The 72089-nt window shown below is 39.7% G+C and overlaps 3 protein-coding genes across 3 annotated transcripts in view; 2 read left to right on the top strand and 1 right to left on the bottom strand.

The window, feature by feature from the left end:
• The first annotated feature begins 15756 nt into the window (after positions 1-15756).
• On the top strand, positions 15757-58477 carry LOC140349441 (neuronal cell adhesion molecule-like). The gene is made up of 32 exons (XM_072435762.1): positions 15757-15894; positions 19494-19544; positions 37861-38021; positions 39163-39268; positions 39909-40102; positions 40244-40366; positions 40757-40927; positions 41480-41536; positions 42486-42597; positions 42682-42866; positions 43258-43392; positions 43796-43939; positions 44032-44143; positions 44224-44390; positions 44472-44622; positions 44751-44875; positions 45082-45111; positions 46290-46391; positions 46668-46865; positions 46970-47040; positions 47660-47885; positions 47978-48093; positions 49025-49229; positions 49360-49482; positions 49855-50031; positions 50454-50489; positions 50906-50965; positions 51610-51732; positions 52921-53079; positions 53765-53896; positions 54798-54876; positions 56853-58477. The coding sequence occupies exons 3-32, from the start codon at positions 37937-37939 to the stop codon at positions 57097-57099; spliced, it is 3951 nt and encodes a 1316-aa protein (XP_072291863.1). The 5' UTR covers positions 15757-15894; positions 19494-19544; positions 37861-37936; the 3' UTR covers positions 57100-58477.
• Positions 34384-34692, bottom strand: LOC140349093 (large ribosomal subunit protein eL39-like). Its single transcript, XM_072435314.1, is given in 2 exon segments — positions 34384-34628; positions 34630-34692. Coding segments are annotated over 2 exon segments (156 nt in total). The 3' UTR covers positions 34384-34535.
• A 7094-nt stretch (positions 58478-65571) lies between the features above and the next one.
• LOC140349332 (contactin-1a-like) overlaps positions 65572-72089 on the top strand; it is a 76963-nt gene continuing 70445 nt past the window's right edge. The window contains exon 1 of the mRNA XM_072435628.1: positions 65572-65696. The gene's annotated coding sequence lies outside the window, so the exon portion shown is untranslated. The remainder of the gene's footprint in view (positions 65697-72089) is intronic.

Here is a 72089-nt window from a genome sequence, read left to right as displayed (position 1 = left end):
GTACAAGGTTTTTATGGTCATTGCCTTTTAACAAGCTTTTAAAGTGAAGTGTTGATTGTTCGACTTACTCACAGCAGGAGACCACTATGGACAAGGTGTTTGCTGAATGCTGAAGGGATGAAAGTGGAACTAGAGGAGGGTCAGGATGAGGTGAAGGATCCTAACTGACCAGGACATAACCTTCCTCTCTCCAGGATGTACAGACAGTCCTGAATTATGACTCCTTCTTTGTCCCCAAAACAATGTACCTGCTGGAGATCTGAGGGCATGTCCTCTTTATCTCCTCTTTATAAGTATTCACAGGAGGGCTTTTCTTTATTGCATTGCGTCTTCAATGGATATTGGATTTACTGAGAGAATATCTGCCTTTATTGTTTCAAAGATTTGTGCTTTTTTGTCCTTTGCCTTTGTGGTTTTGATAAAGTGAAATTGAGACAAATAAATAAATAAATAAATTAGTATATGCCATTTGTTTAAAAAAGCACATCAAAACAATAAAATAACACCTTTTCCTACAAGGGATGTCTTAAAAAAATGGATTTGGTAAAACAAAATTGTTTTAATTGTAGTTTCTGGACACACAAATATGTCACGTCACTGAATGTGTATTTTCTTTGTTATGATATAATATTAAGGAAATGTTACCAGAAACCGCTGGGATAATATTTTGATCCATGTAAAAATGTAAATAAATCTTCTACTCCTGTTTATTTCATTTGGCTGAGTTGTAATGTAACTTTGTAGGGGGAATTTGGAGTATATTTTGGCCTCAGAAGTGGTAGGGCATGTCCTTCACAGCTCCTTTTCAAGTGTTGCCTTCTGAATGTTTGGTTTGAGCACTAAAAGGAAGTGTGAATAAAATCTAGTGCTTTTCTATGACACTGGCCCATGCTTTCTCTGCGACTGATGTTGTGTTAACTCACACATAATAGACAAGTTGTCCACAGTCAGACCTCGTCATAGAACTTCACTTTGATTGACGTCCCACTATTTTTCACATCACACTTTATAAATAGTATAAAAGTGGCTCTTTTACATAACATTGGACAATTGCATGCCATACCTCCTTCATTCAGCGACGGTGGGCCTCTGAGAATTCAAAGTGGAGCAACCTTAACATATCTGTTTTGTGATGCTAAAATTAGCAGAATCTGAAGCATGTGCTTGATATGGAAATAAGGCAAGAAAATAGAGCTAGAATAATTTACTATTAGTCAATGACATTTGCCTAAAATTGCTCTTGGAGTCTTTGTTAAACTGCTCTTGGGAAAATCTACCTGACTCAAAACTGTTTCCAATGTGTTTGTTTAAGTCCTTTATGCAGGTATTTACTTATTTAAACCAGTTCGGGAATTAATCACACACAATATAATAGATTAGAGTTTGTAGTTTTGAAATGGCTTCATACATTTTGTTGTGTTTTGGTGAAAATCTAAATATAGGAGACCTGATTGGTTTGAGTTTGTTGTGTATAGATTAGGCTGAGTACAAACCCTGAGCCTTTGAGTGCATTGTTCTGCTGCTCAAAATGTTTAAATGTTTAATGCAGAGTTGAGGATCAGGAGACTCCAGCGCTGAGAGTAGTGTCCCATTCAAACCTGGACTCACTCCAGAGCTCACTGCAGCACTGCACTGCTGCACAGGCCACATCCTATGAGACACTGGAGGCTGTAGTATAAAGTCAAGTTTTCTCTATAGAGATGTTTCTGAAGAATCATTAGACCCTTTTGTCACTTAAGCAAACAGTACATTAATATTAATTCATATTCACACCACACTGCTACTGACATAAAAAGCAAAGTAGCTTAGAGTCTTGTTCTTTTCTTCCTTAAATCACTATAACGTTATAGCTGTTATACAATTATTTTTGTTTTTATTCTGGATGCAGCTTCTAGACTAATACATTAAGTGCACGCTGCAAAGGGAATGAGCAGACGCCTGTAACTGGCATTGTGATCCGGGATTTGAGAGGAAATGCATCGTTAGTGCTGATCCAGGCCTTTGCAGTTAAGAGAATATTGCAGATTACTGTGCCTTCAAACGGACGACTCAGCAGTTACAAATAAATGGGCAGGAATTTCAATCAACAACACTAAAGAAATGGAGCAGCTACATAAAGTCACACGCTGCTGTTATTTGTGCCTGGGTAACCAAATATAATAAGTGAATTATGGCGGATGTTTTGCTTAGGCAACCTCATTAGAAGAAAGAATAAAAACAGCACAAGTAATTTATTTATTGATGTATTAATTTATCCCTTTGTTGATGGATTTTAATTTTAATTGTGCAAAATTCTGGTTTGAATTGAGCTGTATACGGCCATCACAACAGACCTAACAAATTGAGAATGATTGAAAAAACGCAAACATTTACCCGTTTTGTCAGATTGTACCAACCCATTGTCCAGCTATTTGTTGGTGTTGAATATAAATCATAACTTTCCAAGGGAATCATTGCAAAACAAAACAATTCTACTATAGGTATATCAAAAGTAAATGAGGGGAAAAAAGGAAATTGTGTTACAACTGATGAAGAATGGGAACACATAAGCACATGTCAATGGAGGACCACAAAATCTCATGTTTGGAAAGAACTTAAATATGGAGAACTGGGACAGACGGGGCATGTCGGACATCTTTTCTTTTTTATTCATTTCCTTTGATTTTGTCTTTCACGTTCTGGTCTTGTTTCTTATACTATATATCAAAAATATAATATTGAAATAATGCAGTCCAGTCTTTTTGCCGCTGTGCTCTGTCCTGGGCCTGTACAAGATGTAGTTCCACCTCTTCTGGGATAAAACTGACAAGTGCTTTACTTCAACTTCCTAATTGAGCTCTTGATTGGAGGGAGCGGTGAGAGGGTGCACTGGCTGTCTTCTGTCTGCAGTGGGGCGTCCTGTTGAAAACCACAAGGACAAGTTGGACAGGCAGCACTCAGACCTGCTCCTCCAGACCCTTGTCCACGGGGACGGGTGCTCGACGCTCCTCGGCAAAGTCCTGGCCTGGATTAGTCATCAGTCATCAAGTCATTTCCAAGACTTTTCCCTCAAGTGGTTTACAAAAAGAAGAGCTCACCTGCTGCTCGGCCCGGGATAGGTTTAAGTGGATTATAGAAGCTCTATAGGGAAAGAATAGAGTTCGTTATAACAAGGATGTTCTTTGTTCAGGCCACTCTATATGGAACTTATGGTACAACATCCCTTATTGTGTAATGCATAAAAATGTATCAGAATTGTTCTACTCTTATTGATCAATCAAAATTTTGGATTAGATTTTACTTTTTCTTTTCAAAAACAAAATGAAAATGGCTTTCAGTATTGATCTCATGAACTTATACAAGAATGACTTTTAAACAGTGTCACAAAATAGAATTTCTCCAAAGTCCAAACAGCTTCAAACAACATGCTGATCATCATCATGACTCATTCTTGATCTCAATTCAAATTTTGATTAATTGCCCAGCCCATAATCATTTAAAATGGTAATATAAACTATTATAAGCTTTGTTTTATTTGATTTTATTATCCTTTATTTAAAAGAACCCATTGAGATAGAGGGTAATGGGGCCAAGGGAAAATCTGACTGAATGCCAGTCATAAAAACATTTACACACATTTAAGAACAAATACAAACATTTAAAAGCCAAGACATTTTTATTGGGCTGTTTCTTTTTGTTTCATAAAATCACTCGAAAGCCCTTAAGCGAGACCAGTTTTGATGGAAGTATTTTAATGCTTGTTGTAAAAGTCTTAAGTGAACTAAAGTTTTGGTTATGTCATCACAGAAGAGAAAAGTAGAGTTTTGTTTGCATAAAACCAAGTATATAATGTTCTTGGGCTAAACAGTTTATATTGTGAAGAATGTGTACTTCAGTATTTTATGAGGCTGAGCAAACCAACGAGATTTACACCCTTTGCAGTTGTTTATCTCTCGGCTGTGACAGAACAGGTTAAAAGTCACTCGACAGAACCCAGACTTGGATTTCTGGAAAAAAAAAATCCCGCGCGAATCAAGACATTTCCCATTTGGCCGTTCCTATTGTCTTTTTTTCTGCTCTTCTTCTTAAACGTGAAGCAGTCAGCCGAGTCAGCAGAGTCTGTTTTGTCACTAATGTATTCATATAAGAAGCATCATATTCACACTCTGTGGTTCTGTATCTTGTAGCTTGCATTCGTTCACTTAAAGTTTTTTTGTTTATTTTTATAAAACAAAGCATAAATCATGAAATATTATTGTTAGTCCTATTGAACATCATCTAGTGGGCGTTATTGAATAAGGTTCATTTGAGAAAACATTAGACTAGGAAATCAGGACTAAAAACATTTTGACATGTACAATTATGAGATTAGAAACGTTTGCAAGTCAAACTAATAGAAACATAAAACTCATATGTTGTTACTGTGTTTGGCTGCCTCTCCGCAGATCTGACCTGTAACTGGTGGCGTCACCTGCTTGTCTCCATGGAGATGGATTAATGCATGGAGACAGCAGTTGGCAGACCCTCCACCAGAATAGTTGAGCCTCTTCTTCTTCTTCTTCTTCTTCTTCTTCTTCTTCTTCTTCTTCTTCTTCTTCTTCTTCTTCTTCTTCTTCTTCTTCTTCTTCTTCTTCTTCTTCTTCTTCTTCTTCTTCTTCTTCTTCTTCTTCTTCTTCTTCTTCTTCTTATTCTTATTCTTATTCTTATTCTTATTCTTATTATTATTATTTGGCTGTTCTGTATTTGTTTTAGATGATTGTTATTTTTGTCTAATATTAATGTTTTAAAACTGTCCACAGGTCATGTATCCGTACATTACTGTTGATTTTCATGCTTGTCATCATTAGCTTAATGGAAGCATAAGAGTGCATTATCCCTGGACAGTAGTGCGTAGGATCCATTTTCTTAAAACATTTGAAAGGAATTTCTAGTAAGTGTTGACAGTAAATGCCTGTATGGAGTGCTAATGGGACATATGATCAATACTGTAAATACCAAAACTAGACAAACACTTTCACTGAAGAACAAGCCATTAAGTCTTCACTAAGATGGGCTTCTATAGGGCCATTTCAAACCTAACTTTTACATTAATAGTTCCCATTATTGTTTCTCTCACATTTAAAATATCTCTCTTTGAAATATTTGGGAGTGATTTAGGTTTGTTTTCTATTTTCCAACAATAGCTTAAAAACTGAATTCCTCATAGTGTTAACAAACTATGCAGTTGTCCTTTTAGGGTAAACAATAGACCCGTCCAAATACCATGGCAACAGAACCCCATACATTCGACCAAAAACAAATTGTAGCACTTTTTTCTACAAATTCACACCTGCACAACTGATTAAAAAGCCGAGAAATGGCAAATGAGATGAAATTCAGAGCAGAATCTACAGTAGCACAAGCCTCTGTGTTTGTGTTTGCGCTGCAGAGGAGATAAAAGCTCGGCTTCAGCACAAGGCGCGATTGTGCTCCTGTCTCTGGAGGAGTCTGTGACAGTTCTTGGGAGAACTAGGCCTAGGGATATTATTTATTTTTGCAAGAATCTAAAAATAACCCACCTTGATTCAAATTTACAGTAAGTTGAATTGTCAGGCTTTTGTTCTTAACATCCTCAAGTGTTACCGTGTGATAAAATTGGTCTAAATTTGAAAGCAATCGTTCACATAATGCAGGCATGTCCAAACTAAGGCCCGGGGGCCAAATGCGACCCTCAGACCAATTTTTGTCGGCCCTCCGGCTTCCTGCTAAGTTTGTCCAAACAACAAAAAGTAGTAGTTTTTACTGTAAAATTGGAGCGATTGAAGCATTTTGATATATAATATTAATGTTCCAAGTCTTATAAAAGGTGTGGAGGTATCAAAACTATGTCAAATGCAAAAAATCAACATTTTAGGGTTGTTTGTGGCCCTCTGCTCCGTAAGTTTCAAAATGCGGCCCTCGGTGAAAAAGTTTGGACACCCCTGACATAATGGGACTAAATCAGGATAAATTGCTTACAACCATTGTATATTGTATGATGATCAAAATACAATGATTATTTGTTATAGTCGACGAGTCACAATTTTGCATTAATCGCTGCAGCCCTAGTGTAAACCACAACTCTCAAACAACTCCCAACCAAATCCATAAAAAGTTTCCCTTGCACTAAATGAAAACTGCATTACTAAAAGGTGCTTTTGTACCAGCACCGTGGCACAAACGACTGCTGTAATGAGCGCCGTCATGTTGGAGACATTGTTTGGTTTGTGTCCACAGCCTCCGAGTCCCGTGTCTCTTGTGTGTGGTCAGCGCTGAACGTGATGCTGAATTATTGATGCGGCGTAAATCCAATCGGGCTCATGGCAGGTGTGTGCTGTTCGCCTGATGATGTCCCACACGCGGCAGATGTAATTAAAGGAAGCATTCGTCTCTACAGGGTTCTCTCACTCTGGTACCTAGAGACAGCCGTGCTAGTGGTAGATAAAGATTCACTTCTTTTACTTAGCAGTTTTTTCGTATTCCATAGGTCTTTCATAACAGACCAAGTACTATTATGTTTACCTTGACGTGTTTTGTATGTCACCTGCAGCCTTCCTGGATTGAATGAAAAGGATGAAGAAAAAAAAACGCTTTAAAATGATCTGTACAAACTCCAACAGCATTCTTTTTTTCATCTTCTTTTGTATTCACAGACGTTTGATTCTTTTTAAAGATAAATATAAGGAGCTGTGATTATCTTTTTGACATGTTTCGACTACTAACTGCTGCCCATCTTCAGCGCTGTCACATCCGCTTAGTTTGTCTTTAAAAAGAACTCAAATTGTGTGATTTTTTGCAAATCACTTCGAAATGATCATTATTCCACATTTGTCACACACTTCTCCAAATCATTAAACACATTTAATATTGACAAAGTAGAGTAAATTCTGCTTTTAATGGTCATGCAGAGTCTTCATCATGGGCCCATGTGAAATTGTTTCGACACATTATTAAAACATGGAATCAATGAAAAGAAATAAAAAACCTACAAATATAGTAGTTATTCTCGGATGCTTCTCTATTTTCTTCCCCATTTTAGATTTTTTTTTGCGTTTGACTGTTTTCAGGGCACAATACATTAAGCATAAGCACAAACTCTTTAGCGTGTTTACTTTCCCAACTCTTCCCAACAGAGCTTTTGTTTTGTTTGCCTTTCCTCCTGCGAGTCCTCCTCCTTCTATCTTGGTCGATTTAGTTTTTGTCCAACTAAATTTGACAGTTTGCCACACTCGAGTTACAGCCGCCTGTTATTGTGCAGCGAGCAGACTGGAGGAGGGCCGTGATTTCATCCTATTGTCTGCGAGCTGTCACCTGCACCAGGAGTTTGGAGGCTCTGGGAATGAGGAAATAGGTTTCAGGAGTCTTTAGAGACATGCAGGACCAAGCGGACAGAAAAACAGATTGTGTTCACATAAAGAGATTTTGTTGTGCGTGGATTGCTTTCACTGCAAAGATCATTTATGCTTGGACTACTTTTTTTGGCTTTTGCGTTGTGTGGTGGCGAAAGCAAATCATCAGTCTCACAGAGTACAGACATTTATATTTTTTAGCTTGGATTCCTGACAGTGAACCAAGACCGCATTAATTAAAAATGGTTGTGCCAACAAGAACAGCTGGCATAAAGAAATATGGAAGATAATTAAATGAACAGGAGTGAAACCTTCATGGAAATTGCAAATCCATATAAACAGTTCATTCTATATGGGAAGAGGATAAATGCTCTGAAATATCTTTGTGTCTTTTGAAGAAATGTCACAGTTTTACTATTTGAATCGCTCTTTTTGTCACTTTGTGTTGATTCATCATCCTCAACAACCGTTACATCGTCCTTCGTATAGATACTTTTAATCATTATATTATCTCCTGACCTAATAAATGACACAATGCATAAAACATTTTTGAGTGAAAATATGAGCAGCAAAGCTTGTGTTAGGTGTTGCAAACTGCCTGAATGACCTTTGGATGAGGAATGTTGCTTGATGTGATGCGTGTCTTCTTGAAGTTGCACAGTTCTTTGCATGACTTCCTCAATTTCACACATTTTTGAACAAATTAACATAATATTATTTGCTAGATTACCTTAGATAATTGGTGTCATGTCAGTGTGAAGCCTATCATTTCCCAAACCGTTGCTTTTTCTATTTATATGTCTGCCTGCAGCCCATGTGTTTCTTCCCATCTCTCTGTGCTGTAGACACTGATTAAACCTTTCAGGTCTAACGCTCTTCGACAGGTCACTACGTCACAGACACTCCCTCCACTTCAGTGTCCTTGTTGTGTGAACATGTGTGCACTTAAAGGTACAGTGCAGTGCTGGAGCAACGGATGCAAGTCTAGGGCTGAAGACATGCTCTGTGCATCAATTGGTCGACTAAAACGGGGCGCGGCGCTGACAAAAGCTCTAAAAATGATGAGGTATCCAAGAAGGAAAGAAAAAAAAATGTACAGAAAAGCATTTTACACATTTATTTGTAAAAAGACAAGTCATTCATTGGGCCTTCTTGTTTCCGCGGTAGACCGTAGACATCTTTATGGTACTAATAAAAGTATTACTGGAGCTAGGGCTGATTAATTGAGTAAATCTAAAGGTTAACTGCCCCAGATGTGTATAATGTGGTCATACAATATATTTGTAATACATTTCTTGTATCTTTCCTCATAGATCCACTGTTGTGTTGCAGTTTAGTCACAAGCAAAGGGAGCTACATTCATTATGGTACTTTGCTGCGTGCAAGTGCAGTAAAACTGAAGAAATTGCTGTTATTAAAAACACCATATCTTAATTCTTTGGAAGTTGACAGTAGTGTTAGGACTAAAGGCTTATTAGAACACTTTTAGAGAGAAAGTTTCGACTATAACCCCTCCACACAATTTAGCAATTAATATTGTGTTGTGTTTGGTTGTTTTTCTACCCTACAATACACAAACGCAGAACAAACTGAAGAAATGTACGCCATTGATGTTTTTTCAAACTCAAAATGATGATGAATGGAATGACACGAAACTCGACAGTGGTGACTTTGCTGTTTCTTCCAGACTCCAGAACTTCTTGAATGTGAAAGATTTCTGTTCCTTGCATCAATCTGGTTAAGGTCTTTCTGCTACACTTTTATGGAGTGTGATTTATGGCGTTCCAATAGTAAACATTAAACCAGCTCGCACAATAGCTGCACCTCCTTTTCTCCACTCGCTCAGTTTCCTCACTGATTGCTTGGGTAAACTGCTTCTGTATGTGCTCTGTTGTTGTCGCATTGTGTGTGCTTTCGGGAGGCCAGGGCTTCGCTGGAGAGACAGGTGGTGAGAGAGCTGGACACTCCGCGTGGGTGAGGATCAAGAATACGGAGAAGACGCAGGGAAGAAAGTAAATCTCATTGGCTTCCCGCTGCAACCAACACTTCAAAGTTACTGGAGAGCGGCTGGCATTGTGATGGGCTAATGAAACAAATCAGGGAGAGAGAATTGAAGCTATTTTTCCTGCATGTTAATGAGGCGGCGCTGGTGGACGTGTTTGGCTGAGCTGTAATGCGTGAGTAAGACTGGGAGACTGTTTGTGCTTGTGGTCACTGTGTTGCCAGCAGTAATGAACTGTGAGTATGGTGAGGTGCTCCCAGCTGCATCGATTGCTTCCACTCACACAGACGGAGAAGGGAAATTAGTTGTGATGTGGGGGCCAGGGGGGTGGACACATGCCTCTACCTTCTGTGAGCACATATGCACACACTGAGTCACAGCACCAGGACTGCTGGACTAAAGATGATTGTCTTAAAGGGGACATATTATGCAAATTCAACTTTCATCAGCATTTAAACTTGTTACAAGAAGGTTTTCTCAAACAGATAGAGTTACAGATTAGATCTGTGGAGAGTCAAGCCCGCTCACAGTAATACATTATTATTTCTAATAAGTTATTATTTTAAAGCAATGTAAATGTAATGCCATTCTGTGAAGCCTTTAAGTAAAGTTAATCACATAATTATGGAGACAAGCACAGTCCTCCACCAGAAAGGTTATTTAGTGTACCTTTAACATAATCATGAAATATATGATAGCAAGTAGGGATAGGCAATATCAACAAGAAGGAATATATTTTTGCATTATTTCAATGACAATATTCCGATAATATTTTAGCACTGCATCAGGAATGTGCTAAAAATGGACCCTAAAATAACCACAAAAGGACAGAAATGCCACTTTATACTTTATTTTTGGATGATTAAACTGGATTTAATGTTTCTTTTTGAGTTTTTGAAAAATGTTTTTCAATCCCAAAACACCAATTGCAATATTCTCAATTTTTCAATACACCTCCTACTTCCATGACATACTAACGGTGCCATCTGTAACCACATACGAGCCTGACCACATAGTGTTTGTTGGTGCTTGGTGCTCACTGATCCAGTACAGATCCTCTTATTGCTGACAGTATGGAGCGTATAGAGATGGGGGGCTGCTCCGTGATCTCTCCTCTGTCGGAGCACTCATTTTTGGATGCGGTCCACCTCCACTCTTCCTCCTCAGCTGGGTCTCTGTGCTGTTGGAGTGTGGCCCCAGACTCAAACTGTTTCAGACCAGTCTTCATTAGAGAGCTTGCCATATTGCCATATTGCCAGATACTGTATGGATTAAGTTGGCGAGGGGTCTATGGACTGTGTATGCCAAGTTTAGCCATGTGGAAGAATACCTGTTGTTAACGACATACAAAGCAGCGCTCTGTGATTGTGACAAAACATGAAATAGGCTATTGACTGATGATATTTTGAAAACATTTTATATCAAGCCAAAGTCAGGTCAACACTAGACATTCTAAATACCGAAATAGGCAACTGAAGGGAAAGTGACATTTTTGCAATTTCAATGTGGAAATTGGGATTAACGCCCTGCGACAAGTTGGCCACTGTCCGGGGTGTACCCCGCCTAAGGCCCGAAGTCACTGGGATAGGCTCCAGTCACCCGCGACCCCAAAAGGGACCAAGCGGTAGAAAATGGATGGATGAAATTGGGACTAACCACCTAATATCAAATGAAAACAACTCAGCTACTGTACATTTCAAAGCCACAAAGTACAAAGGCATACACTTTTGTATTTGCAATCATTTGTTTATTTTAAAGGAGATTATAATATACACTATTATTACATTTTTGTTTAGTAATGTTTATCATTGAATGGACAAATACTTCAAGAATATTTTACCCCACAATAGTTTTTTGCAACAGAAATCAGCCATAAATCATATAAGAAAGAAAATGAAATGCAATGTTTTAGTTGCTAAAATTATGCTTACTTTACTTACATACTTCCAGGAGCCTCCATCCAGTATTTCAAGAGTCTGTCTTTGTTTTTAAAAATCTGTTTATTTGGTTTCAATGAAGGATTTTGTTGACAATAGCAGCAGAAATTATAATATTAATCCCAAGACATTTAGTTTCTCACAGTAGGTTTGGTTTGTAATGAACTACAGTATATTGTGCAGACCAAAGCTGATAAGAGATTTCTTGGCGTTGGCTTCAGGGAGGTAAAATTTCACCCTATTCTTCTCTTTTTGCAAAGGAAGGTAAAATAAAACCAAATGTGTAAGGTGTAACAAAGAACCTACGTACAATGCAAACTTAAGGAGCAGCAAACGAGGGCTTGGAACCAGATCTGCTCTGTGAGATATTACAAGGAGCACATAATAGAGTCTCTTCCTTATCATCCTGTACATTCAATGGTGTTTGATTGCAGCTGCATGTCTTGAATTACTGTATGCCTCTGCTTTCCATGGCATGTATAAATCTCATTAGCCTCCCACACAAGCCAATTCTAATTCAATTCCAACATGCACCATAATTAAAGCTGCGTGACTTAACTTCTTTTAATGCCATGTTTAATAATTATGTTGACATTTTCTGAACAGTTTCACATTTTACCAGACCCGTTTCACTGTTTACTCTGTGTTTTGCATGTTTTAAACCGTGTCGCCAGAGAAATACTGCAGGTCCTTAACCTCTGAGCCCGTCTGCAGCCTGTGTGTGGTAAATCTCTTTTTTCTAGACATTTCTTTGTCTTTTTTACAACTCCCTCTTTCCTCTGTCTCTGCCTCTGCCCCTCCGCTCTCCCTTCATCATCCTCTCTGTTGTCCACAAGGATGTTAACACTCCAGGCTTTTTTGGTGAGTCCCACGCAGCCATGGAAACTATTCTTTTATATCTCTGTGTGTGGTGCTTGTTGAGTTTCAAAAATCCGAGGAGAGTTCATGGCAGGCTCTATAGGGTCTCATGCTGTAATTCATGTAAATTCCTTTAAGACTTGCTGCTTTGTCTTTGCCTCATTGTCCTTTTAGTTCAATCTTAAGCCATCAATGAGAACATTTGCACAAGAAATCATACTATTAAAGGCTTAAATGAATTCATGTAACTGCTCTATGGTTGTGAAACTGACGAGCGTAGTTCTCTTGATAGCCTTGTTACGTGATACCGCTGACATCGGACTCTTCGCTCTTGTTCTCTTGTATGTGACTTGGCAATAAACAAGAACAATACAAACCACTTTCTACTGTGTAAAAAATTTGACACATTAATTTAGCTGTTTTTGTTGTATTGTTTTGCTTTTTTTGTCATCCAGAATCCATTCATTTTTGGTTTGGTTCTTTGTGCGTCTAACCTTTATCCAATGTCTCGCATAAACACTGACTCCAGTGCTGGTGCGGTTCAGGACCCGCTCGGGTTACTTGCAGATTGCCCGTTACACCACCTCCCGTCCACTGTGGTCCTTTTTTGACGAACACCACCAGATTCACGTGGTTTCGCGTGAGAACATTCGATAAAGGAACCGGAAGTGTCCGGCAAAGATAGACTTCTTTCCACAGACCTAATGTAGCCGCGGCCACAGTGCTCGGTGGTCAGTGTTACAGCGCACAGTGATTTTAAATCTTGCGGGGCCCCTAGCCTAGGACTTACAAATGTATTATTTCTACTATTTCTAACACATTTACGTTATGTGTTTCTTTCACATTTTTGGTAAGTGTGGAGTGTGAGAGTCCCTGAATGGAAAAAGTTAGGTGCACTAGTGCAACCAAACCAGAGGGTTAGTCTGGAGCTCTGGGGTACTTGACTTTTTGTAAACGAGTACATTTTGTGTTTCCCCCTAAAAGAGTATCTTGTAAAAGCAGTAGTTTGTGACAAAAATGAGACCACTACACACTGTCAACATGTGAGTATTTTATTTCTCATTAAGCAAAAAGTATAAGCTGAAAGCAGTGATCTGATTGGTTGTGCTCGGGTGGTCCACCCCACTTTCTCTTCTCATCTTAAAAAAGCTGCACGCGCCTGAAAATATATGTGAAAATGTTGTGTCAAAGGTTTTGTGAGGTTAAATACATTTTGTAGTGTTGAAATCAGGTACCACAGCTTTAAAATATTAAAATGTATAACAAAACAAATTGTAGCATGCAATGGTAAAAATGACCTTTTATTGAATGCCGTACCCGGCACCCATACTTATTTCTGTACAAAAGACAAAGTGCACATAATAATTTACTCACAAAGGTTTGAAACAGGTTTATGATGAGATTAAATACTTCACAGACAGAATTCGATGTGTTTGAGTGGTGTGTGCCCCTCCTCCCCGCTCCGATAGCCTTTGTGAACCCAGCCCCTTATTCTTTCTTGGAGCCAATCATATTTCACTCCCATGCAGACGTGTGAATAGGACAGCCTCTGCTATGCACTCCCACTGATAGGAAAGCGCTTCTAGGCCCACACAAACATGCACACAGCCTTGTAGTTTAGGAGGGTCCAGACCGCAGCGTGAACTTTGTGCTGTTAAAAGTTGCCATTGAAATATGCAGTTGCCATTGAAATATTGTTCTTCTATTGGTGCGGTGACAAAGAGCAGAGGAGGGCGTGGATCCCTGCTCAGTGAGGGGCTGACAGACCAATGCGCCGCCTCAACAGAGTCAGTGTGCAGAAATAATGTCCATTAGACTTGGTCAATCACGCCCCTGGCTTTGTGAAATATGTTCCCTTCAGTCATTTCATAAAATCATTCCTATACCTCGACTCGATCCATCATCGCTATGAAAGATGTCTGCTTCTGAATGCACTATTTATGATTCATAATTTAATTAATGGAGACTCATGCGGCGGCATAGAGCTGAGAAAGCTCAACAGACTGGATTGTGATCGGTCCCAAGGTTTCATTACTAAAGAGGTTTGGTTCATGAGATGTCAAAGCATTCTAAAGAGCCAATGTGAGACTGGATAAGGGCAGGGACCAGTCATAAAATGATTCTATGTATTTTATGATAATTGCAGATCGCTATCTATGTCTGTGAATACTCCAGCTCATGGACGAGATTAAATATTAACATTTTCAGATTGGAGTTTGGCGTGGCAAACATTTTAACTGTTTTGATCAATCTTCTTTTATTTAAAGGAAAGACTAATCCGTGCCATTCACAATAGTAAAATCTATCCCCCCAAAATGTCTAAACTTGCCTCTAAACATGCTTTTACTTTCATATTGTATGAGGTTTTTTTTTAGCACATTCATTCCAGCCAAAATGTTTTGCGTTCAAACCCCAGCTTTGAGCTAAGAAAAATACATTGATTAGATTAACTCTTGCATATATATATATATATATATATATATATATATATTATATATTATATATATATATATATATATATATATATATATATATATATATATATATTATATATATACAAACATAAACATAACCTCTTAGTAAAAGTAGAAGTGTAAAGAGGAGGTTTCTGGTTCCCTTGACCACCAATGACGCTGAATGGAACAGGTCAGCAGTTTCATTTCGGTGAGTGCTCCTTGGACTATTTACTACACTGGTAACTAACTCCTCCCAAACAAACAATGAGCCGGTTGTCGCATCATGAGTGTCTCCCATGGGTGCACCGGGAGTAAAGACTTTAATACTTTAAAACCTGTTTTTCAAACCTTGGCGTAAATCTTTGTACTTCATGATGGACAGAGAAGTGCATTGACAGAGATCTAGTTACATTTGCAATTCGTTTTAGGAACTTTATTTAGGGCTGAGTCCAGAAAACAAACTGACTCTTTCAAAGGGCTTTCTCCTGCTATTGTCACAGTGCAACCATAGCTAACCCGTGTCAAAAGAGCTTATTCACTACCTTTCTTTTAACACAGGTTGCGATAATACCGGTGAGGAGTCTGCAGTAAATAAGGATGGCTTGAGTGAGCTGACTAGATTAGATTGCACCCGAGCATCTGCTTAGTGAAGGCAGCACTTTCTCTGGGAAAAAGGAAGTGCTATAGATGTGCCTAAGGGCCATTGTCTTTCATGCATTCAAAGTTGTGGCTCGTACTACACCCACACCCTGTATTGAGCGCACAAGATCACTACAACCACAGTTCTATCACCGTACACCTGCAACTATTGTGCATTTTATTTTGTCATCTTTGCTCCTTTGATCCTTTGCCAAAACCCATATCACGGGATCATTGTCGTCTTCTTTAATCGGAACAAAACACTATTTCATATTTGATACTCCTGTACAAATAAGTCTGTGGATTTGGGAGCCGTTTCATTAGACACCAGGAAATGTTTAACCCCTATTGTAGGGAGACAAAAGATGTGTTTTATTCCTGCTGTGAGAGGCAGGCCGAGGGGGCGGGGCGTGAACGTGGAGGGAGGGAGGTAGGGAGGGAGGGGGGGATGGGGGCGTGTCGCGGGGGCTGCTAGTGCTGCTGGGGTAGTGTTTTTGTGAGGGAACCTACGCCTCTATTTACTGTCATTCACTCAGAGCAGAAACATCAGGAATTTACTGGCAAAGAATTATGACTGGACTAAACTGGACTAAGCCTATACCAAGCCTGTGCTGAGGGGAATGATCTGCTCACGGTTTGAAATATAAACCAGAAAGGTGATGTATTGTTTGGTTTTTTATATTTTGGACATCACCTTTTGTCAAGAGAGGGATTAGTTATGGCCATGCCTGACTTGTGTTATATCCAGAGTTACCCTTAATAGTCTTAAAAATGTGAAATAGAGACATATTTTCTTTGTGGTTCTTAGAAAACAGTTTGAGGTCGCTTATCGTTTTGTATTAACAAGTCAACTTTGTTTTTACTCTATTTATATAGCTATAATTAGATATATTTTAGTACATAGTTATATTTATCTCTCTATATGTTTACTTGTTCAAACGGGAGATTAATTTGCCGCTAATATATGGATTTATTTGTGTGTGTGTGTATTTGGTGTTAATACCTAATGTGATATAGAGTTTTCATTTTTTTCCTGTCATTTTTAGTTTTTTTAATCAAACGTCCAGTCTGCACAATGTATCGCCAAAATATCAATATCGCAATACTGGCTATCGCAGTAATCGAAATTGCAACTTACTAAACATATCACGAGAACACCAAAGTTATCCATTTGGCAGAAATGTATTATTGAAATGAAAATGCATTACATTATGCACTCATTTGTTTTAATATAACTGAAATAACAAATCACAAGCATTCCCAATATCGTTCAGCCCTAATCAATTATTATTTATTCATTTATTTGCATTTTCAACATTTCCATAACATCGCACTTAAGAAAATTTCAAATCCACAGTTGGTGGCAGGAAAACCGGCTCCTGCCTTTATTTTGATGTCACTTTTCGAGCACGTATTTCCCTGACCTTTAATGAACTTTGATGGTGAGGGTGACACATTCTTTGGCTGATTATTTCTCCTGTTTGCCGGTAACAGAGCTATGATAATATCCACAGTGCGTCTCTCACTAGGCCCGGGTCTAAATGTGCTGTCTGTCACCGAGGGCGCACTCTCACTGACAACAAAACCAGCCCCGGCGCTCATTAGCTCCACCTGACATTATGCAAACAGCCCGACGTCTCACTTTGGCCACCATCCTGTGACAGATTTGCACAAATGACTTCTATTTGTGTGTCAGACATGTAATTATAGCTCTGTTCATAGGTTCAGTTAGCTGGGAGAAATCATGTCAACGTTACATTTTTGGCCATTTTTGAGGGTGAATCTGGGTCTGAGCACGAAATCGTTGTCATTGCGTTTACAGTGAATATTTATAGTGTTGTTTTCATACAATGATTCTTGTCTTTGTTTGTAGGACGTTCTATAAAATTAATCCAGACTTCAAATACAGGACTTAAATGGCATTTCTGGAGTGTGAGTCTTGCTGGGTCTTAATGAATGTTTACGTGTTTGTCAGGAATTAACGGGTTTACTGTAATTGCAAAATCTCGCTATTTGTGCGGTGATGCTTTTGGCTGGTTTTCCCCAGTTGTTGTGGCAAATGAATGGTTATATTTACATGTTGGGTGACGTCGTTAGAAAGTCTCAGACAAGAAAATGGTTTGAAATGGTTTGTTTGCTTTCAACATAACGGTTTTATTCTTAGTAAAGTAAACATTGCAACGCCTCAATTGTTCCACACAAATTGCTTTGAACAAAGAAATGTATTCATGTACAAAAGATCACAGAATGTAGCAGCACTCTGGTTCTATTCGAAGGGCTATCTGCCAAGGAGGCATGGAATGATACTGACATTGTGTGTCAGGATTATCATGCCAGGATTATCAGACAAAGATATTGCGATTAACAATAATATCACGATAATTCATCATTGCTGTCAATTTAAAATGTTATGTATAATGATATTTAGGATTTTTGATATTGTGAACAAGTTCCCAGATAAAACAAAAAATGTCTACAAGAGAACATTATGGACTAGTGGATTTTTTTAAAAATAGTCTTGATTATAATACAAATATTACAAAAGGCACAAGTCCTAGCACAATATTGCATTGTGCCCAAAGTCAGACATTTGATTCAGGGCTAAATCTTTTTATTCACAAATAGTTTCTCAACAACAACAACAACAACAACAACAACAACTGTGCTTAACACTTTTTAAAATGTACTTATTCATAACATGTTTTTTCTCACCCATACATTTAAACAATAATACAGTATCTATTAAAGCTGTCTGTGCCATTAGTCACACCTCAGTCAAACGCAGGGCCTCATAAACAACAGGTCAGAGGTCTGTGGACGCTGGTTGTCGGGATAGAGAGATCTCGCAGGGATACGGAGTGTGCACCATGTGTCCTCTCTCTGGGTGTTTTGTCGCCTTGTTTGCCGCCTGCTGTTCACATCTCCTCTGAGTCTAACCCCTCTTATCGCCATGGCAGCTGAGCCGGACCGGGTCTGCATGGCGTCCCGGGACAGAGGTGATGGGCGGCGGCGGGACACTGGCTCGATGTCGTGGAGGGAGGTCTCTTTTGATGGGATCAGACTTGAGCCTGTTCAAACAGGATTTGGAAAGGTCACTCCGCACTTGTGTTTTATTCATGGGGCTAAGCTGTAATCAGCAGCTTTGAGTAAATGTACAGTACGACACATGGGGTCCGTCCTGTGACCTGTGAGGGCGACCTGCGTTATGGAAATAAAGAAGTTACCCCACTGGACTTTGCATTGTATATTGTATATTTTAGTCATGAAGTAATTGTGCTTTAAGTTAAATCAGTGAAAAGTGGAGGGAGACATTCAAACTGATGAGGCTGAAATGTTTTTGTTCTATTTTATACTTTGTGAGTTCTGGGCTCTGTGATACCAGGATTTTTTAGTCCTTGACAGTCAGCTTCGTCCCTGTCATCCTTCTTCTTGTTATTGCTTTTTTGTTGTAGCAGTCAAAAGTACGTTCCACTGGTATCCATCCATTGTATCCTTTGCTGGAGTTTTACACTCAAGATATATTGTTTTGCAGTCAAATGGATTGTCTGTGTTGAAGACAGGGCTGCATTCCAATATTCATGAAACTAGAAACTCATTTTACTGGGATCAAAACATGGAAGAAATATTTCACTTCCCCATGAGGATCCTTTCCTCAAACACTTAATGGATGCGTTGAACAGATGAATTTAAGTATAAGCCCATTTGCCTGATGCTTTTGAATTTGCAGCTGTGGACAGGTAGATTTTCTGGTGTAATCTTCTGTAAATGTTGTGTTATGTAACAATTTTACCGTCAGTGGAGTGAAGAGGAATAGCTAGCAGCGCAGTATGGATGAAGGAGGCTGATGAAGAAGAGAAAATAAAGAAAAATGCTCTGTGTTGTCAGGGAAGAGCGACTGTAAACATAATAGTGCCTGTGTCCTGAAGCAGAAAGCAAAGTTGTAAATGGCTCTCGCAGTGGGGCTCCCAGACTTTATATATAGGGCAGCATGGTGATGTCGATAAGCTTTTGCTAGAAGTAAATTGGATTGGCTTCAATAATTTTGTTCATTGATTTGAGTAGGTGTGTCGGTCTAGACTGTTTGAGGAGGGAAAGATATTGGGAAGATGAAGGCAGGATTCTTTGTATGTCTCAATTCATACGCAATTGATTCTTGAGTTATCTTTGATTGTTAAAGTGTCTAAACCCTTTTACATAAGATGAAAGTTTTTTAAATGGAAAATGTAAACACTTTTCTTCCACTTTTCTTTTATAGATTCAAGAGAATTGCGAAAGAGAAGTGTCTGCGGGGACAGGGGTTGTTCGGGTAAGTCGGAAACGTTTTGAATTCATTTTTCCGAACGCATTGATGCCAGCTTGATTCCTACTGCGACTTTCCGGCTCTGCGGAATCAAGCCTCTTGTTCTTCTCAAAGGCATTTTTCCTCCCCTGGACAAGCGCACACAAATGCCACTCTGTTAGTCAGGCTGGCAAGTGCCTCCAGTCTAAATATCTCCATGTCTAAATGTGCCCGTCAAGAGTATTAAGACAAAAACACTGTGCTACCTAAATGAATATGTTTGTGGTTTGTTCTGGTTAAAGCGTGGATGACTCTCAGCTTTGATGCTCTGTTTGTGATGTAACCAAAAGGGCAACACTCCACTTCTTTGGCAAAGTGGATTTCTGTCTCCCTATTCATCTGACAAAAACGTTTTGGCAGCACAGCCTTTTGAAACATGAAATGAATTGTTTGGTGTTTAGGATAGTAGTAGTCAAGATATAAAATGTTTTTGTTAGAAGAAAGATCACGATTATTAACACCATCATCAGACAACGGTGAAATTCTTAATGCTTTTTGTTCACTTTTCTATTTACATTGCAAACCCTCCTGTGTGACTGCAGCTGCATGAAATAAAACTCATTATGATTATTCAGAAGAGAAGGAACTATACATTTATGTTTGGAGTATAATTAATGACTTAAAGTTGTTGCTAAAATGGTCACGATTCTCCTTTTTGAACGTTAATTGATTATTAACCGATGAATCTTGATATCCTTATTTGCTTCATATTGTTGTCAAGGTAAACCACTTTATTTTTTATTGTTATTGACTGATCTGACATGCTAAAGCTGAGCGACAATACTTAAAAATCACAACATGGCACTTAGAGCCTTAAAGGTTTCTTGTTATTGGTTCATAATGTGTCGTAATGGAGCAGGCTTTGGTAATGCCAGGTAATAAAGATCTAAGCATGTGCTTCTTGGATGCATTTAGGTGTAAAAGATTGACTTTGTGTTCACACCAGGTTGGTAGATTTCCTTGTAGTTGTGCGTGTTAGTGGGAGTGTGTCCCAGTGTTGTGTTGATTTAAGGCTGAGTAAGGAGTGTTCGGTGTCTGGTCAAGTGTGAAGCAGTTGATCCAGGAGGAGGAGGCCCGTTCTGCAGCTCAGAGGAGACTGAGGGCTCTGACAGATTACAGCCCATCCTCTGTTACTGATACTGCTGTTTAGGCTGTTCAAGGATGAGCACCGGTAATCTGATTATCAATTGAGACTCAAAGTTAACAGTAGTCAAAAACATACCTGGAGTTACACTTAGCTTTGTTCATACTTGTTTGATGAATATTGTTTAGTACCTCCTCTTTCCAAATTTCCCGGATTTGTGACTTCGTAAGTAGGTGCTGTGCTGATTTTAAGTTCAAAGGTCACAACCAGACTCGTTCTGAGCATTTCTGCCTTTCACTACAACTGTGGGCCTGTATTAGCATGTCGGAGGGAAAGCTAGCTTTGTTTATCTACCCAGATGGAGTTCTAACACAAATCTTGACAAAGTAGTGTGTTTTTTCAGTAGCTGCATACATTATTTTAAGTTCTGAAACATGTATTACTCAAGTATAATTAAAAGTCAATAACAATTCAAACAATGCATGCAATGTTCTTTAAATTATAATATTCAAAATCCAAATACATTTAGCTCTTTACTTTTATTTTTCAAAGGCTTTATTGGACTGCACATGCAAATGGGTGAAATGGGGTGATGAGTGGGGAAGGAGACATTCAGCAAACTGTTAAAGCCATAAAAAATACAATCCATAGAAGATTATAGGATTTTTTAACGCTGCATTGCATATTTACCACTCCCTTCACCACTTCCACTCCTCTGCCTACATATGCAACATGTCAGTTCATCATCCCTGTGTTTGTGAGTGCAGTTCCACTTATTGTTTATATGTGTGGGTCCTCTGCTTTCGAGCTCTCAGGCTCTGCGGCTGAGTCCACACTTCTGAATGGTGGTGTTATGGAGAGCCACACTCAGGAGCTGGATTCATGTGGACACAGTGAGGCGTGAAGGCTCTTTGTGATCCGCAGTATTCTAGCTCCGAGTTTCAATAGAGCCCACAGCGGCCTGGGTTAACAGCACAGAGCTGTCTTTCAGATGCTCCTCTCATATGGCTGTCAGTACGTACTATTATTGTTTATGTGTGGGAGCCGCGGATGAAGAGCTAAAATTAGTCAACCAGAACTTTTCCTCCTACAAATGGCATTGATATTGTTGCTTTTGTTAGTACAGCCTTTGAGTTTTCAGGTTAAGATAAGGATTACATAACACTGTTTTCTGTGTGGTCGGGGAGACCACATGGGATTGAAACTTGAAAACGGATGCCAAAAGAAAAAGTGAACATCTTTCTTGATTGTTGTGCATTTTCTTGCTTATATTGTTTTTTGTGTCAGTTCCTTAGACAATTTCCACCTCTTTGAAATCTTAATCATGAGTATAAGAATCATCCTTGTATCCTGGTTACATATTTCTCAGTTATTCATAGATTCCAGAAGGACGACCTGTTTGTAAATGTTACGCAGATGCAGTGAACTTTTCTTGGCTCATGTTTTTCCTGAAATCAAATATTACACTGCAGCCTTTGGGATTGTAGAATGCGCAGATAGGGAGAAGAATTTATGCATTCCCACTGTTACACTGGGGCCCTTGGGCTGCTCCCAGCACTGTAAGTTCCTGCTGAACATGCTCAGATATTTCTGAGGTGTCTCTTTGATAGCAGCTCGACAACCCTCTGCCGGTCCTTTGTGTCAACACTCCTGTCTGCACATGTAATGTCTTAGAGCCGCTGTGTGTGAGAGTAGATGTGTGTTCTTGGTTTCTGCGGGTCTATACGCTGCAGAGTGATCCAGATCTACTGTCAAGAAGACAGACATGAATAAACAAACAGATGAATAGATGGTATAAAGACGGTGGGGTAAAAGCTGGAGCGTCCCGTGTGAAAGGGGAGCAGCGGAGGCCTGTCTTGAGGGGCTCGGTACCTCCCTCAGATCAGCACAGAGAAGTGGCTTCACACACAACTGACTTTCCAACTTCAACCCAGAGCCAAAGAGACACTTCTCTGAATTCTCTTTTTACTTTCGACCTTTTTCCTTTTAGACCATGTCTTGCCTTCACTGGAAGTCCTCAGTGAGCAATTATCCAGTGCAGCCCAAGGAACTGTGGCGATGTGCTCAGCTAAATTAAATAGTTATGTGCCATCATGTTTGCATTTAGATGAGTAACTAACTTTAAATCGAATCAAGTGAGGGGATAAAAGTGTACATGCTGACCCTTCATAGTCAATGCTCTATGCCTAAAGTCTAAGATCCATAACTGCTGTATTTGCTCCTACCACATTCATCCATAATATGTGTATCAGAAGTATCATGAATGTAATAATAATGTAATAATCTCCCATCTAAAGACACATTTCACATGAACTCATTGGTTGACTTCTTTAAACATTTTAAAGCACTCTGTAATGCACTTGTCCACCACTTCAAAACCGGGTTATCCGAAGAGCCTGGGAGCCTTTCAGAACCGCAGAGAAGGACTTTAGATGCAGCAATTGGGGGGAAATGGTCCCTGCCCCATCATGCATGCGGTGAGTGGATCTGTGAAATGGTATATGATTTATGTGCTTGTATATAGTAGAGGTCATGATCCAAGGCCAGCTCTATCTTCTCATCACTATAAAGCCTGCTCACATGGGCTGGGGCTTGAATATAAATGGACACATTGCGATGTAACTCCTCACTCACCTGCACCTGAACCATATAATGAGAAATGAGAAACCTTCACTGCTAAGAAGAGACAATGACGTAAAGGCCAATGGTAAACATCCTTTGTTTTTGTAGCTCCCCATTCATATTCAATGCTACTGTTATTCTGTTAACTTTGTATCACATACAGTATGTACCAATTCTATAAAGTGAGAGTTTCATTTGAATTTTTATATTGTATTACATTTGTATATTCATCAATGTGTCAGCACAGCAGCTTCAACATAATTATGCTGGAGTGATGTTGTTTTAATTGTGCTTTTGAAATTGGTATATCAAGACTATTCTTAGTATGGAAATCGAGTTACATAACTAACTAACTCTAAGGCAGGTAATACAAATGTAACATTAAACCTAACGGACAATAGACACACAGTATGTCAACACGTCTGATAAATACATATCATTTTGAAGAATTTTGTATTTGTAATTTTTCTACAAGGGTTGAAAACACATATGCTTTTATGCACCTCTGAACTAAAATACCTACAATTTCGAGTCCAAGTTTGAATAACAAGATAAATGGCAAGGTAACGTCAGTTCTTTGGCAGAGGTCAAAGGTATCTTGAGTACTTTCTTTTCATTCTATCTTTCTTCCTGTTGCTATCACAAGTTGGATACACCTTTATTTGCCCAAACCATTAAAAAGACTTAACTCAATACTGTAGAATACCTGAAGCGTAATTCTTCGGTACATTCCCTTTTGTCTCACCTCATTACACCTTTAGAGACATCCCAGGGTGTGTCCATCACGCTTCCTCCACCACAATCACAGTCTCTCCACCTGCAATTTACTTTATAAGAGAGCAAACACATGCATGCGGATGTGCTGACATGCCACTACAGGAACAGTAGCAGTGACTAACAACAATAAGTACTTCCTCCTGTCTCTGTGATTGAATAAATGATTTATATATACAAAAACAAAAAACAGGATGCACTGACAAAATACAGCCCTTTTCTGGTCTCTATTGCACCTGGGGCTCTTCACTTTGACATGCCAAGACACCTGCAATGACAAAAGGCCAATCAAAACTGTCATCATCATACACAGTGGCACGCAATCTGCTGCCATTTTTCATATTAGTTCATAAGTTTAAGAGTCAAGTGTGTTGTTTTAGCGGCACCTTACAAACTAATTTCCCTGCTTTGCCCGTCATTGTGTACTGTACAAACACAAACATATCATTCATCGTCACACTCATACTTGCTTTTGTAACGGTATCACAGGAAGGGCATGGAAATGTGTGGACAGCCAATGAATCTGCAGCCCCAATGCATTAGAATCATTTTGATAAACAGTATGACGTTTCTGAGACATGAACTGCTAAAGAATCTCATGCATTTCAGAACATTTGGAGAGGTTTGAATTTAAACGACAGGTACAGCAAGAGTTTTCAATAAAAAGACAGGATATTATGTGTCTGTTCCATCTAAATAATTGCAGCCTTTACAATTTGATACTTGTACCAACTCAAATTTGTTGAATGCACATTTTAGTTGCTTATTGCACAGTCACAACAAGGCCCAATTGGCACATTTTGGTCAATGTTATGAGGTGAATTCATCTGTTGGCAACACTTAAGGGGCTGTTAGTCTTTAGTCACAATCATTTGAATCTGTTTTCAATCCACGTTCTGCTGAAAACGCTGGAGGAGGTAGTTTCATTGGGGACGGGACGCCATTCTGAGCCCATAAACACTGGACAGCCTTGATCTGTGCAGTGATTGGCTGTCAGTAGGCAACACACAAACAACAACACTTTTAGGATTCGCACGTTTTTTTATCTACACAACAAACTGTCAGACAATCATGCACTATTACTTTTACTATTAAAGTGCACGAGAAATGACTCAGAAAGCACATGATCTCCAAGTTTTCTCCCAAGTTGTAAGACTACTTCTGCAGTGCGCCATTTGCTGGACAAATGCGTGTATTGCAGCTTTTTACACTTAAAATAGTTTCTCTTCACACGTCTGAATGCAGATCGAATTAGGCGTGGATGGTGTGTTTTCCTGACCACAGTTGCCATGTAAATAGGGTATAAGGAGTGGTCAGTATGTGGCATGGGAGTGGTTCATTTTGTCTACTTGCAAATAGTATCCATTAGTAGGCAAATTTCTAAATCTGTTCCTAGTCCCTTGTCCAAAGAAGAAACCACCTGGAACACGGTGCAGAGGGAATACAGATTTATGTCCACAGACCTTACTGCACATCTCATGGCCATTGTCCCTGGAGGCTGTTGACATGACTGGTGACCTTGAAGCAGCGGCCCTTCCTGTTCCTCCTCGGAGCACTGATGCAGATAAAGAATTCCCCACAAACACCTCGCCATTATCCTTATACTCAGCAGATGCTAGCGATGCATTATCTGAGCGCTTGCACATTCAGGATGGACGGAGGAGGCAGGAGGAAGTCCGAGCTTGCTGTTAGTGTTTCCTCCCGTTTCACTCTTTGACCAATTACGGATGATTTAGCACTTCTTATCAGAGCCATTATTTCAGCTGGAGCCAAATGAGCGTCATTGAAAAAAAGCTCTGCAGACGTACAGGCCAAAACGGATGTCCTTCAAACACTCAAGTCAGTATGGTCTGAGCAGAGTTGGTGTCAATTTTGGCTATAGTTGACTTAAGAAATTCTCAGTTGACTAAAGACTGATAAATTGACTAAAAGTGGGCATGGCACTGGCTAAAGCTATCAGAATTATTGGGATCTTGCACAAAAAAAGCTATTTATACAGAGAAGTAGTCGGCATATTTCAATATATATCTGAAGAGGCAGATTAAACTATCCAGTCTCTCCCAAATCTCCAGCTAATAGACTCACCTATCTGCAGTTTTGCATATTAATCTTTATAATGCTATTACAATAGTTAGCCGACTAGTAAAACATTTGATCCATGAAGACCTTCTCAGCTGATTTACCAACTGATGCCCCAGTACTAATGTTCATGGCTAAAACACTTGAGTGCCAATGCTGTTACTTTATGTTCCTTTTAAGTTCAGATCTCCTTTAGCATAATTCATTTAGCCTATTACAAAGTTCAGACTAAGCTTTTTGGAATTGACACAATTTTATCTTTAACAACTTGAGCTGTCACGTCAAATAGGGTTCGTTTAATTAGCTGTCATCACTATCGCAGATGATATGATGGTGGTTTTAGTTTTAATTTTTTATTTGACCCATTTAGCTCAAGTTAATTTTCTCGCTAGGGACAAAGTGTTGAGCTGTTGACAAATCCTGCTATAGGGGGTGTGAAGTGAATGTGCATCTTTTTGCTAGTTCCAAACCTGGATAAAGGGTTTTTTTTCTAGGAAGACTATCTGAAAGCAAATTGAACTGTGAACATGTTTGTTTTGGTTGATTTCCGTTTCTTTTTTACTTTGCTGTGGAGAAAAGACAACTGATTTACTACTAATACCTTGTTGAGGATGTGTTTTTTGTTAATATTTTTGACAAACTATAAGTTACATGCAAAGTCGTCCTCAATGAATTGCTCAACACCCTTTTAGAATAAAACTCTTACTGTTTCTATGTTGATCCATCATCCAAACCAAACTTTTTTGGTGGTAAACTTTTTTTTGTGGTAAACATATTCCTCAAAGGTGTAAAAGGGTTAACTTTTGCATGAGTTGTTTTCTTGAACTTTCTAAAAAATCTGTGTGATTTGATTTTCTCACACTTTGAAAGGAGCTATTGTCTCTGTCGGGTGCATCTGAAATTGGATGGTGAGTCCTTTTGGGAAGCAGCGGAGGGGAAATGATTTGTATTCACCTGCCGTATCTCAATGGGGCCGAGGAGGGGCTGTGAGAGCTGGAGACGGGTTACTGCTACATAGAGCCTCCTTTATGTAGTAATGGATTGGCCTGACATTCACACACATTGTACTATGCTATCCATCAATAAGCACTATACCTTACAAAATGAATGGCGGATTTTAAACAGATCTCTTTGGGGATGGCGCAGCCGTGACATAACAGGTGACACTCTGGCTTAAAAATAAAGAGGCCGCTGCTAAGGTGACTTTTTATCATTACAATAAAGTGCTAAGGAATTTATTTTCATGTATTTACCTGTGGTGCTTATATATTGTAGAGGCAATGTACATCAAGTGATTTAAAGAAATGTTTGTTTGTGAGCTTATAAAGGACAGTTGGATGTACTGTTGTCATAGTTCTCAAATTCAATTCCATTTTCTTTTTCTAGGATTCTCTTGTCCTGTTGGCTTTATTAGACAGGACTATGTAGGATAAAATGGGGGTGAGAGCAGGGAGGACATTAAACAAATGGTCGGAGCCGTTAATCATGTTTCTCTCCGCTGAAGCCAGTCGACCAGAGACATATGTGCTGCTGCTTAGACCACTGGACCACCAGGCATACAATAATACTCAAATCTCAAACTCAATTTTGATAAGAAGGAAAATTCTTGATGGTCTATATCGTTTATTAATACCACAACAATGGCAAAGAACATAACATAAATAGTAGTTTAGTTTCTAACCCTAACAATTACCAAGTGGTGTTATAGTTCTAATATATTGTAGATTGTATCCTCTAAAACCTCAGGAAATGTTCAATTCTGTCTTATTTATGCAAATGAGATTCAATATCCATAAATGTCCAAATATGTATGTAGTTTAGTAGTTTTCGTATTGATCTGATTCAACCGAGTGGGTTGTGTGAAAGAAAAGAACAACTGGTCGTGCAAGGTTATGCCATGTATTCATACATTCATTGACACTATACTGTTTTGAATGTCATAGTTGTTTATCCGTTGTATTTATTGGATATGTGTATACTTTGTGAACTTTTATACGAAACACATTTTCGTTGCATCTCCAAATAAACTTAACTTAACTTGGTCTGAGATGGCTGTTAGATTCAGAAAGAGACTGATTTCAATCTGAACAGCAGTAACTCTGCTATTTTTCTATATTGCACGTCTGAGGAAATAAATGGATGCCTTTATGCCATATGTGAATAAACAGGCAACATATGTCTTGTGCATCCTGTCCCCATGCACTCTTGCAAATTAATCACCACCATTTAGCTTTTTCTCGCCATTTTCTCCCTCCTTTTGGCGCAGCGGGGCATTCTTCAACCACATCCACAAAAGAGACAAAGATGGAGCTTGGACAGGCCACAATGAGCACCTCCTCTTACAGTGTTGGATATAGAGCCGGCTGTGCTGGGGAAGCCTGCGGAGACAATGCTGGGATTGTAGGGTGTAGAGCCCTCCTAAAGCCCTCTTTGATTGAGAGTCCTTGGTCGGGGTCCCGGCTTCGATTGTGGCTTTCAGTGGGAGCTGTGAGTTTGACCTTTCACATTCGCAGGTAGGGTGGAGTGGGCTTTTGTTACCGTGGATATAAAGGTGACGCGCAATAACAAACCAGAGATTCACCTGGCCACTTTCTCACCGCCGACTGCAGATTGTTCCAGTAACGGCCTTTGTTTATCGGATGTGCAGGTTGGAGTTTGCTGGACCATGGGACACAAAGCACCGATAGCACTAAATGACCGTCTCTGGTCGCGTGCCTGTCTGCTACATCAGCACTGTTGAAATAGTAGCAAATGCAACAGGCCATTTACTGGGATATACAGGGGTGTTTCTAGAAAGAGCTGGTTGGATTTGTTGTTGACCCGTGGCACTGACAAATGCAGTAGTGTTCAATGTTACACTGAAAGCAACAGACAACGATGTGAATGAATAAAAAAACTACACAGCATAGTAAAAAACAAAAACTGAGGAAGAATAAATACATGATAAGATTACTAAGATGATTAAAGGTGAAAGTACTATTTGAATGTTACAGGAAATACTAAGATACCCAAGAAGAAATGCATATGTTTTAGGGCTGTCATAGTTTTTATTGTTAACTCATGTGATTAATCATAGAAAATTGACACATTGATCGTGGATTGACACAGATCACTGTTTAGACCAAATGCAATTTATATTACTCAAGAGGCTTACTTGAGTGAAGGAGGGAGGGACAGAAGCAGAGCTGTTATCACTCAATTACATTTCCATTTAAATTCCATCAACCCTCATGTGCACGAGCTCAGATCACTTGCCAGCTGATGAGCACAGAGCAGTGGAGAGAAGTATGACTTTGCTCTACGCCGCAGAAGATCTCGACTTCAACACTGTTTGCTCTGTTGGGAAAATAAAGGAGTGTGAGTTCAAAAATAAACGATAAAGGCCAAATATTCCACCAATTTTTTACTGGACCAAACCAAACCAATCCCAGCAGCTCACATCTGTCATCGTAAGAGCAAGTTACACCTGCAAGCGTGACCACACACATTTCCTATTACATTTATTTACATTTTAGCCAATAGGGCTTTTAAATAGACAAATGTATTAAGATTTGTGAAAAAATAAAAATGTAGTTAACGATTGTTAATCATTGACTGAGGTTCAGGTGGTGGACCACACCTCAACCTCCAACTCCTGCAACCACTTTAACCAGACCTCTAATTACCCAGAAGCCCTATTTATACAGGCCTGTCCCAGCATCTCTGGATGTCTCTGCTCTCTCGACCCCACCCTCCCACCACATGTCGCTGTCGTCTTCACCTTAACACATCACCATCTAAAGGAAGCTGGGATGATCACCTGAGACGGAGTGTTTTATGGCAGTTTGTATCCAAATGTTATATTACTGCTGCCTACTGTAGTTGTATGTTTAGACTTTGTTGTTGTTGTTGTGTTACTTTTAATGGCGGTTGGCAGCCAACTGAAGGTGCATTTACTGCCACCTACTGTAGTTGTACGTCTTCAAAGTATGTGTTTTACTTTATGTCTATACCGTTAAAAAAAAGGAGAGAGAGAGAGAAAGGGAGAGAAAGAGAGAGCGAAAGACTCTTCAAATTAGAAAGTTTTTTTTTTAAAGAATGACATTAGCATAAGCGCACTGTGCAGTCAATGGTGATTAATCAAAGTGTGATTAATCTGATGTATTTGATTGTCAGCAGTAGTTTTACCACATAACAGACAGAAATAAGTGAATGTCTAGTTCAAATCACTTTTAACTCAGAATGTAATGAATTATTGAATGAAAGCATTTGTCTTCAAACAAGAAAACATATGATTTGAGTTTATGTTTCCCGTGCTATTTCTAATGTGGTTGGACCACCTGATGCACAACTAACTTTACTCTTCCTCTCTGCTCCTTCACACTGACGTTTATTGTTGTGTATTAAGCTCAAAGTCAAATCCACGTATTGGCCCCATCTTGAAAGACCCTTCATGCATCGAGTAAGCCATCCGGTATAGACACGGAGGCCGACTGAGATACTAATCATAGCTCTATTGTGGAGCCCCAAAGGATGCTGGGAGGTTTTGGGGCAGAGCAGATGTCAAGCGTACAGTCTCTAAGAGGTTACTTATGCAATGACAAATGGACCTGGCTCTCTTTGCCATTTTTCATGTGTCTGTGTTTGACAAACGGGTTGACATTTTTGGTCTGGATTGAAACTCCAGAACACCGGGGTATTGCTATGGTTACACAGAGCTCTTTGTATGAAGCTCTCGAGAGGTGTGCTTGTATTCCTATATTTAGCAATTTCAACCAACCAGTTCAAGTACTATCCTCTCTGTTTATGCACATGTTTTCATCGTTTCTCACAGGTTTAAGTTGAATACCAAATAGCAGGTTGTGATGTATGCAGAGGATTTCAAGAGCCCTTTTAGTTATTCAGGAAACTATGTATTTTTCCTGCACTGCTGCATTTGGCCTTGATAATGAACCTCTGTTCAGCATATGAATAGTCTTGGCCATAACACACTCATGTGGTAGGAAGAGTGCTCTCCAAGCTCATTCGCTCTGTGACCCGGGGACCTCACAAACAATATGCAAATGTGGAGAAAGCTACTGTGTATTATACGTCCACTGACTTTCCTGGGGAGACTGTAGACTTTCCTGAAGGGCACTAAGGGCTAGGCTTAGCTAAATTGAAGGTCAAGTTCAAATCCAGACTCATTACATCCCTCACCCCACATTCCTCATTATTGAGTTTATGTCAAGCTGGTGAAGAAAAGGTACTTGAGAATGAAGCCAATATAAGACTTTTTGCAAAATATCTGCTTTCTTTTTCAATTACACATATAGAAGGAACAGAAACACACACAAAAAAAGACATTCAATGAAACATATATTCATATTCATCCAAATTAAATCCAAATGTGATTTTTTTTTTTTTTTTTTTTTTCAAAATTTCAATTTTCAGTGCAGTTTAGCCCTTGATTGTTGGATCAGTTTGTGTCATCCATTTCTTCGTTTCCAGAAGTATGCTCCAAATGTATCCTTTGTGTCACATACACAATTGGAGATCTTATAGTAAACCCTAAACCCTATCAACTAATTGGCTATTGAAATAATCATCTCAGTAATAACCGATTAGCAAGGTGGTCTTAGTTGCAGCTCTACTTTATAACTTTATTTGAAAGCTTTTTTTCTTTTTCTTTTTTTACTGTAAACGATGAACTTGATATTCAAATTTGCATATCTTCAAAAGCAACATTGACAATATTTTCTACATTTTGATATACTGCCCACCCCTACTTACCTATACATTTTTTAAAAAATATACAAATACAAGCATTTTAAGGGTTTTCAACACAACAAGAAGAGCATTTTGTTACTTTAAAAAAAAAAATGTCTAAGGACAATTTTATAATTATTTTTTGGACATGCTTGTGAATTTCATAATATTAACTTCAAGTCATGTATGTATTTGTTTATTTATTACGATTCCTTTTGGCTGTATGCGAGGCCCAGTTCATCTTATCTTAACTTCAAGAGTTTCTAAATCCATGCAGGGAGTTTGTCATTGAATTTTTGTGTGTTTTTGACGTCACAAATGGCTCGTAAACAAGAAACAACCTTCCACATTTGTCTGGACATAAACATGTGGCGCTCACTGCATCAGAAAGGCTGACAGTTCATTGTGTGACATTATACAGTGAACATAAAAGACAGTGGCATGTTTTTTTTCCTTTGAGCGGCGGTGTATCCCTGAACAACAGGAGCCCGATTCATATGTTAACCACCCCAATTATTTGCATACGTCCAATTATAAAAGCTAATGAGCAGATTACGGGAAACGCCTGCTGCTGACGCCGGCTGCAACGTTTCTATTGTGATCCTGGGAGGCCATTGAGGGGCCAGTGAAAGACCAGATTCATCACATCGTCTTCTTTAACCTGAGATTCTTTGGACACATTTTAAAAAGTGTCAAACAAGTGTAAAATTATTTAGTTTGTTTTAAAGCTGACTCAAAAAACACGGTTCAGTTTTATATCACATTTTTATGAACGCAAAAATATAATAACATAACAAGATTCAAATGTCTTTTTCTGAACCTCAAAATAACACACTGGAATGAGGCATAGTTTGCGGTACTATTACGACTATAAATCTTTCCATAATTTGTTTATGGAAAATCTCTGAAAATGCTTAAAGACCATAATGGTCTTTAAGCATTTTCAGAGAAATTGCACTTTTACATCTATATCCATTTGCTCTTGACTACCTTCCTGCTGCTTGTTTTTTTTTCGTTAGCCTCATTTTGACCCATGTGTGAAGATCCCTGCTGCTCTATTGAGGTTATGAATCCTCTGATGGCATCAGCGTTCAATAGCTCAGTTAATTAGGATGCTTGGAATGGGAGATATCAAAACCACAGCGCGGGTGCAGGAAGTTCCTCTGTAGGTAAGTTCACATTTATGACATTGTGTGTGTGAATTTTAATTTACATTAGTCAATCAGATTGGAAGACCATTCTGAGCACACGTTCCAAAACATCCTTCCATTACGTATTATAATATGACCGGTTCTCATGTTTTTCTAATTATTGTTTGGTCTCATGGGACAGAACCTGTGGTAAACATTTCTATAAGTTAAGTTTTGTGAAATATTATGTTTAACCTGTCATATACAGTTTAAATGATATAACTTTGCTTAAAAAGTTTAGATGCGGAAAAGCAGAATTGACCCTGTTTCGGACGTGTAGTGGGTCTGCAGTAATTGTAGTAGTATCTGTATTTTGCAATGGTAAAAGTTGTCATGTCATAGTAGCAGCTGTTATTGTTCAATCAAAGGCTCAGACCAAATCCTAAAAAAAAATCCTGTTGCAAACCAAATCCTAAAAACAATAAAATAAATCAGGACAGGACAAAATGTGAGCGTTCTTGAGCAGATTTAGAATGATCAACAGAAGTAAGAGCACATGGTAACATAAAGAAAGTGCAATTATCTTTGTTGAATGGGAAATAAATTGGTATCGAGTATCAAGCCATTTCCTTAGTATCCAAATCTAGTAGGACATTTTAGCATCGTGACAGCACTAGTAGCTACAAAACTCCCAAGTTAACAACATTGGAAAAGTCCTCATTTTGAACACTTCTTTCACTTATAGTCTTATACCCTTCTTGTTTCCCTATAGACTTCTATTCATTCACTCTGCCAAGTCCCGGGTCCATCTCTGTTCACACTTGTCCCGACCCTCACACTCTTTTCAAGCCCCTGTTTTTGATCATGTTTTCGCATCGATGTGGGGCTGGCTGCATGTGTACCTCGGCGACATGTACACCAAACCAATTAGTTTTGGGACTCTGAAGTAGCTGGCTACGGGAAATGATAATGGTGGAATTGAAGATTCAGACTGAGGGCGGCTGGACACATCAATGCGGCTGCCACTCAAAAAAGGAAAGGGATTTCTTTGTGGAGATAATGAACTGTGTGAATGGTAACTCCTGACTCACGGTGGTCCTGTAGACAGTCATTTTTGTGGTCTTATTGGTTTATTATTAGTAAGCAAGATGTCGCATAATGTGTCATAATGATTATTCAAACAGTATTATTATTAATATTTCCCCCCTCTATCTCCCCTCTATTGTTGGTTGTTATACCTTGAATACTTTTGACTGCTTGCTTACAATTATCCTCTGACTGCGCCCCCTGCAGTCCGACTTTTTTAGAACAGTATCCCAAGCATGAGAAAGCAGGAACACCCCCTCGTCTCTGTTCAGTGTACTGTGGGCAGGATTTATTTTTGTATATATTTTTTTGTTTCGTTGGTATTTTATTGAACATGAGTATAACCGGCGTATCTGTACAAAAACGTTGCTGCTCCAGGTTATATACGGTCCTGGCAGCTGGAGGTTCTGGCAGCTCTTCAGACAGAGGAATGCTCGGATCAAAGAACCTTCGTGTTTAACGGCTGAGCTTGGTCCTTCTCCAGTGTCTCCTCTTGAACTTGTACCTGCTTTTGTTGCCGGGTTTCATCCTGATCCACTGAGGAATGGGTTCTGCTCTGTCTCTACATTTTGTCAAGGAATCGTTTGATCCTGAATATGTTACGAGACGACATAACCTCTTCCCCACTCTGGCAACAGTCAAAGAGCACGCTTCTGGGTTTCTGTTGCCTCTTTTATCCCGCGATGGTGCATTTTGACCTTTGTCCCTGTCATAACATGGTTTTCCCTTTTGGTGGAGACTGAGATTGCAAAGTTTTGTTGTTCTGCCTTTTCATTTTAGTTCTCGTGTTTGTTTTGCATTCTGTTTAATGTCTTATCTTTTTTCCGAGTGTTTAACGCCCTCCTGATGTGCGTTTTATTGCACATCATATTTATTTATTTTTGGATCTGGCAAGACACGTCACAGCAACATCGTGACTCTTCTGAGGATGCTTATTTAGCCCAAGTCTAGACACGATGACGGTCACTTACTTTGTAGTTGTTACACTTTGCACTGGATTGAATATGTCCAAAGAGGTTGTTTTTGAAAAGAAAAGGTTGATGAAAGTATGAACATTTTGATCCCGATTATAATGATACAAAGTGTCACAAAAGCAAAGTCTCCAGTGTTTTGAACAACAGGATGCATTGATGTCATTTATAGAAAGAACAGGCTTGTCAGATCTGTCTCTCCTCGACCTGCCGGTTGTTAAGGATCGCCCTTCTCCTCCTGCAGATTGTATCGTTCAGTTGTCTGACAGGTTTTGGCACCGCTGACTCCAAACACAAACTCGTCTTTATCTTGGCCTCAGCAACAGTCTTTGGTCGTGCGCATTATTGACTCTGGCTTTTTCTGTTCGCTCAGCACAACATCCACGGGAGCCTTTACAATACTGATGGATGTACTCTGATTACACGTCTCCAGCAATAACAATCCATGCACTCAATACCAGGGAATTTTGGAATATGAATATTGAAGGTTGTGGAACAAAACTAAAACTAAACTCTACACTAATGACTGTTTGGCAGAAGCTCCAGTTGCGTTTCCTTCTCTTAAGAGCCTCACTTGAGTCTACACAGAGGCCATTATGTCACAGGCTGCAGGAGGTTGGCCCTGTATCAATGCTGCTTGGCGGGATAATTATAACACACATGCTAACAGACACACACTTACAATAACACACAATGACACACAATAAATGGACTGGCCGGCCAGAGCTGGGCTGCAACACCTCATTACACTGGGAAATGAATCCTGGATGAAGTCCTGGTTCCTCTCCAGATCAGAATCGGCGCCTTTCTCTAGGAGTCACCATAAAATTTATACGGAAACAATTTATTTCTGACTCGCTGACTCCATTTTTCCTTTTGCCATTAGCCTTTACTGCGATATGGCAGTTGGACTTCATTATGATTGCACCATTTTGCCATTTTGTGATAATTGCACTGGCAGAAGGATATTCTCTTCAAATCTTGTTACAATCTGAGGTTATTTGACATTTGACATACAGTAAATTTCTTTCTCTATTAATCCAAGGGTTGGGATTGGCATAGAGTAACCTGTATTATGCAATAGTATTTTTTTTCTTCTTCAGAAAAGCACAATACTCAACTGAGGTATGTGTATCCTGCTCAGTAATTTGAATGTTCTTTATTCGAACTGATAGTAAAACAATTAATTCCTTGTAGGCGGCCGGATATATGGAAATCGAATCAAAATCAAGTGGTCGCATTTAGCAAATTGCGAAGACTGGAATTTATAAGTCCTTTGTCACCAACAAAATATTGAATAAAATCTCTAAAAACACGTTCTGAAATGGGTTTGGGGATTTCATGTGTTTAAAATGTGAATGATAAAACATAAGTCGCAAATGTAACTGCAACCACAATGTTAGTCCGAAAAATATATCGTTGGTTATTCGTTGTTGTTTGGATCCAAGGTCACATTCATCACCGGTTTCATTCATGCATTGTAAACGTGTAACATTTATCAAGTTGCCGTTAAGCGCTTGTTGTCAGTTTGAAGCTCTGTATGGTTCCTGCACCTTCGCCCGTAGCCTGCAAATGAGCTTGATCAAACTGCCCCATGGATCTTCCGCTGTCAGATCCCAAGCCAACGCTGCCGGATGGTGCGTACAGCAGAGTGATTGGCTGCTCGGGGCTCATAATGCAGGCCTTTTCTCCCCTGAGAGGTGCACTGGGCCCTGGTCTGCTCCGCTGCTGCCTCTGCTCCGGGGCCTCTATTGAATCATGACTGTAGGGCTGCTGTAACAAATCAGTGTGTGCCCCCACAGGACGTCCCAGCCAGCCCATGTCTGTGCCTCCTCTGTAGCCTCTGGTCCTGTCTCCCAAAGGTCTCATCTACAGGCCAGACCTACCCACAGCCGCAGGCACGAGTACGAAACAATAGAACAATACAGGAACACACTGTCAGGTCATTTGCATTAGTTATATCCATTAGCATCACGCATTTGATAATTATGTTTCCAGTCTCCAGAATAGATTATCATTTGATGCGTTAATACAGTCCCAAGTGGAGTCTTGAGGATAGAGAAAACGTTGTCTCTAAATCTCTCGATGGTTGTTAAATTTTGGTTTAGTCCGTGTTTAGTTTTAATATTTTATTTAGAAACCTTTATTCTGGTCCAATCAGGTGTTCTTCAATAACTAAAAACAATGTTGAAATGCAGTACATACTAAGCTCTTCAACTAGGTTTGTGCAAAATGTGCAACCCTGGATCAAAAATCTGTTGTGAAAGAGGTTTAATTTGATTATGTAATGCCCCAAAAGGAAATCCCTCCTTAATTAACAGCTAATCAATGGCTCATTAGCCTGTCATCAGTAAGTTTGAGCCTGTAAATAGTCACCTAACCTGAACTTGAATCAGCCCCAGTGAGAAGAGCTCTAAAAAGCAAAAGCAAAGAAATTGCTGCAACGTTATTGAACTTATCGGTCAAACTGATGAATTTAAGAGTGACTTTTAATGTCTTCTGCCCTTTATGGCTTAGTGAACAGATCGATTTGGATGAGAGACTTAATAGTATCTCAGCCATGGCAGTGATTAGCCAAGCAAAACGAGTCTGTGCGGGATGCATCGGGCCCCATTGAAGTGCTCTAGATCAAAAAGATGGCTTTTAGCAAACTGGGGCGCATGGCAACCAACATCGATCTGAGAGAGCAGCTCTGCGCCGGCCGGCCCCTCTCATATACACACTCTGCACTATTGTTATGATCGATGGCTCGAGTAACGCGACATGTCAGTCAACCCTAACGTCAATGTGTCCTCTTGTTTTGTCTCCAGGTGTGACTGTGCATGTGTGCCTAAGGAGAGGCGGGGCTTCACTGTTTTCGGGGCGGGACCGTTGTGTCACACACTGATGATGGAGGAGAGGAGGATGGTTACCGCTCTGCTATTGGTCGTCCTGGGGCATCTCACCTCAGCACTGGAAGTCCCACTTGACCGTAAGAATACAATGCATCACACAATACATACGTAACGAGTGAACATCAGTACATGATTTTATAACCCTGTTTGTTTTATTGTTAACATGTTTTTAATAGGCTTCGAGTTGGGAAATATATGATGATGATGATGATGATGATATACATAGGGTCATTGCAAGAGAAAATCGATCAAATTTAAAGGTGCACTATGTAACGTTAGTGGTGTGGGAGTTCGCCACCTGCTGGTCATTGTTTTATTATTTGACTGGAATGTTTATCTCAAACTTATTCAATAGCATTTGTTTTTATTTCAAAATACATATCTTGAAATACAAGATCTGACCTGCTGCCTGCTGGATCATTTTAATGTCATAATAGAAACATTCAAGGCAAGGCAATCCTCCTGAAAAGTTACATAGTGCCTCGTTAATATAAGATTAAGATTGTTGCCACAGCTTGTCCTTCTCTATTTAGATGAGTAATTTGCTATTATTAAATAAATGTTTAATACATATTGACTTTACAACTGTTTCATAATAATTGCATTGCTTTCTTTGATGCAAGCTATTCTCAAAATACTTCTATATTCAGACATTTCCACAGTAATGTCTGTTTTTCTGTCACTATTTGTCGTTGTTCTTTCTGTGGACAAACACTAAAGTTCTTCAAGGATGTAAGTGGAAAATTGCAGTGAAGCTAAGAGATAGTTTGAGCTTTCTCTGTTTGTGTTTTTGAGTGTTTTATTTCAAAATGTGTGTGATTTTTGCAGTGATAGACTCAGCATGCTGTGTCATTTCTTTATTTGCTTGTTTTTTTGTTTGAATGCGTCTTCTCGTGCCGCGGGAGGCTGATTTCCATACAGCAATAATATAAACAGCATGGAGTCCTGATAGAATTTGTTTTGTCAAGGTCCATTAGTTATCTTCCTGCTCTGAAAGAAATCCATTATAGTCTGTGGATTGTTACAGTGAAGTCAGATGTACCTGCTGCACGTCTGGAGAGCTTTCTGTTGTGGCTGCTGTCTACCGAGATGCAGAGTCCTGAGTTTGCATGCTATTAGTGATGACCGCTGCCTTTGTGGTCAATACGCCCTACGAAAAGGCCTTAGTTATGCATTAAGCTTGTGATTGAATCTCTCCCTGTTTTTGATCGCCCTCAGTGTCGCAGCCACCGACCATAACTCACCAATCCCCCAAGGATTACATCATCGACCCGCGAGAGAACATTATAATCCACTGTGAGGCCAAAGGAAAACCGCATCCCAGGTACAGGCCCATACACTCACTTTATTTATGGTTATGTCACTGTGAAAACAACAGCATTGGCAGTCCTATATGCAGCAGGATATAGATTTTTGTAGCTCATATATATTGTAATATGTGCTCTTATATGGTGTATATCACATAGGCTATACTTTGACTTTCCACCAAATACTGCAGGTATGGTCACACACAAACACTGTGTTCTGGCATCTCTCAATCAATTTTACATTCTGCAGCATTTGACTTCAGCTCCGATGGGTAATTCTCAGTCAGTCTTAGGTTTAGCCCGGCGTTTGTCTCTGGTCAGAGCACTGATACATGTGTGATACCGGGATGAGAGAGAGAAAAAGGTATTGGCCGACTCGTAGCCACAAGGCGCTGAGGTCTTTTCTCCGTAATCTGAGTGGGACTGTGGCTGAATGTGGGAGCGGGAAGTGTGAGGAGCTGAAGGGCTGAGTCTGTTTTGAATGACGAGCCGCCGTACAGTGCCCGCTCGCACGAGACTGAAGACGCTCTGGTGCTGCCCCGGTGAAATGTTCATGCCTACAGCAGACCAAAATAAAACGATGAATAACTTCACAGCCCATGTTTATCTTGGTAATGCTAATTGACGGATGCTTGTTCTTTGTCAAATCTCCTTCAGCTTCTCCTGGACAAGAGACGGGACTCACTTTGACATTGACAAGTTATCAAACGTGAACATGAAGCATCGCTCTGGGACGCTGGTGGTGGACATCAGTCACGAAAAGGCGGAGCATTACGAGGGAACCTACCAATGTACCGCACGCAACGACCACGGCACGGCTGTATCACATGACATAGTAGTGCGACAATCCAGTAAGTAGACTTCGTTTCTCATTCCTCTCACTTTGTCTCACCGCTTCTGTCAGCTCCGTGGTTATCTATTAGTGACCCATATATTAAGTTAAATTATAATACTCCCGACTCTAAATAGCTTGTATTTTCATATCACTACAGGATCTCCCTTGTGGTCAAAGGAGAGAATCAAACCAATCGTGGTTCAAGAAGGAGTGCCTTTGGTGTTGCCATGTCGACCCCCGGCTGGTTTGCCTCCTCCAATTATTTTCTGGATGGACAACAGTAAGACTTTTACAATCTCTCTATTTCTTTCTTCTTTTTTAAGGAATTCTCTTCATGTAGTCGTTTTTCTGATGTCCAGACAATCGAGTCACAGGAGGATTTAGAGGATTTTAGATTTAGGAGCATCACATGTAATGCAGTGATGTAATTTTGGTGAATTTAAAGCAAGATTTAAAGGTTTTAGACACGTCACAGAACCTAACATCATACATTGAATGAATAGCCAAACTAAGTGAAGAACGTGGATATTTCTATTGCTCAACAACCTCTCTCAACCTCCATTTTTTGAATGAATAAAATAATACTCATACCCTGTTATTAATTACTCCGGTTACTTGAACAGTTTGTCTGTAACTAGTCATTACAGTCCTCTCCTTCTGTGTCTCGCAGACTTCCAGCGGCTGCCCCAGAGCCAGAGAGTGTCGCAGTCGCTGAACGGAGACCTGTACTTCTCCAACGTGCTGCGCGCCGACTCCAGAAACGACTACATCTGCTACGCCCGCTTCCCCCACACTCAGACCATCCAGCAGAAGCAGCCCATCACGGTCAAAGTCCTCAACCGTAAGCTCTTTGGATATCGTTTTGTCTTAAATCTGTAATCGAAACGCACTGTGCAAAAGTCTCGAGTCATGAGTATCGAAAAGACTGCTTCAACTACCTCGTAATACTTTGTAACAACACCACATTTCATGCCCGACTTTATAACAAAAGGGACATATAATTCAGTGTCCGTATCAGCACTCTTCTCACCTCAGTCTTAACTTTTGCACAGTGCTGCATGTGTTGGTATGACGGCGTAGGAGGAGAACAATATTTCCTATCTCCGAATCCATCCGCGGAGACGCCGGCGGTCGTGGCTCTGCTGAAAAGACATATTGTCAGAGTTCTGTGTGTTATCTGCGATGGAAGGCGTTCGTTTTATGGCTCTGGAAGATTTTCTGTCCTCTCAATCCACAAAGAAGGCTCTCATTCATATCCATCTGGCACTCCTTCCTCTATAATTTTATTCATATTTCACGAAAACATCATTCAAAGTTTTCTTATTTTAAGTTGTGTTTTTTTGTTTGTTTGTTTTAAATGTGTGGTGTGTTTTGCTTTTCTGTTGTGTTACAGTGGATGCAATCAATGACACAGTGGCAGCTTTTTACAATGAAACAGATTTATTTAGTGGTGAGTTTTGGCGTCCCCTAGTGTTAACCCCTGAACCTAAAGCTCCAGATGGCAGCTCCCACACACTAACCTCTTCAATCCTACTATCCACGGTTTTCATGGTGCTATTGGGGCATATTCTGGTGAGATGTGGCTCCCTCTGGTGGTTACCCCGACATTGTGGCTGTTGACCTTTCCATACTAACCGCTGTTTCCCAAGGCTGTCCAATGTTTTAAATCTTATGCTAACTCCTGCTGAATAACTAATCATCCATGAATAATATTAACTAAATAGATTTGTTCCCCCTTTGTTGACTCACTTTGCACTGGAACTGATGTGGGGGAAAAGCATGTCTTTATTATACTTATATTGTATTCGAAATTACATTTTTTACCTCTAAAGATTTCTTACATTTTGCCTTATCCTTTTGGTTTTCACATCTTCTTTCATCTTTTCTGTCCATCACATACTTTACAATATATTGAACATTTCTGTTTTATAATGCCTTTTTTTTGTTAAATCAAGGTTTGTAAAAGGTTTTAATACAGTTCATGAACGGCGTACAATAAGAATCGGATGTTTGCCAAGTTAAGAATACAAATTGTGAAGTGAAGCTAGTAGAAAGGAAACACATGCACACAGACCAAAACTGAATTTAGTATTTTTTGCCACTTAACAGCACAAACAAAATATGCTTCACATCTTTATAGCTCTCTTTTTACGAGGCCATGTTAATATTGATCTCGACATCCCAGGGGCAAATGATTTAACGGCAAACATCCTAAAAACCAAAGCAATAAAAACCCTCAAAGACTATAAAAATGTACATCCAAACATAAAATATGGTCTCAAATGAAATGGCATTCTGTTTGAGCCCTGCAGCCCTGATCAAATCATACAATCACATAGTAAAAAGGGAGGGAGATGAGTGAAAATAAGATGCTTAGCTCTAATGGTTTGTGAATGCAGAGGAGCCAGCGGATGAGCGACGACCAACCTTCCTCACCCCATCTGGGTCGTCCAGCTCCAAGATGGTGCTGAGGGGCCAGGTGCTGGAGATGGAGTGCATCGCTGACGGGCTGTGAGTACAAGAAGGCATTACTGAAGAGGCCACCTGCTCCAGTGCCCTCATCACACCCATGACTCTCTCTGATTGTGAACTCAGGCCAACCCCCGAAATCTCCTGGACCAAAGTGAGCGGGGAGCTGCCAGCTGAGCGCAAGTCCTTCCTGCACTATCAGAAAACGCTGCGTATCGTTAATGTGTCCGAGTCCGACGCCGGAGAATACCGCTGTAAAGCCACCAACCAGCTCGGCTCAGTGCACCATAACATCCAAGTAACAGTTAAAGGCAAGTACAGTTTGAATACTATAACTATAACTATAACAAAATAATCTCGACCAAATCAAAAGTACTCGAGTGATTAATGTTAGTGCCATGATTCTACTACAAATGGTTCTTTAAAACATCACTGGACCAAAACATCAATCTAAATATTTTTTCTCCTTGGCCCATATCTTACGTTACAACATAAATTACAAATGAATAGGAATGATTTAACTCAAACTTGAACTTTTAACAGTGTCAACATCAAACACAAACACAGTGTCATCAGGGCTCAAAAGTCTCCTTGTCTTCTAATCTTTTATTTGCTCAAAGTTCATAAATTCATTCACAGATGTCAAAAGGTCAGGGTGTTGAGTTACTAATGCTGCACCTGCCTCCTCTGTTCTGTTCTCAGCTGCTCCGTACTGGATCAGCGGTGCTCCCAAGAACCTCATCATGGCCCCGGGGGAGAACGGGGCTCTGACCTGCCGGGCCAGTGGCACGCCCAAACCCTCCATCAACTGGGCGATGAACGGCATTCCCATAGAGAGTGAGTGCTGCGTAAAGACTGTTGATGTATCCTAAAATGTTCATGTACCGGTGATAGGGATGATATCAAATGATAGTGTATTATTGAGACTGTGACCAAATAACAGAAATATTTAAATTTGTAAATCTGTAGTCTAACATGTTACTGTTTCTCAAGTTTATTAGTTTTAAAACAAATTCACTTTCTGATAGACAAAATCAAGTTATGTGACAAAAACAGCCAGATAAAAACAGTTCTTTACATTTATGTCAATATTTTGGGCTGTATTATGACACATAAACACTTAATTTTGCTTCTAAAATTGTCAAGATTATAATGTTTTGCTTCTTACAATATTGTGACCAGAATAATAACTGAATCATCTTGACATGCCTACTTGAGTATAATTGATTTATGGCTGCAGATTCCCCTAGTGACTTGAGCAGAAAGGTGGACGACGATACGATCATGTTCACCAACGTTCAGACCGGCTCAAAAGCTGTGTATCAGTGCAACGTGTCAAATGAATACGGCTACCTCCTGTCCAACGCCTTTGTCAACGTGCTCTGTAAGTATTTTTAGCTTCATTTGCATTAAAAACATTTACATTGATTGAGTAATAGTAATAACATTGTAATCACTGACGTCGGTCCACTGCAGCGGAGCCGCCCAGAGTGCTGACGCCGGCCCACAAAGTCTACCAAGTCATCAAAAACCACCAGGCTTTGTTAGACTGCAGCTCCTTTGGGTCGCCCATCCCTGAAATTACATGGTGAGTTCATTTACCGCAGTTTGTTTAATACATGAATGTTTGTTACGTCAGGGTGACACAGAAGGTGTTGTTTGTCCCAGGTTTAAAGACACTCGAGCCAGCACCCTCAATGCCGACCCTTATGAGGTACACGACAATGGCACTTTGGAGATACACGGCGTTCAGGCAAAACACAGCGGCAAATACACCTGTGTGGCTACTAACTCGCTCGGGATCTCGGAAAATCACATCTACCTGGAGGTCAAAGGTAATCATTCATTTCTTATATAAAATCCTCAATGCACATTATATTTTCTGTTATATTTACAATGCCGTGTCCTTTTTCCAGAACCCACCCGCATCCTCAAACAGCCAGAGTACAGAGTGGTGCAGAGGGGCCGAGCTGCCGTGTTCCAGTGTAAAGTCAAGCACGACCCAACCCTCATCCCATCCATGACATGGCTCAAAGACGATGACGAGCTGCCGGACGATGACGACCGGTCAGTCATCCATCACTCACCTTTACCTTTATTTTAATCTACATTCCTTTTTTAGCCTTGGTTTAGATTGGTTTGAGTTTAGGCAAAAGTCGCGCGCTAATGTCGGGCTTTGTTCATCCTTTACCCAGGCTGGTCATGGACTCCGACAGCCTGACCATCACTGACATAAACGACGGTGACGCTGGAGTCTACACCTGCATCAGGAACACCTCCCTGGACCACGACTCCGCCAGGGCCGAGCTCACCGTTGTTGGTACGAGATTAGGTTTTCTTTTCTGCTAAAACGGATTCGATCTCTCTTTATTCTTGGTCTTCCTCAAATGCGATCATGTAAATCTGTTGTGTACAAGGCAGGAAAGTGTGATTTTTTAATGAATATTTTATAACAAACTTCTCAGCAAAAAGTGTGCGTTTAGGATTAACTTTTTTGTAACTTTTGTGCCTGTACCTGTCCGACAGAGGCCACGCCCACTCCACCCGTTGTCTATGGTAAACTTGAGTAAACCTGAGCACATTCTGGCTGTTGTGATGTATTACAGTGGCGCATGCTGTATCCAAGGATGCTGTCTGTTTATGACAATCAAGTTTTATGTATTTATGCCCAAGTTGTCTGAATGCATTTTGTCTGTTGTCAGTGTAAGTGAATGCAAAGATAAAAGATAAATTATTCATTTTTTTGCTTAGGATTTGTTGTTTTGCACTATTTTTATTCAAAGCATGTCTTCCACATCGTCATCATTAGCAGTTTTCAGATGTAAGCATGAGTTGGCCCTCTCCAGTGAGTCAGTCTCATGTTGAGTGATTATGGAAAATGCTCCACTGGATCATCTTTAATTTTACATGCATAATACAGTGTCTGCTTGGCAAGAGAAAGTATGTATTCCTTCTAACAGACGAGGATAAAATAAAACATCATAAACATATTTACTGAAGGAATTAACTTAAGAAAGTAGATGTTTGAATAGTAGTAGTTAACCACATTAGCTGTAGTAGTACTAGTTATTTTGTTGATTTTGTCGTTAGTCTCAAATGCAATATTTGGCATAATAATAGAGATAAAACCATTAACGTTGATTCCTTTGGTTTAATGCGTTGGGGTAATATGTGTAATATGTGATTTAGTTTTTGATGTTGTTGTTAGGGTTAGTTCTGCATGCATCTAACTACCTTATCCATGGTTTAGTCTCTTTTTAGACTATTTTTAGCCTTAATATAGGCCAGATTTTGTTCTGTTGGTTCTTGGAGAACCAAATATTTTCTCAGCTGGTACCAGTGCTAATATCTCCTTTTGCTGATGTAACACAGTTTATGCATTTTTACTGCTAAGTTTGAAGGCACACTATGTCACTTTTGTGGTGGAGGGTGCACCACCTGCTTGTCCCCATGGAGATGGTATTGCTTTTTAGATTATTAGATTATTAGATTTAAAAGGAGATACTGTGGAACATTCCAAGACTCTCCACCAGAAAATGTACACAGTACACCTTTTCAAGCACGTTTAAGCTACGCAGTATTCTCCAACCTCTGGTGCCCCAAATCTATGCATACGCTGAAGTTAAATAAGTTTAGGAGTTCATTTTCATTTCCATTTCCTTGCATGACCCCTTTTGTTGTGTAACTAATCTCGGGTGTAAATGCCGTCTCACTGTGGTACTGTGTCTTCACAGAGCACCCTGACCCTCCCACCGACCTCGAACTGACTGAGCCAAAAAAGAGGAGTGTCCAGCTCACATGGACCCCAGGGGATGAACACAACAGCCCCATGGAGAGTACGTACTAAACACCCTGTACTCGTGTCAATCCACTGAGAATTTTAAATGAAACTGAGTCCTTTGAAGACTGTATGAGATTTTACCTTTTGAACTGCTGAACTGCATGCAGCTGTTTACATCTGCCATAAATCCTCTAAGCTTTGCCTGGAGTAAGACGTTTGACAAGACCTTATACAAAACAAGTGTGTGTGATGTCACGTCTCTAAAGTGTATTCCACAGCACTGTAAGCCTACAGTGAACTTACTCTGCTCTTTTACATGTATTGTATTCAGGGTTTATTATCCAGTTTGAGGACTCCCTTCACCACAAAGGCCACTGGCACAATCTGACCGAGGTCTCAGGGATGAAGACCACAGCTCACCTAAAGCTGTCTCCACACGCTCATTACACCTTCAGAGTCCTGGCCCTGAATGGTGTGGGACTTAGCCGGCCCAGCCTCCCCTCCCGCATGTACAAGACAGAGCCTGCAGGTACACAGCGAGGCCGATACATGTGGAAGGAGAAGGCAGAAGGTTTCATTTATATACAGGTGTCAGATTGTTACTCAAATGTGTTGTCTTTTGTCTTTCTTCAGCTCCAGATGAAAACCCAGCGGAGGTACATGGACAAGGCACGGAACATGACAATCTTGTGATATCCTGGAAGGTAAATAATAAACATAAAATGGTCCAGACAAAGGCAAATCACTGTGTCAAATTTGAAAGGAGACATGTTATGCCGTTTTTCTACTAGTTAGTAATAAACTATAAGTACCGGTAGATAAATATTTTAATTTGTTTATTTGTTCTTTGTACCCTGTAAAACTGATCTAAAGCGGCTTAGTAAGAGAATATATGACCATGATTTCCTGTTAAAATTATAAGCCCCGCCTTCTTATAGTTGCATTTTACCATAGCAACCAGTGGACTTTCATTTACTTTGTTTTATTAACTATAAATGGCAAAACTACATTCCTGAACCTTACATGTATGACCTGGAGGCTAACATTTTTTAATAGATGCAAGTAAGTATAGGAAAGTGGCTGGTCACATGGGGTAGGTCAAAACAGGAATTTTCTGTGCACTCAGGCCAATACAGGACTAATCAATTATGCATGAATCAATACATTTTAAGTGAACTGATGATGAGGAAACACTGTTATAACATGGCTAAAAGAAAGGAGATGTATACAAAAAAGATGTATTTTGTATATAACCCCTTTAAAATATGTCACATACAACAACAAAAGTGACAGACGCTTAAGCTGAGTCGTTCTCCTCTGTAGCCGCTCACAGCCATTCAGTCCAACGGGCCCGGGCTGCACTACAGAGTCATGTGGAGGCAGAAGGGAGTGGAGAGTGACTGGACGGCAGTAACCGTGCGGAACACCTCCAAGTTTGTGGTTTCTGGGACGCCCACATTCGCCCTGTACGAGCTGAAAGTTCAGGCCGTGAATGACCATGGCGCTGGACCCGAGCCCGCCGTCGCCCACGGTTATTCAGGCGAAGACTGTGAGTCGTACTGACTTCTAGGACCTTTGAGAACAATGCCCCACAGTGATGTTTTTGTTTGCATAACTTGTGTTATTCTCTTTCTGTCTCAGTGCCATTAGCTGCTCCTGGCAATGTTCATGTCCAGGTGATCAGCAGCACTCAGGCTGCAGTGCACTGGGACGCGGTGCTTGCCAGACTTCTGCGTGGACATCTCAAGGGATACAGGGTGAGGTGTCATTTCAACAAAACTCTATAGTCATTTAGTGGATTAATTAAAATCAGTGGTGTTGGTCTAACCAAAGTTTTTGTTGACACATTTGTAGGGGATTTTAAAGGATTTATTTTCACACCAGAATAAATGAGACAGCATGGAGAGAGAACACGTCGGTGTAATCCCTCATTCGTCCAGGAGTGTTCCATTATAAATCATTATTCAAGTGTAGTTTTTGTTTCTGAAAAAAACAAGATGTTTTCATTTTAAAAGTCATTCTCATTCTGCGGCTCTAGTCTAAGAACTTAGATATTTATCCTACTCTAAGATGCGTAAGCCCCCCCACCGGACAAAACCTCCTGAAAAAAGGGGCACATGCTGTAATATTTCTTAGGACCGAGTTTAGCTTTGATCACACATTTGTTCTGGCATTATTTCAAGCTTCTAGAAAATAGATTTATTTCCATCCCGTGTAATTATTAATTTTCACCAGTTGATCTTGTATTGATGATGAGAGAGTGACCACTGCACAAAGCCTTCTCCAGCTCCTCACAAACACTCACACTGGGGTTCAGATCTGTAGTACATTAGTTTCTGCTTCTCCTTACATGTTTTTTCTGCTCGATGCCAATGATTTGACCCTTCACAAACAAACTAACATCTTTTCCATGACCACAGGATTCGTCTTTTCACACTGTTGTTTCAGAAATGAGAAACCACTCACTGCATCAGTTGAGTTTAAATACCGTGTTGCAGCTGAAAGATCATCACCCATGCAGCAACTTTTATTTTGGACAGGCAGTGATATTTTGACTATACAAAAAGACACAGAGCATTTATCAGCATAAATAGTCCAATGTAGAGAAAACTGTTGCTACATGCAGCTGATGTAATGTAAAACCTACCATGGTATCATTTGGTATATGTAACAGTATCTCTGTTGCAGGTGTACTATTGGAGAGAGCACAGTCTCCACAAACACAACCATCACCACACAGAGAAGCAGGTCCTGACGTTCAGCGGGAACCACACTCACGGCAAACTGCCCGGCCTGCACCCCTTCAGCTCGTACGGCCTCCACATCCGAGTGTTCAACGGCAGAGGAGAGGGTCCGCCCAGCCCCATCCTGCAGTTTGAGACGCCTGAAGGAGGTACTAGCGTTTACATTTTCCTTTGGTTATGGTTGCAGGTTTTCGCAAGATTGTTAAAAACTCATGTTAAGAAATAGCATTTTGTCGTTTTAATATGAATCTTTTGGTAATATTTAATTGTTTTTTGTAGTTCCCGATGCGCCTTCTTCTCTTGTCGTGACTGATTCTAGCGTTGACTCTCTGACCCTCGAGTGGAGTCCCCCTCACGACCGCAATGGACACATCACAGGCTACACTCTCAAGTACCAGCCCGGTAAGGCTTTTGGGCAACGCTATAGTTATTGTAGTTACGTTATACACAGTAGGACACAGAATCACATACTTCACTGCTCCCTGTTAGTGTCTAATACACCATTTTACTTCTAATAAAATTCAAATCAATCATATAATAGCATTTGTCAAGCATATTCTAATGTTGGACACAATTTAACAAATCAACTTTGTCACTTTTTCCATTCTCATCCACACCTGTACCTTACTTTCACTTCTTCATTTGTAAACACCTAAACCTTCAAACATCTTCTAACCTCGGTCTGACCTTACAACCTCCCAACTTCGCCCTCACTTGTCCCCGTCCCGCTCATAACTGTCCTACTCCATTTCACCCGCCCTGCCATCATTGTAGTCAATAACACCCATGAGCTCGGCCCGCTGGAGGAGGTGCCTTTACCTGCCAATGAGACCTCGGTCACTTTGGTCAACCTCAAGTACAGCACGCGCTACAAGTTTTATTTGAGTGCAAAAACAAAGATCGGAGCTGGCCTTCCCATCTCTCAGGAAGCGGTCACCATCACGGATGAAGGTAAGATGGGGAAAGTGGGTGATTTTGTGAATATTTTAATTGCAACATGTTCAATTTAAGTGTATTATAATTGTTATCAGTACTGTGCAAGGGTTTTTTGTCGTGTGTAAAAGGTTTCCAGATCGAAGCATGTTTTCCTAGACCTAAGTGTACCTTTACCTGTGCTTCTTCTCTCTTAGTACTTCTAAAAGATATCTTGTGTTTGAAAAAAACAAATTTGACATTGACACATCTTTCCTTATAAATACGGTAGTCTCTCTTGTCATAAACCTTTCTACAGTACTGTCAATCTTATTCCTAAAAAAGTATATACCATGAGTGTGATCCCTTTGCACTGACCCACTAAGGTGTTTGCTGGCCTGTATTGATCTACTCTAAACATGATCTCTTTCTCTATCTTTCTGACAATTTCTTTCAACAAGCTTTACTATCTCAACTTGACTTACATTCGGGGACAGGTACCAGTCTTTTTACAATGGTGCATGTTTGTCCGGAGTCCATAAATAGTCCATAACGGTGTACATTTTTCATTTTGAAACCATTTCCCTGTTGCCTGACATATTGAGTAGCCTTCTGCTGAGCTCAAAGCTTTGAAAAGTACAAAGTCACATTGATAAAGATGCTGTGCGACATGTGCCTTTTTAATGTTTGGTGATAAAACTTGACGACTTCTCAAAGTGCTGAGCTGCATTTCTTTTGCCTTCGGTGGTTGTGATCTGCTTATTCCATTTGTTAATATATATTTATATTTTTGTCATGGTGACGTGGAGCTGCTGCTCAGACGGGGTTGCACGGCATGCCTATGGACTGTGTGAAACTGACTTTGTGCGTCTTGTGTGTGGAGCGGTCTTTACCATTTCCATGTTGTTTGCAGGGAACACCCAAACCTCTCATCCCAATGCACAACCGTATCCACGTCAACCAAACCACCAGGGTACTTATTATATTGGGTTCGGTTATCTAGACATAGACTGGTCAGGCATAACATTAAGACCACTGGCTATGTTCACATGCACATTTAAATGTTTTCTGGACGTTTTAAGATAATTTAAAACCGCAAAATCTATCATCAGTAGAAATGAATCTGCTGTTTAGACCATTTTAATAATCTTTTAACTTAAAAAAATCTGTTAATAATGAGATTGTGTGTGTGCAGCCACTGACAGGTGAAGAGAATTATTCAAATCTGATCATGCAAGTTAATATTCCGTCCTCAAAGTTGATTAGTTATAAGCTGGAAAAATCCATATGTGAAAAGTTTAACGTCAAATTTAACGTACAATTTGTGGAGTATTCATTCATGGTCTGTCTGGTGGTCACATAAAGAAATGCAATACATCAAATGGACTAGTTCGAAAAAATAATGATACTGGTTCAAAGTGAAAGAAAAGGTCCTTCAGGGAGAGACACATGTTGCTTAATATGTCAGTGCATTAGAAAGTGGTTCCATTGTTATGTCTGATCACTGTTATGGTGCATGTAGTGTATTCATTAAACCAACCAATCATATCCACATTCTCGTGTGACCAGCAGAGCAATCATCTTGGCTGTCTCTTTTTTTCTCCCCCTTGTGCATAGCGCCCCCTGTGAGCGAGGATTTTGGGAATGTTAGCTCGGCGGTTGCAGATGATGGGGTCCAGATCAGTTGGGAGTACACGGGCCCGGAGAAAGACATTTATGTAGAATACAAAATGAAAGACAGTAAGCATCCTGTGTTTATTCTTGACTGCTCCACATAGGTGACAAGAGAGCCCTATTTCGTAATTGCTCCGTGCAGGTGAATAGAAACATTGGCAGTCACGATCCTGCAGATTCTTGCCAAAATGGACCCAGATGTGATAAACCAGTCCGTCTGTGATTGGATTACTAATTAGAGTTTTGTTATTGACAAGAATTGCATCTGGATTTCCCAGAGCAATCCTCCACAAAGTCAAACTTATGTAGATTAGCATCGCGCAGAGCAGCACAAACATTCCTGTTATGCTAATTAATTTTGTCTGACGTGATTTCCCTTGTTTCTATCCACCTGCAGAGGAGATGCAAAATATTGTTCAGTAGCTGTGCACTCTCACGCCTACTGTTAAATGAAACCATTTAGGAAATCATAGGCTACAGTGAATTTGAGGACGAGGATGTTGATTAAACAATATCATTAGCAAGTCACTTTTATCTCCTTTTACCTCACTTAGATCAGACAAGCTTCAATTTCCAAGGCAAATGCTGTTAAACTACTTTAAAATCTGTTGCATTTATTAATTTTATGTTGGTTTGAAATACTAAATAATTACACAGTGGTGGAAGAAGTGCTGCATTTTGTTAAGTAAAAATACAGATACAGGAGTATAAGTAAGTCTAAGTAGCGCATGAAAAAAACTACTTAAGCAAAACGTAAAAGTATTTTGCGTAGATTTGTGAAACCGGTAAATGTAGTGATCTTGATCAAGAACTGAACTGATTTTTGTCAACAAAGGTCAATTCAATTTTTTTTTAACGTTTACATTAAATGTAAATGTTAAAAAAAAAGTTCAATGTTTAGACTCAAAATCTTTAGTCAGAATGTCACCATAAACGTGCCAAAGTAAATCCTCAAACCAGATGAAAAGTACTTTCTACTTTTCAGTCCAGTTCAAACATGTAGTGGAATAGAAGAACAAACAGTGCTCTCAGATGTAGTGAGGTAAAAGTTAAACGTATCTACAAAAAACAAACACAAAAAAACACTTAAGTAAAGTACCTAAAAATGCAAGTACACTTTTACTTTTGTACTTGCCTACTTTCCACCACTGCAACTACTTATAGACTGTCAAACATAAAAAGTATTCATGATCTTTGCCCCAAAAAACAAAAATATTCCCTGATTGCACCTCTCTATGACCGTCCCCTCTGCAGACGAAGGGGAGCAGTGGCACAAAGAGCTGGTCAATGGCTCTCAGAACTTTGTGGTGAGGGGCTTAAAGGCGGGGGTCTCCTACTGGGTGCGTTTGGTGGCCAGCGGCGTGTCCAACCTGCCTCCTCAGCACTCCAGGGAGCTCTTGGTCTCTGTGCCAGGTGAGGCTCGGCCGGGACGAAGTGTGTACTGTGTTGGCTGTGAAACTTGTTAGTAAAGTTGGATGTAGCAGTTGTGGTGGTGTTGTTGTTGGTGTTGTTGGTGTTGTTTTTGTGGTAAGAGAGGCATGCACTGTAGTGAAAGCATGGGTAGAAGTAGGTGTCACTTTTAATCAGTATTTTCAACAATAAAAACAACATAGAACCTTCATCTCTAACATGATTTCTGCATAACTACCATGCTAACACGTATGACAGAATGTTCCTTGGCTTGAGTGCGTTTGTGAAAGGGCAGCACAATTCTCATCAAAACGTTATATTCCAACATTTCAATTTTAAGCAACTACTCAGAAGTTAAAATCAAGACTGGACCTGTCTTTTTGTCGCAATGCAGTTCTTTTCTGTTTTTTTGCGGACGTCTTCAAAACTTGGGAGATCTTTTGTGCAGTCCTAGAGCGCTTCTTTAGGAAATAATTGTCCCGTTCTGTCCTGTAATAGCTTCGGTTTATGCTCGTCTTTAATAGTCCCTCCTAAACCTTAACTCTAACTTCACTTTCTTTTCTAACCGTGCAAACTCGATCCACTCATGTAACAGTATAATTCTACTAAAAAATGATAAACATGGTGTTCTGTTTTGTGTTGTAAGTTGTAAAATTGCCTGTTCTGAAAGCGGGTTGTCTGTTTCCAGCGGTGGCGAGTCGGCAGGTGGATATTGCCACTCAGGGCTGGTTCATTGGTCTCATGTGCGCCATCGCCCTCCTCATCCTGATCCTGCTTATTATCTGCTTCATCCAGAGGAATAAAGGAGGCAAATACCCCGGTGAGCAGCTCCACACACCCACACATTTTTTGTTGCAGCAGAGTAGGATTTAAGTGCCGGATAAGAATATAGTTTGCAGACGTGAGTGTATGAGTAGCAACAACCAGGGATGTCACAATAGCAAATTTTAGTGCTACTACAATTATTTTGAGAAAAAAAACATCACGATTTAATGATTATTCACGATTATTGAGACTGTGATCAAACAAAACCTTTTCGAACACATTACTATTACTGGCACTCAAGTTTGTGAGCAGGATGATGTATATTTTTATCTATAGATTGGATCAAAAAGACTTAATTTGGCTTCTAAAATAGTCATGATTATTATTTTTTTAGTTCTTCCGATTATAATGTGACCTAAATGATCACTATTATACCTAAAAATCTTGACAACCCCGACTAAAACTCACAACATTTCTTATTTGCCTTTTCGTTTGATAGATGAGACTAACTTATTTAAATTCTACCCAAGCCATTTATTTTAGTCTCTTATAGAAAATGTATTGAGGTTCAACACTATTTTTAGAACAATTAAATCATCTCAATACGTTTTTATGAATACAGTATTTATCAAACTGTGTTCCACTGGTGGTACGCGAAGTCCACTGCAGTTCTAGCATTTGCTTTATTAAGAGAAGCATTTATTTTATCAAAATGTTGTCCTCTTTTGGGGTAGGTTTTTGGTACAGTAAGAACTACTTTAGCAATTATGTTGTCCCATTTAAGACCAGATTTAGACCCCAATCTAGACTGGAATAGTCCTGTTCTAGACTGGTGTAGATCTGGTGGTACTTGAAGAGCCAAATCTTTTCTCAGCTTGTACTCGGTGTGAAACTTTTACAAACCACTGGTCTAATATGTATATTGAATGTGTTTCCCTGCTGCTTTCTATCATTAGTGAAAGAAAAGGAGGACGCACACACAGACCCAGAGTTCCAGCCCATGAAAGAAGAGGACTGTACTTTTGGTGAATACAGGTGAGAAAAACATCTGTCGCCTCTGGAGCCCCCAGGGCAGAATGACCTTTGAACTGCCGGGACATGTCGGCCATCTTGTTTTCATATTTAAACATCAACTTCTGACCCGGGACCCTCGCCATGGAAATATAAATCTAACACATCCGAACTTTTAGCCGTGTTAAAAGCACAAGAGTCTGTTCTGGGAAGTCCTGGATGGCACAAATCTATAAGAACGCTCGTAATGGCTTTGTGGTGCCATTTGAAAAGTGGGATTTTTCAGGCTTTGATGGTTGTATGGGTTTTGCCTTTAACAATGTTCAGGATATTATATAAGCTATCCCATTTGCAACATACAGACATGTTCTGCATTCCAGCTCTGAGAAATCTCTCCATTCACACGTAATGACAATATGACTGCCTCTGGATTATGGTTACAGTTTAATGAACCGTTCCAGCAACTGTCAGAGGCTCTTCTATGCTTGCTAGTAGCATCCTCCTTGTAGGCTGCTTCTTCAATCGCACGTAAATGAGTAAGCACTTTACCTGTGTAGAACTAGCCTTTTTAAATATTGTTTTTATAAGTCAATTTATAAGATGGTATTGCTTTTATATTTGTATTCATTTTGTATTATCTCTGTTTTATGAATTATATAATGACTGATGCATATCTAAACTCTTGTGTGATATGCATGGTTTGAACTTTGCTTTAGGCAATAATGTGTTTAATGGAAGCTGCTGCTGGATGCTTGTATCTCTATAAAGAAGCTGTCAGCATGTTTTAAGAACGCAATCATTACTGAGTGCAGGACTTGTTTTTCATCCATTGCGGTCATAATGAGGCACTTATATAGTGAGTCAGGGCATCTCCATATAAGTACTGTATATATATAATATATATATATATATATATATATATATATATATATATATATATACGTGAAGACACTTCACGAGGCAAACTGTATCAATGCTATAGTGCCTTTGTGACAAATGCCCACTGCACAAAGCTCAGAATCACACAGTAGAGAAATATTATTCTACTGTAGCTTTAACTGTTTTGACCTACATGAAGTTGATAATGCAATTCACTGTATACAGAGCGCACTCATCAGAGTGAGTGTGGGATCCCAGCGTTCTCAGGAAAGGTAAGGGTTTGGAGGAGGGAGGACGAGCCCAGTCACTGTGGAGAAAATACTCATGTGATCGCACTGCCTTTGTTGCGTACGTGCTTTTCTTGTGATTCGTAGCTCCTCAGATAAGCCCCAAATATTTGTATCTTGGCCAAACTTAACTTAAATAACCTTTTAGTAAGGATATTTAATATTTGTCTTTTTTGTTTATTTATTACATTTTTGGCACTTTGGCTTATTTTGTTCCATGTTAAGATTGGTCACTTTCTCATTGCTTTTTGAGACAATCTTTGGGTCTTAAATATGAATTATTTTGGGTTTAACTGATTCCGCACACATTTACATTATGAAGGCTTTGTGATCCAGTCTCATTGGTGTTCAACTCATGAATGTTCAGCACTAATTCAAAATTCTTGTGCATTTTGCCAGTTTGTAACCACATCCATGCTTGCTTTGGTGGATATGTTGCTTTTGAAGTTAAATTCACACCATTGCCTTGGATTTTCAGTTCTTAATTACTGTTTGTGGGACGTATAGGCTCTGTACCACTCCATAGTTGGTTTCAGGGGGAATTTGAAAAGGGTTGGTTGCTTGAGATTTATTCCCCTGTTGCTTGATTGAAACCAAATGTTCATTCAACACTTTTCGGCATGGGGCATTATGAATTTAATTATGTACATTGTTGAATATTTCATCTTTACTGCTAAGATGTAAGATGTTTTATAAAATGTACCATGACCTACAATTCTATTGATAGAATGTCGTTCTAATGCCCCATCTTCAAAAGTGATCGCTAATGTGATGTCTTTGTTGCATTTGTCACACCATCTCACCTGTAACGCTGCATGTGATTTTCTCCTCCAGTGACAATGAGGACCATAAACCGTTAAAGGGGAGCCGTTCGCCGTCTAACGGGACAGTTAAGCGAGAAGACAGTGATGACAGTTTAGTAGACTACGGTGAAGGAGGAGACGGACAGTTCAACGAGGATGGCTCCTTTATCGGACAGTATAGTGGGAAGAGTGGCAGCAGGGACAATCCTGACGGCCCCGAGAGTTCAGAGGCCCCCTCCCCTATTAAGGCCATGAACTCATTGAACTCTTTTGTGTAGACAAGGCTCTACACAGATACACACATAGTGACCCCTGCACTGGTCAAGCTCACTGTCCCACAGCTGTCTGTATTTGCATGCACATCACCATTAGTGCCGCACTTAAAACATTTGTTTTCGCTTACAACCTTTGCTTATAACTTTGGTGAGATTAGTTCTCAAGTAGGTCTGCATGAATTACTTGATGCCACCTAAATTCTATTTCAAATACTGAACCAACACCTTCACCTTGCTCACAACCTATGGACTATGCAGTGCTTGTCTGAAGTATATTTGTTTTGATTACAAAAAGTCATTATACTATGTTTGTGTAATCAGAGTACAACATGATGTATATCCCATGTATTTCACAATTTGTACAGGACAATATATTTAGTATAAGGACATGATGAAGCCAATCATGTACAGTGTAAATATATTTAAATGCATATATATATATATATAAATATACCGACCGACTGACCAGGAGAAGCCGCACCCAGCGCACCCCAGAATGCATCACTTCTTCACATCTCCATCTTTCTTCACTGTGTAGCGTATGAGCTCTGAGCGGATTAGCGTTATTTTGACCCTGCTTGTGACCTGTCGGACGTGGAGAGCGTTTGGTAAACACTGAGGTTGAACTGCAGGCCCCGAGTCGACCTCCACAGGTAGTGCCTTTTCCTGGACATGAGCACATTGGATGGTGAACAGTGGTTGCGAGCCACTGGAGCCACTCTGGATGTTTCCAAAGGAGGACTGAGTTAGAAGAGGAATAATTCAGATACTCTTCATCGCTCTCCATCCGCTGCCTTCAGAACTGGCTTCAAGCTTGACGTCAGGCCAGAGCTAAGAGTTAAGCCGTGTGGTGCATTTTGAATCTTCATTGACAATATGAACTGCGATTGTATTGTTGCAGTGAATGTACTGTAAGTATGTTTCTTACTGTGTTATTTCTTATGTACTAACAAAGCTTGAGAGCCTTTGGTTGGAATCAAGATTTATTTTGTCTTAACTTGCATCAAGTTCTTTTAGGTTGAACATGTGTAAATATCTAATGGATTGTACAGGGAGGAGGCTGTTGTTTTGCATGTCATGGTTTAACTTGTGCATAGGACTGTATTAAATATAGACTACTTTTAGAGAATATATTATTTTTATGGCCTGTGCACACAGACGGTGTATTGTAATTTTATATTTTGATTCACTCGTCACAGCTTCTTTGTTTTGGTATATTTCAACACGACATATTGTAATAATATTGGTTTGAATTGGTTTTACAACGGTCCTGGTTTACTGCCAAAAGCAATCGTGACAGTATTGCCAATGGTTTTGTATTTATGAATTATATTTGTACTAACAGGTATTTTTAAGTTTCTATTTTAAGTTTCACTTTTTAGAGCATCTGGAAATAAAGTGAATGATGAACATCTGCTTTCATTTGTGTCACTGACTTTTCTTATTAGTTTCTTTCGATTTCAAAGTACCATCATAAAGAGATAAATGTGGGTTCGGATCAGGGCTAATCCAAACAGAGAGGAATAAACTAACTAAAGAAAACATGAACATCACATCAGCAGATTTGTAAATGAATATTATAACGTTGATTGGTTCAGCGATTCAAAAACAGTTATAGTCATGATTTATGTTTTTTTCTTGCATCATTATGAACACAGTCAACTGAAATGGCCTAGTTTGTGAGGGCAGCTAGCACATCTACATCCTGACCTTGTCTACACCACTGCAGGATGGAGCCTCTCACTTGTGGCACTTCCCTCTCCATTATATCGTCAGAGCTGCTTACCATCTGGTTCATTATCAGACAGCAAAGGGAGGTTTACACTGTTCTGCTTGTGCAAATATTAACCATTTTCATAACATCTAACATAGGAAACACATGCATGAAATATGTTCACCTGCCTAATCTGCAGCCCAATATCTAAACAATGGGGCAGAATGGACAACGCAGTGACCAGACAAGTCAAAAAGCAAAAAATGTCTCTTGACTTTCCCAGTGGTGGAATATAGTACTCAATTTTGTTACTTAGGTTTACTTTTACCACAGTACATTTTACAAAAATCCACTTAATCAAGTGTTTAGCGCAGATTTTTACTTATTATTTAAGAGGGAAATCTGGTGATCTTGATAAAAAAAAGTTTTCATCAATTGTCACCGTGATTGTGCAAAAATATAACTCCTCAAACCATTCAGACCTGCTCTCAGATGTAGTGAAGTAAATGTAAAAAGTATCCACTGTAAAATTTGTTAGTAAAGTAAAGTACAAGTAAGTACAGTTTTTTTTTCTTTATTACTTTGAGTACTTCACCAATAAAATAAGCAGGAAGGCCTACTTATAACTTTCTGTTGCAGGATATGAATCACCCCATTACTTGATATTGACACTTTTCCCCCTTTCCTCTACTGCCCTCTCGTGGCCATGCTGAAACTTCCCCCCATGAGCAACAGGCTGAACAATTAATTAAATTACTTACCAAATCAATACCTAATCATTCTCCCACACCTTTTTTTACCACCACACTTTTACCAAGCCAGCCTCACAGACGCTGCCTCTTTTTACTAGACACATTTCTCTGATGTTATTGGTAATCATTACTACCACACAAGCAGCTGTCCCGGTTACCCTTGTGAACCCCTCCCCTGCCCCCTGCTTCTTAAATCCCTCCATTCTCCAAGGATTCATTCCCCAGTCGGCTGCATGTCTGCCTCAGCATCCATTATCTCATCCCACCTTCGACACAGCTCCTTGATTTACTACTTTGGGCAATAAAAGCCTGATCTATGTTGTTTTAGCTCCACCTCCAGTCTGCTCTCAATGGGTGAAGAAAAAAAGTCATTACAGTTTTTACTTTGCTTACGTGTTCTGTAGGGTGCAATCGACACTTTTGGACAGTATTTTGTGTTTTGTTTTTATTCACAGGACAGAAACAAGACAAAGCGAGGGAGCATAGACATTTACGTAGTCCTAAACATGTTGTTGGCCATAGTTCCAAATGTTCCATGTTTCGAATATCACTTCTAATTTGGGTCCAGTCCTTGATTGTTGGTGCAGTTTATGTCATCCATTTTTTCCTGCTGCCCCGAGTACTGTCCAAAGGTATCTCTATATTGTGTCCATGGCAGGAGTTTTGAGACCCACACACATAGTTCTCTTCAAGTGGGTGCCAATGCCAAAAACAGTCTGCTCTTAGTCCAATATCTAATAACAATAGGACAGTCCTAAAATACTTTCAATGGACATTTTCAATATTATGCTTCATGTTTTCGTGTGTGTTTCGCTGTCGGGCTGTAGTGTGCTCCATCTTCTAAGTGGTGGCTCCTTTTGTGTTTTTATGTAAATTTGGTCTTCTCTGGTGCGCTCAAAGCTGGAGCAGATAATTGTTTATGATTATTCTGTGACATTTCCATACGGCTCTCACCTTCTTCAAAAACCTCATGTGAAATCCTTTTTGCTTTGAAAACACACACTGTAAAATTGAGATCTTGTTCAATTCCCTTTCCTGTTTGTAGTTTTACCAAAGGGAGGCAGGGTATCTCACAACACTTCTTATATGGAGAGTACTTTGATTTGGAATTAAGACTGTATCAAGCCCCTCCCCCATCCCAGAGCAGGATTATAGGGCCCTCTCCCCTTTCTTAGCCCTATCCTGTGTATATTAAAGCTGGGTGGGTGAGGGTGAGGGTGGGGGTGCTGGGGGGTTATGAGCCCCAGTGGAGATGATGACTGGGGCTAAATCATACTTACCCCCCACCCCCCTAACCCTGTCCTTAGCAGAGGACACCCATTGCTTTCACCATCACAGACAGCAGGCTGTTTGCTCTTCCTCTTACTCTTCATCCATTCACCAGCTTTCTCCATTTGCTCTGTGGTAAAACAGTGAAAAGAATCAAGGCTGATATGGCCCTGTTTAGAGATGAAATACAAAAATGGTTTAAAAAAAAAAAATACAATACAAAAGTAATATAATATTGTCTCCAACTAGAAAACTGCATACAAAAGTATAACAAATTTGAGGTTCATGTTGTAAATGAAGAGTGCAGATTTGATATGAACTTGTCACTCAACCCAAGGCTCATCTGTGGGATCTCCAGCTTTAAATATTGGAGAAATATTGTTCTTTCTATTGCATTCTTAGGTGGATATCATACACTTTTATATAATTCATGAATTAAAGGCGGTATGGATGATTTTTCGGCGATTTGAGAACGCAGGCGGAAGTGCGCATGCGCACTCCCCCGTGCGGACTGATACGACGCACACGTGCGTTTTTTTATTAGCGCAACGGAGCGCATTGCATCGCTCGTCTCCCGTAGATTTCTGTGCACTTCTGCATCAGCTCGAACTGTCTTTCTCCGTCTTCATTTTGCCCCGTACACTGAGGGAACTATATTATGATAGATCCATGCGCTTAGGCACGCGGAAACGTGGGCACGAACCGCACGCGGCTGCAGGTGAGCGAGTTGTATGATTGAAACGTGGCAGGACAAATGATTTATCCACGCCACGAGGAAATATGGTAAAAAAAATCGTCCATACCACCTTTAATTATATTGGTGATTCAAACTACCAATAGAAGTTTATGTATACACTACTAATAAAACATTTCGAAATGTTACGAGTTTCAGTTTGTGGGGTTTGAATATGAATGAAGATCACAAACATGTCCAATAACTCCTTTTCGGGAAGAGTTTATTTTAGGTACTATGTTCTTGATTGAAATAAAAAATAATTATATCTAATTGTTTTTGGTAAATGTAAATAATTATTCAAAATATTTGAATAAACCTCTATCTATTCTACTCTTGGTGATAAACTTAATCGTGGTGAATTTATATTTTCCTGGTTTGGTCTTGGTTTGAGCTCAGTTTAGTCCTGAGCCATAGACAAGGTTGGATCCTGTTCTAGTCCCAGTTTAGTCCTGTTCTAGTCCCAGTTTAGTCCTGTTCTAGTCCCAGTTTAGTCCTGTTCTAGTCCCAGTTTAATCCTGTTCTAGTCCAGGTTTAGTCCTGTTCTAGTCCCAGTTTAGTCCTGTTCTAGTCCCAGTTTAGTCCTGTTCTAGTCCCAGTTTAGTCCTGTTCTAGTCCCAGTTTAATCCTGTTCTAGTCCAGGTTTAGTCCTGTTCTAGTCCAGGTCTATTTCCAGATTTTGTCCCAGTTTAAGAGATGTTTTGATGTGGTGCACCCTAATTACCTTAACAAACACTGCCCATTGCATATTAATCTTCCCCATCAGTCTCTAAGGAAGGAAACTGTTGTTATTTTTATTACCTTTGGATTTTACCTTTTGGAAAATGTAAACTTCTTTGATACTTTTCCTTAAATTCATGAAACGGGGTTAAGTCTTTCAATTAATTCCAGCAGACTCCTTTCTCAAACAAGTGCTGCATTATTTATGTGCCACTGCCGCCACCAGATTATGATTTGCCCCGCACTGTTTACATCCAAGATTTGAACGTAATCCCGGGGGATGATCTCGTCTCATGTTTGGACCGACACATGGCAAAGGCAGTGTAATTAGTGTGGTGCCCTTTTGATGCAGGGCAAATGAAACACAGACAGCCAGTTAACACACGGCATCAGTCCAACCAGGCATTACTGTGTACCACTGCTGCTGGGTCAGTTTAACCGGGCGGGGGTGTCAACCGTAAAAATGTAATACAACATTGTTAACGTTTTGATTTTCATGGCAACATATTGGATGAATATTAAAAAAGAACAATAAATATGTTAAAATCTTAAACTGGTTGGCTTATGACCAAGGTTTTATAGCAAATAGAACTGACCTGAGAAGCAAGGTCTGGACTACAAAAGGTATAACAGTTTTTTTTTTTTTTTTAATCAAACTGTTAAATATAATCATATGAAAAGCTGTGATATGTTAGAAGAATCCTTTGACTTAAAAATTAAACGAGGTAATGACCATTTTAAACCTCTGACTGAATTTTTAAATCAAGGCTTATAAATCAGAACGTTCAAAGGGAATAATATCCAAACTATATCAATGCATTATAAATCTGGGCAACTGCTCAACTAAATATATTAAAAAACAAATGGGAAAGAGAAGGTAATATTGTTCTGATGGACAAAGAGAGGGAAGTTGTCTGTACATCCCAGTGGTGGACAACAAAATCACAAATCTGGAGCGCATTTTGTTGGAAAAATGTGTCACGTTTTTTCATGTCAAAGTGCTCATTATTCACAGGGAAATGCAGACTGGTGGAGAAACTGTGGCACCAGGAGACAAACAACAACCATGTGTTTCGGGACTGTCCTGTTGCTCAAAAATACTGGACTGAAATCAACCAGGAGATACAGACTGTATTTGACGTTACCATCGCAATAGATTTCAAAACTATTTACTTGGGCCTCAAAACTCCTGCCATGGACACAATGAATTAATATCTTTGGAACATAATTTTGGCAGCAGGAAAAAAAGCCATTACAAGGACACAAACCCCCGACTATAAAGGACTAGCCTGACATTATTACAGATATTAAACATATGGAAAAAATGACTTTCAGACTCGACGAGATGAGAACTTGTTATGCTGTGACCTCATTTATGTTTTATCATATTGTGCCATTATTATTATTTAGATTTTTCTTTGGTCTCATGTCTTGTCCCCCGTTATTATGTATTGAATATAATTAAATTGAAATACCTGAAAAAAAAATTGAATTAAAAAAGTATAGATGTGGCAAAGTAATTTTTATGAGTCATAGAATATATGAAATGCATAGTTTCTGCACTATATAAAGCAGCCTGATCTTGCCCAAGGTGACAGACGAGTCAATAGACAAATACAATAACATTTCTACAGTATCCAGAAAGGCATCCAGTCTGAATATTGGATTTGTGTAATGACTAAAAGGCTTCAAGTAAAGGTAAGTGTCAATCAAAACCGACAAATGTACCAATAATGTGCTTTCTCATCCAAGTTCAGCAATGATTTGTAACTTATTGGCCATTATTAAAATTCAGCAATCGCATACAACCGATGTCTGTCCATTATAAACTCTCTGACAAATCTGTGGGAACATAATAGCTACACGCCTTCGGTTCAACCCTAATAACAGTGAGATGGACTAAAAAAGGTCTTCGCAGTGATAACCTCTTATGCACGACTGCCTCCTGCAAATGTTGGTATACAATGGAGGAAATAGAGTAAGGCTGTCATGGGATTTTCATATTGTGCACTGCCAAAAACCAAAACAAATCCCCAACAGTTCTATTCATAATCCCATCTTTGTTATTGCGAAAAAGACAAAAAAGTAACACACAATGGTTTAACGTTTCAGCACTGTTTTCTATTGATTCTCTTTGCCAGCCTTGCACGTAGCTGACTTCCAGACTGGTGCTCTCTGTACATTATGATGCCAGTCTGAGAGCTCAGGTCAAACTCAGACAAAATCAGAGTTATTACTCGCTACATTACAGCTTTTTCAGTTTGTTTTTTTCTTCTTCTTCTTCATTTTTATGCAAATTGCTGCTGCATTTTTTTAGTAGAACAAACATGTTTCTCCGATGGACTTCCGGAGTTGGCCAATTTCCTTTTCATTTTACACATACTTCCCAAAATTCAATGAGTTACAAGGCACGATGGAGACTAAACTGTTAACTAATGTCCATAACGTGGTTGTTTTCAGTCCAAAAATAAAATAAAACTTAATGAAATAAATAATAATTACTTTCTCATCATTTTAAAGATTCAGAAGCAGATTTTAATCATTAATGTGCTTTGTGGTGAATACCTAATTAGCTCCCATATGTAAATATTTTCTTCAAGTTTATTCGAAAGAAATTGACATACAGTATCTTGAAGTGGGCGGTCACTGTTCCATTGTCAAAGTATTCATAAAGTGGGATCAGTTCTGTTTGAGTATTAAAATTAGGACAAACATACTAGCAAAAACAACACCAAACACAAAACAGACAGCAAAAAACCCCTGTCAAACCATTGTGAACTCAAGTATCTTCATTATAGTTTGGTTTGAGGTTGGATATGAGCCAATTCCGTATCACAGCAGCTATAATATGTGCCTATGATGGGTTTTCAGGAAAAGAGACATCAAGTGAGAGCTAAGAATGTCACTTGAATCTTGAGTATCATAAGCCTGTAATGAATTGAAAATGGCCTTTTGACTTATTTCCTCACAATGACACACAATGACAGTTCTTGTGAATGTAATGCATGAATAGGGAAGTGGGAGAAGGATGCTCATGCTCATGTCGGTGTCCAGTCTTGACCCAGCGCCGGTGTCAGTGTCATGTTCTGACCGGCTGAAATCTTGCCCGGTCATCCTGTTACACCGCGTCTCTGGAGGGCGCAGGGTAACAACACACGGGTAACACTTTGGCAGATCCTCCCTTTATAGACACACACTCCGCCTGAATGAATCGCAAAGACAGAGGAGGAGGAGGAAAGAGCGCAGGTCCGGTCTAGCGCCCTCCACAGGTGACCGTCATAAGTGCGCCTCCGGACCACGGGGACGACACGGCGCGCGCTCTCTCTCTCTCCGCCAGTTCCTTCCCCGGTGATGTGGTGCTGAAGCAGGTGGAACCGAGCGTCGCGAAGGGCACACGGCGGGACATCACGAGGTAGGAACGTGCTTTACTTTGAATGAATGAATGGACTGATTTGGAGTGAAAGGCGAGGAGCGGAGAGCGCGTCTCTGACAGCTGGGAATCAGGAAGGTTGTTTACAGCGGCGCGGAGTGGGATGCGCGCCGAGAAAATAGGTCTTGTGCAACCTCCTGCATTGCGAAAATAAGACTTTGCATGCTGGAAAAACAAAAAGCAAAAAAACAACAATTCAAAAAAACGCAAACATACGATTTATTGAGTCATGCTGTTGTTGGAGCGCTGCTGTTACACGATCCTCCCAAAACACACGATGCACTGACTGGGCAGATGTCACCTCCTGATGATGCTGTGCACGTTAAACATCCCCGACTAAAAGTAATGCATTTTTTATTTCATTTAGTCTGAAATGAATCTGACATGTGGCCACGATCTGCAGCGCCGTCCGGGCTGCACATACCGATGTATTTCCAGAGAATGAGACTGGGAAGTCCTCCGTTTCAATAAACACTTTTCATCTGGACCAGAACGCACGTCCCACAGCCCGTGTCTTGGTTTGGCGGCTGTGATGGAGAGGCTCTCTGTGTCAATGGGACGCGTGATGGGTTTGTAATTGCGTTGTGGTGTTGTCAGGGTGTCAGGTAGGAGACTGGGAAGGTGTCATTATGGGCGCGTCCTGACTCATCACACAAGAAGAACCACTGCTGATACATGTGACGTGTGAGAGGTCTCCCAGAAAACACTTTAAAATGGTATTTGCTTGCTTGTATAGGTAAACATTACGCATTAGTTGATGCAGATTGCTAAATTTGCTGTATGGCATCAAAACAGAATGAAAATGCAAATATGTTCTGACATTTTCTTCATTTTTCCTCCCCATTCTGTGTTGCCATCTGTAATTCCTGTTTTGGTTTGGCTCTGATTTTATGCTGGATGCACTTCAGAGCACAACCAAGTTTTATCTTTTATGTTGTGATTTCTCTGGATGTGTTTTTTTTTTTTTTGCCACAATCTGAGCTGGAATTGTGGGATTCCTTGGCGGGCTGTGGGATGGAGTGCTCTATGAATTTTGTAAGCTTGACTGCTGCTAATGCATTCTCGCTGTCCGGTGTCCACCCTGAGGACACAGCCTCCTGTTAATGCTAGGTGACTGACTTTACACTGCACTCAGAAGTAGGCTAATCTACTAGACGCGCCCAAACACACTGTACCCTCGGCTCAACTGGAATCATTTATTTTATTGTTGCGCTTCCATTGTATTTGCGTCCTTTACGTAACGCTTGTTTTGACCTGCGATGCATATTTGAAGTATAAGCATCAGACTTCATTATTGTCACTGTCGGAGGCGTCCACTTCACTGGCAGTTGCTTCAATGTTGTTTGAAGCCTCAGTCATGCGCCTCAGTCCAGGATTGACATGGACAGGTTCATCGTCCGTCCTCTCCAAGAGCCCATATACCCCCAGATTGTAAAAAATTAAAGTGCATGTAACAGGCTTTCATTTTTTTTCTAATTATGACTTTGTTTGGTGGGATAGAATCTGCGGTAAATCCTGATCAGTCAAGTTGCAAAGTTTGTGAAGAACATCTGAGAAATAAAAGTAGAAATTTACAGGAAGTAGAGCTGGGTTCCTCTGTCTATGTCATCAAAAGTGTCAATTTACACGTAACAATCGCCATTTTCTGTCAGTTTAAATAACTGTTTAACAAAGTAAAGGTGTTATCAGGTATTTACTATTTGTCAAATTATAACTATCGTGTAACAGTTGGCTCGAGCTTTGTCACATCTGCTGCTCATGTCCAACCAGGAAGTACAATGATAAACTTCACCAAAATTTTCCAACTAGGTTTTAGTGTAAAATAATGTACTTGAATGATATAAACTCAATATCTTCTTTTCTTTTTGCTTTATCATTGGACAATTGCATGTGCAGTGATTGGCAAGTATGCTTTTCCTAATAACATTTTACACACACATTTTTTTGAGACACGAACTGTAAAAAGTTCACTAAATGGAGATGTTAATTCTTTGTCTGCATATTCCACATTATGGCATTCCCACAAACTTGATAAACATACATCGTTACTATGAGCTTCCCCTCAGATCTGACCTGCTACTTTGCCTGTTGGCTCCGCTTGTTTCCATGGAGATACACAAGTTTGACTCCATATTGTGGAACATTCGAGACTCCATTGAAAAAAAAAACCCACATGTATTGCGCCTTCAAAAGCAGTTGTTCCTAATTGTCATTAATATGTTTTTTGTGTTTTTTTCCTCTCTGAACCCGTTTTGGAAGCTACATTTCTACATTTGAGCATTTCTACCAGTCACCAGGTCAGACACAATATACTAAAAGGCAAGAGAATGTGACTTTGACTGTTTATCATAATAGATATAAGTGTATCCTATGGACTGTACTAGACATATAACAGCGTCGTTTTTAAATTGCCACTTAATCTACAGATGTAAGTGGCCACATACAGACTTGGGTTTGAGCCAGCTAAGATTAAAGGTTAATTCTCAAGTCCTTTTAGCAGATGACATCAGCTTCCCGATGCCCTTTGCAGCCCTTGGTAGCGGTCTCGGCCAGCGACTCAAATGCATTATACCCCCAACAGAAGATGTCAGATTGTGTGTGTGCTTTCTTCCTAAACTGATTGGCATGAGTGGCATTTGGCTGCAGAAGTAGAAGTAGTTTGTAGGCGATGTTCCGTGCGTCACAGTGAATGAAGTGTCAGTCATGCTGCGGGGGTTCTCTGTACAACACAATGTGCAAAGAAAAGCCTGTATATACCAACAGCATAAGCAGCTGCAGCGTTCATACAGTATCCGCGCCTCTCAGACTATGCACAAATGTTTCTTTCAGTTTGGAGATTGCTCAGCATTTTTCCGCGGATCAATAGTGAGATGGACTGATGGTACGCCGGGCAGTGGAGCAGAGACGTGACGTTGTGTGTGTTTGCTGAAAAAAAACAAACAGTCCTCGTGTGTTTAGGTCTGAGCAGGAGAAAGAGTCTTAGTCCTTGTCTGACATGAGTTTACAGTTAGCACTATGGTCTATTGATTCTCCCAGCCACAGTGGAGCTCTCCATTCTGTCTCAATCTGTGTGTTTATAAACCTGTGACTTTAATAGGATTTAATTGGCAATTTGTGCATTTACAGAACACTTGTTGAACTACGCACAACGAATTTGCAAAATGTATCTAAATTAAAGGTGAACTATGTAGCTCTCCTGGGTCTGCCATTTGCTTGTCTCAATGGAGATGTGATTGCGTTGCCGGGAATGTTCCACAGTATGGTATTAACTAGTATTAAGTTGAATGTTATACTGTGGAACACTCAAATGTAGCAGGTGGTGGAGCCTTCACCAGAAAAGTTACATAGTGTACTTTTTTGTAATACTTGTTATTGATGATCGTACTGTTATGTATTTTACTGTACCACCCTTTTATTCTGACATATTCTAATGCTTGATGGAGTCTGAAATCGTAATCTCACCAAACACAGCCTTTCTTGAATAATTTCATTGTTATTGTGCTACCTTTTGTACCACTTTTATATAGTTTATATACTTATAAAGTATTACTTATTAAGTATCTCAAAAGAGGTCATGATATTGTGCCTGATTGTTGTCTCTCTTAAATCCTTTAGTATCTAAGGTAAAGTAATGATTTAAAATAGTCGCTTGAGGCATTTCAGTTTTTGACTTGTCATTCCTCATTGAAAGAAATTGTATATTTGCATGGTAATTGTATATATATAATGTAATGTACACAAAATATTTGCTCTGATTTAACTCTTCTTCTGATACGGCTATTACAGCAGATTAGAATTGATACAAATATTGCTTTTATGATGTTGCACACAACATGGAGGATAAAAATAGACCCACTACTGATATCGTTTTCCTTTCATACTATTTATAATCAGAAAGCATAGTGGATAAAGCTTTACTCTGCCACTTTTTTACCTGATATTAAAATCCCATAAATTCTCTTTACAACAGTCACAACGCATGTGATTCTTACAGCGGACGACTTTATCCATTTGTTTTGTTGTTATCGGCCTGATTTTGTTCGTGATAAAGTGCGGTGCTTTCTAAGGGCATCACTTTAGTCGATCTGCCAAAGAGACGCTTTCTTCAAAAAGAGATTAGCGCCGTTTCCAATAAGATAATGTGAGCCAGACAAGCAGCTAGTGTTGGGAAATGGCCTGTATCTCACTCTGCCACTCACTGAGGGAGTGGGCTGACATTGATCAATGTCACTGAGGTGCCTGCTGCTTAGAGATGCACGTCAGGGCTTGGCACAGGCCGGGTTTACCTTCACGCTGTCTATTTCATAAAAGATCCTCTCATTTATTTTGGAAACTCATTTTTATAAACACATTTGGTTTGTGCCTTTTAGGTTGACAGTGTGAACCAGGCTGCACATGGCACTCCTGGCACTATACTTAGCATGGAAATCACTTATATTCAAGTTCTCAGGAGGTTCATTAGTAATATGGTTAGTAATTCTATTCTATTTCTCTATTTAGCCTAATTTCATTAAGATGGCTTTCATTTAAAACTAGGCCATAAACTTACAGGATCTTTTTTTCCTCACAATGTTAGATGGGATATATTTAGACCATAATCAGAGTCAATCTTTGGGGATCTAGACGCTCATTAAAAGGTTTGCCCTTCAACCACCACTCACGCCTTTCACTTTTCATGTATTCCGATTATGAAAGTATTAGGTTAATACTTCTCTATCTTCTTTCATTCTTGAGTCACCGGCCACCGCAAACCATGAATTGGTCCGGAATAATTTGCCATAACCATCAACATACAGTATATATGCCATACAAATAATACAGAGCATTGTGAGTATGTATTATATTACGAAAGCGCTTATTCAAAATTAAGATTCGGTTATTTCTAATCGTCAATGATGATGCTTGAATACACAGCTAATCCTGCCTAAGCAACGTTTGGAGACCAATATCGCTCATCCCTTGTTTGAAATTACAAATACTCTGAAGTTAAATTAAAAAAGCTAGTCTATGATAATGACACGTTTAGCTTGTGGAGATATTTAACAACAACAAAGGCAGTAGAAACAAGGTCAAGTTGCTGTAATGAAGTAGTCTGTTTAACCTCCTGAATCGCTCTTAATTAAAGCAGGGCTGCAGTGTCACATTTCCTCCTGTGAATTTTGTTCCAACGTTTCCGTGTGCACAAGTATTTATATTTCGCTCCGATGGTGGACACACTTCTCACCTGGGAGCCTCGTGCCATCTGTCTGTGGAGCTTCCCAGAGCTAAATAATGTTTACAGAAGAGGCATATGGCTCATACAATTACTGGAGTAGAAGGCATGGCTCAGTTCATCTTTACATTCAATTTAGTGTAAAAAAATATTGTCTCTTGCAAGTTGTCCAAACTATATCGAAACATGCATGAAGTATGTCACGATACTACAATTTCAATCTAAATTTTGTTACTAAGGAATATACTCTATGCTTGATACCGATTCCGATAACGCAGTGATAAAAAAAACACACCAAGTAATAGTATTTTCCTAATGTTACCACATAGATTTAAATATAGTCCTGAAAAAGATCATTTTAAACCAGTTCAGGAACGTTTTGTATCGATACTTGTTCAAATGAATATCTAGTTACGATACTAGTTTTAGTATCAATTAATATCAGATTTTTGACACTTTTGACCAACCTAGTACAAAGCAGAGGGCCATAACTGGTGGTCAATACAGTCAATCATTCAAATTGGTTATTACCGGTAGTTATAAGTTTGACCGAACCGCTAAACCTTTATTCAGACTCGAAACTAGAAATACTAACCGACTGCCTAAAGAACACACATAAAGCTTTTCATTGATTTATTTGAAATATCCGCAGAGCTTATCGACCCTCAATATTGCACCGGCCATCTCTGTTTATAGAACCATTCCCAAAAGTACGCATCTCTTTGCTTTTTGATTATTAGCTCATATAAAGGTGCCCCTGTAACGTTTCTGGTAGAGGGTCCGTCACCATGGAGATGCCATTGCGTTACCTGGAATGTTCCGCAGTATGACATTCATTCAGATATCATTATTGTAGCCCACTCTGCTGTACTCCTTTGTATTTATGTTGACTTTAGTTCACACAGAAGGTTCTGTTCAGTTCTTAGGACCGTAGTTCATTAGTTTAAGTTGAACAGACTCACTCACTGAACATGTTCCTGCCTTACCTTGTTAAACGCAATATCTATTATTGTTTCAGCAGTGGCAAGTGTGGAAAATTAGATCGAATGAAAAACTTTGTACAAGTTTTCCCTGCACAGCTGCGGTTTATTCATTAGCGGCGTATGCTTCCATTTGTCATACGTTTATTTTTGCATCGACTGTCAGTATAATGTATTTTCCTT

This window comes from Eucyclogobius newberryi, unplaced genomic scaffold (genome assembly GCF_026437365.1).
Source record: "Eucyclogobius newberryi isolate DKJ021-1_F unplaced genomic scaffold, fEucNew1.0.hap1 SCAF_7, whole genome shotgun sequence".
Classification (NCBI taxonomy): Eukaryota; Metazoa; Chordata; class Actinopteri; order Gobiiformes; family Gobiidae; genus Eucyclogobius; species Eucyclogobius newberryi.
This window is presented reverse-complemented; position numbering and strand designations above follow the sequence as displayed.

Bases quoted from the DNA above. Each gene is read 5' to 3' on its own strand.
- LOC140349441 (XM_072435762.1), top strand. From the start codon at position 37,937: ATGATGGAGGAGAGGAGGATGGTTACCGCTCTGCTATTGGTCGTCCTG. The intron at 40,103-40,243 runs GTAAGTAGACTT...ATATCACTACAG, and splicing joins CATAGTAGTGCGACAATCCA to GATCTCCCTTGTGGTCAAAG. The intron at 42,867-43,257 runs GCAAGTACAGTT...TTCTGTTCTCAG, and splicing joins CATCCAAGTAACAGTTAAAG to CTGCTCCGTACTGGATCAGC.